General features: G+C 33.7%; 1 protein-coding gene and 1 pseudogene across 1 annotated transcript; both read right to left on the reverse strand.

Annotated features, from left to right (window-relative positions):
• Window positions 1–29678: 29678 nt before the first annotated feature.
• LOC120090156 (cytochrome P450 CYP82D47-like) lies at window positions 29679–32802 on the reverse strand. The gene is made up of 2 exons (XM_039047675.1): window positions 31761–32802; window positions 29679–30426 (listed from the first exon to the last, which is right to left on the reverse strand). The coding sequence occupies exons 1-2, from the start codon at window positions 32709–32711 to the stop codon at window positions 29803–29805; spliced, it is 1575 nt and encodes a 524-aa protein (XP_038903603.1). The 5' UTR covers window positions 32712–32802; the 3' UTR covers window positions 29679–29802.
• A 16154-nt stretch (window positions 32803–48956) lies between these two features.
• LOC120091626 lies at window positions 48957–52558 on the reverse strand (annotated as a pseudogene).
• Window positions 52559–60948: the final 8390 nt, after the last annotated feature.

A 60948-nucleotide genomic window follows, 5' to 3' on the forward strand; every position in this document is an offset into this window, starting at 1 on the left:
ATTGACCATCAAGCAAGATACCATTTTGTTTTGCAGAAAATTGGTGAAGATCGGTAAGTTTTGTAAGTTGTTGGATGGTTATTCTTTTGGATTGAGAGTAATAGTGGGAAAATTAAGTTATTGATTTTGGATTTAATTCATGATCAGATTGGCTAATTAAATCGAGTATTGGAATTTGTCTTGGACCAAGCCACAACTTTAGGTTGATTCAAATGTGCTAAAGAAATTCTAAGGAGATTTTGTTTTGTGGTTTTTACCAAGTTGAGGTAAGTAATCTTACTACTGGAACTGCCCTAGTGTCCAACAATGATAATTATGATTTATGTTGTAAAGCTATGATGAAGAAATTTATATGTATATTGTAGAATCATGATGATGAGATGTATATGTATGTTATAGAACCATGTTTAGATTGTGATGTGGAGACTGTGATAGTGATTTTACTGATTAGTTAGAATGCCCACCAGTTTGTTTTTTCTTCGGGATTCACCAGATATTGTGTTTCCTTCGGGATTCACCAGATATTGTGTTTCTTTCGGGATTCACCAGATATTGTGTTTCCTTCGAGATTCACCAATTTGTGTTTCCTTTGGGATTCACCTGATATTGTGTTTCCTTCGGGATTCACCAGTTTGTGTTTCCTTCGGGATTCACCAGTTTGTGTTTCCTTTGGGATTCACCTGATATTGTGTTTCCTTCGGGATTCACCTGATATTGTGTTTCCTTTGGGATTCACCAGTTTGTGTTTCCTTCGNATTGTGTTTCCTTTGGGATTCACCAGTTTGTGTTTCCTTCGGGATTCACCTGATATTGTGTTTCCTTTGGGATTCACCAGTTTGTGTTTCCTTCGAGATTCACTAGATTGTGTTTCCTTCGAGATTCACCAAAGGTAGTGGGCATATTTAGCTACAGTAGGATAGAACTCAATTTTTCATGTATGTATGTGTCCCATGAGGACTAGGACAGTTTATAGGTTCCACTAGAGGTAGGCATCTAGAGGACATAGATGCCTAGCCTGACCCCAGTACTGAGGTTACTACTGAGTATTTTATACTCATTCTTTCTCATGTTGTTGTTTCAGGTAAGGGCAGAAATGCAGAGGCGATGGACAAGTAGAATTCGTGATCGAGCCACTGGGACTAGTTTTATGCTTCCGCTCATGAGATTTAAATTTTTTTTACATGTTTTTCTTAACTTTCCATTTTGATGTTTGAAACTTCCTATTAAGAATTGTTTTCAGACTTATTTATTATCATTTATGATTTATGTGTACCCAATTGTTGTTTTTAATATTTGAATTTAATGAAATCATTTTGCACTTTCCTTATTTATTTAGCATTTATTTCACCATAAAAGAGTGTCGTTTTAAGTTTCATGCATACATGTATTTAGTAACGACCTAACTTAACTCTAGGGGGTCGGGTCGTTACACATAAACTTTGTTACAATACAAAATACAAAGAAATCTTAAGAGTTTTAACCAAGAGTGGCAAAAGTAAAGCCTAATGCTCTGAAAATTTCATAAGCTCTCCTTTTACCCAAACAAAAGAATGATATATATATAAATCAGGTCATACCGTTGCGTCATCGTTACTCTAAAGGCTAAGTTGTCGCAGCATTGTAGCATTCACGTGCATTCTATTGATAAGTGTGATGGTCCAGCTGTAGGAACCGAGTTCCCAAGTAGGAGCATGCGATTGTTGTTTGCCTGAATTGTGTTAGATAAATTTAAAACATAACAATAATAACGTTGTAGAATTAAACACGCACTCAAGAATTTCGAAGGAAAAGTAATGTTACCTTTGAAGATCAATCTTGAATCTCTTTTTCTAAAAGAATTGATCCTTTGGAGCACTACACAAACCGGTTTCACGAGTAGGACACCACCAGAAGCTTTCTCTTCTATCCTCTTTGGACAAAGAGGATTGTGGAACCTTGTGAAAAATGAAATGGAAAATGCAGAGAACTCCTTTTTAGAGTGTGAGTAATGGAAAGATTGAGAGAGAGTGAGGATATATTTTTGTCGCAAAATTCTTATTCACAATCAATCACCAACTGCTTACTATTTTGCAGATTTAAAGACAGAGAGAGGGTTACTACCTTTTCTACACTATCCCATTACCCCACTCCCCACTCTCCTACATATAGAAGAATTTCATTTCATTTCATTTAATTAATTTAATTAAATAAAATCAATTAGTTAAACTAAATATCTAATATTATGGTTCTTATTCAAATTCAAATGTGCATCTCCCACATAACCTATAGTTTATTATAAATCTTATTCATATTAATTATAACTTAGAGTTTTAATATAAATATAATTTATATAATTTTTTATATTTTGAATGCTATCCAAATATTAACAATCTCATCTTATATAGTTTAACTTTGAATCAAATTCAAAATTAAGCTTATATTATAATGTATATTAATTGTATCATATGCGATTAACATTATTTTATTTGTATCATATATACTTAATTAAGTTAAATTAATTTGAACACTTCAAATTTTTTTCACATTAAAATCCTTGTTTAATCTATTTATGAGTAGCAGAGGGACTTAATGGACTTACAATTATAAGATCCAATAATTCATGATTAATCAATTAAACTCTTTAATTAAGTTAATCCTTATTCATTAACTATGGGACATTCCATTAAAGATTCAAAGCTGCACTCTTATCAACTTCAGTATATTTTATGTGTCCAGTAAATTAACCATATTGTGTGAGTCACAAATTGTTCGTGACTACAACGGGGTCAAATTATAATTCTACTCCTGTAGTTACCTCTTTGTACTTTAAGTACCATTGATCCTCTAATGACAATATTGTTTATGGTCCAAACATAAAAAAAGTCCCTCTTCGGCTAGTAGCAGGGTGAGACCTCATTGTTCAAGTCCCAGAGTCAACACTTAATAAAACAATCTGACTACTTTCCCTAGAGTCAGAAAGGAGTTAGTTCCATCTCGTGAAGCAATGTTCCCAGTTACTTACTCGGTATCGTCCCCAAAATAATAGAGACATATTGAATCGGCAGCTCAGACCACTCTCAACCATAAAAATTAAAGAACGACCCTTATGAGTAGGGGTTCATAGGTCACTTAGGATGAAGATCAAGTTACATGGCTATTGTTTGAAATATAAATCAATTCAATTTCGTGGTCTAGTCTTATATAGACTCACTATATAGAATACCTTCACTTGCAAGTCATCACATGAGCGATTTGGATCAATTCGTTTGTAACGCTTACAACAGTTGTAATATTACAAAGTGGGGAGTATCCATAGTGTTACCAAGATAAGGTATCCAACCTTATCCATATATTATATACCTTTCAGGTTATTCCTTGAACACGATAAATTGTATATTAACTATATACTATTCAAGTTACATTCAATAATCTCGGATCTTAGTTTATTGGATATTGAATTAAGCAAATAATAGAATAATTTATTAATTAAATAAATACTTTCTTTATTTATCAATAATTTCTTTACAAATTTACATAGACTACGAGATTTAGGACATAACTCCTAACGGTGGCGGCGTTGCGGGGCAATGTCGTGCCCCATGCCTTCTATTTTCTTCTGTGATGCGTGCAACACCAACCTTGGTGGGTGGCACTTTTATCAATTCTCATCCCTTGAAACCCTAATTACCCAATATAGCTCTCCTGGTAACTCAACATTAACCTCGAATGGCCCATAACACTACAAAAGGCATGTATTGCTCAAGTTCATACAAATATAGACATTTAATTAACTTCAATAATCATTCTAAATGAACACGATTAGAGACACTTAGATAACTCATTTTAGGAGCGATCAATCACCAATAGTGGACTATTTTGCAAATTTAAAGACAGAGAGAGGATAACTGCCCTCTTTCCACTATTCGACTCTTTTGTTCCCCTGTATATAGAGGAGTCTAATTGAATTGAATTGAATTGAATTAATCAATTTAGTTAAATAAAATCAATTAATTAAATTAAATATCTAATATTTAATTTAATTAATCTGAATCAAATTCAAATATGCATATCTCACATAATCTATAGTTTAATGTGAATCTTATTCATATTAATTATAACATATGGCTTTAATATAAATTTAATTTATATTAATTTAATATTTTGAATGTTATTCAAATATTAACACTCTCATATTATTTAGATTAACTTTGAATCAAATTTAAAATTAAGCTTATATTATAATGTATATTAATTGTATCATATGCAATTAACATTATTTTATTTGTATCATATACAACTAATTTCCTTAAATTAATTTGAACTCTTAAAAATTTTTCACTTTAAAATCATTGTTTAATCCTTTTACGAGCTAGCAGAGAGACTTAATGAACTTATAGTTAAAAGCTCCAATAATTAATTAATTAAACTCTTTAATTAAGTTAAACATCATTCATTAACTATTGGGCACTCCACTAAAGACCTATAGTTGCACTCTTATGAATTGTCGTATATTTATGTGTCCATTGAAAAAATTATGTAAGTAAACCCTTCACAAATTGTTCGTAATTACAGTTGGTTCAAATTATCGTTTTATCTATGTAGTAACCTCTTATATATTAAGTATCACTAATCATATAATGAACAATTTTGTTTATGGTACAAACATCAACAAAGTCCCCCTCGGGCCAGTGATAGGGTGAGGCCTTATTGTTCAAGTTCCAGAGTCAGCACTTAAGAAAACAATCTATCTACTTTCTCTAAAGTCAGAAATGAGTTAATTCCATTTCATGAAGCTAAGTTCCCAGTTTCCTTACTCAGTATCATCCCCAAAATAGTAGTAGGCATATTGAGTAGGCAAATAAGACCACTCTCAACCATAAAAATTAAAGAACGACCCTTATGAGCAGGAGTTCATAACTCACTCAGGACTAAGATCGAGTTACATGGTTATCATTTGAAATATAGATCTCTTCAATTAACATTCTTATAAGGAGATAGTACATTTTGTGGTCTGGTCTTATATAGACTCACTGTATAGGTTACCTCTACTTTCATATCATCACATGAGCGATTTAGATCAATTCATATGTAACTCTTACAACGATTATAATATTTACAAAGTGGGTAGTATCCATAGTATTACTAGGATAAGGTACCCAACCTTATTCATATACGATAGACCTTTCAAGTTATTCCTTGAACACGATCAATTGTCTATTAACTACATACTTTTCAAGTTACATTAAATAAACTTGGACCTTAGTTTAATGAATATTGAATTAAGCAAATAATAGAATAATTTATTCATTAAATAAACACTTTGTTTATTTATCAATAATTTGTTTACAAATTTACACAAACTATGAGATTTAGGACATAACTCTTAACAGCAGTGGTGTTGCAAGGAAGCCTTGTGTGCCACACCTTCTGCTTGCTTCAGTGATGCGCACAACAAAAACCTTGGTGGGTGGCACTTTTGTCAATTCTTATCCCTCGAAACCACAATTCCCAAAGTAACTCTTGATAACTCCATATTTATCTCAAATGACACATAACACTTCAAGATGCATGTATTGGTCGAGTTCCTACAAACATTGATGTTTAATTAACTTCATTAATCATTCTAAATGAGGAAGATTAGAGGTACTAAGATAGCTCATTTTAGAAGCGATCATTCACCAACTGTAGTCTATTTTCCAGATTTGAAGACAGAGAGTGAGGGTAATTGCCCTCTATCCAATATCCCACTCTCCCACTCCCTTGCATATAAAGGAATTTAATTTAATTTAATTTAATTTATATAATCAATTTAATTAAATAAAATTAATTAATTAAATTAAAAATTTAATATTTAATTTAATTAATGTTAATCAAATTCAAATGTGCATCTCTCACATAACCCATAGTTTAATATGAATCTTATTCATATTAATTATAACCTGTGATTTTAATATAAATCTAATTTATAATAATTTAATATTTTGAATGTTACTCAAACATTAAGACTCTCATATTATATAGTTTAATTTAGAATCTAACTAAAAATTAAGCTTATATTATAATGTATATTAATTGTGTCATAAGCAATTAACATTATTCTATTTGTATCATATATAACTAATTTCCTTTAATTATTTTGAACTCTTCAAAATTTCTCATGTTAAAATCCTTGTTTAATCCATTTCGGAGCTACCTGATGAACTTAATGGACTTACAATTATGAGCTCCAATAATTCATGATTATGTACTTAAACTTATTAATTAAGTTTATCATCATTCATTAACTATGGGACACTCCACTAAAGACCTATAGTTGTATTTCTGTGAACTACAATATATTTATAAGTCCATTGAGTTAACCATATTATGTAAGTCAACCATTCACAAATAGTTCGTAATTACAGCTTGGTCAAATTATCATTTTACTCATGTAGTTACCTCTTGTATCTTAAGTATCACTAATCCTCTGATGAACAATTTTGTTTATGGTTCAAACATAAACAAAGTCCCTCTCGGGCTAGTGACAGGGTTAGACCTCATTATTCAAGTTCTAGAGTCAGCACTTAAAGAATCAGTTTGTCTACTTTCCCTAAAGTCAGGAGGAGTGAATTTCATCTTGTGAATTTATGTTCCCATCTCCTTATTCAGTATCGTCCCCAAAATAGTAGGCATATTGAGACGGCAGCTAATGTCACTCCCATCCATAAAAATCAAATAATGATCTTTATGAACAGGAGTTCGTAACTCACTGAGGACTAAGATCGAGTTGCATAGTTATGTTTGAAATATAGATCTCTTGAATTAACAGTGTTATAAAGAGAGTATATTTTGTGGTTTGGTTTTATTACAGACTCACTGTAGAAGATACCTCCACTTGTATATCATCATATGAATGATTAGGATCAATTCGTTTGTAACACTTACAACGGTTGTAAGATTTACAAAGTGGGTCGTATCTATATCTTTATGATGATAAGGTAGTCTACCTTATCCATATACTGTATACCTTTTAGGTTATTCCTTAAACGCAATCCAATTGTACATTGACTACATACTATTTAAGTTACATTAAATAACCTTACATCTTAATTTATTAGATATTGAATTATGAAAATAATAGAATAATTTATTCATTAAATAATCACTTTATTTATTATCAATAATTTGTTTACAAATTTAAATATACTACAAGATTTATAAATCCTAACAGCAGCGGCATTGCAGCGCAGTCTCGCGCGCCACACCTTCTGCTTGGTTCTGTGATGCGCGCGACACCAACCCTTGTGGGTGGCAATTTTTTCGGTTCTCGTCCCTTGAAACCTCAAATGCCGGCCAAAATAACTTCTGATAACTCCACATTAACCTAGAATGCCCATAACGCTCTGAAATGTATGTATTGCTCGAAATCCTACAAACATAGGCATTTAATTTACTTTATTAGTCATTCATAATAAACAAGTTTAGAGACACCAAGATAACTCGTTTTAGAAGCGATCATATATTCAAACTGTTACGTCATTCAAAGAGAAATCCTAAAGGATAATCCAAGAGATAAGATGATGATTATATTAGAGGACAATTGCTACCATATCCTTAGAAAATATTGCCAACACCAAATCTCTAACAAACTTCCACTTTGGCTATTGTTTTTTATGGCAAGAAAACATAACTGAGGGCCAACCATAAAGCAGTAGAAGCATAGAGTTAGATAATAAAAGAACCAGAACACCCAACATGTCATATAAGATGAGGAGAGAAGAACAACATCTGATTCAAAATAAGGAACATAGAAACTAACCAAAAATGAAGAAATGAGAGACTAGACTCCCCTTTTGTCTGACTTAAAAGAACTACGCGCCGAGAAAGCTAACAAATAAAACATAAATCAGTGGTCACCACCAACAACATCATCCATTCCACCCGAAGTAAAAGCAGGATCAGCTCTATTAGCAGATAAGCCATCGTTTGAAGCAAAGAATTTACTTCAGCCTTTCAGTAAATACGACGCTAAATTTTAAGAGCCAATTCTTGGGACTCAGAAGCAAACAAGTGCATGATGTGTTTTCCATAAGGAGATTTGACAATATACTAACTAGAAATAGCTTCAATGTCTTAAGGGTTAGGGTGGAGAAGATCATGAACATGATGTCCTTCAATGAACTTGTAACTGAGTGAGAGCAATGATTGAGCAGGACTGAGAGAAATTATATTTGTCATGAAAATCAGTTTCTAAGCTAGCAGTATTCCATAAATCAGACGTGGATGGCAAATAGGTAATTTTATACCCTAAGTCCCAATTTCCCTCATAATCTGATTCAACACAATGGCCTCATGGATGAACATGGAGGTGTACCAATTTGATAATGTAGCTTGGCTAAACTAGTAGAAATACCAGTTACGTGGAACGAGGGACACCAGTTAACTGACATGCCCAAGTGTACGGGTCAAAGTAATTTAATGTTCTATGCTTGGGATTTATGCTTTGATTGGGCAACCATGATATTTTATTTTCTTTGCTAAAGATAGATGTAACTATTCAAGTTAATCTCAATTAGGGCTTGAATTTGTGTCTTGTTCATAATTAAGTTCTAAACTGCCTTAGGCAGTTTCTTTTATAGCATTCAAAGTCATCTTTCAATAATCAAATCAATTGGTAATTTAGGCTGTCTAAATTGCTATTGACTTGGTTTATTTCCTTAGATGTAATGTATGTTTAATTGATTAGGCCGCTATCAATGCCGGTTAATTGAACACCTAAACTAATTAGCTAATTAATTAGTGCATTAAGGCGATAGTTATGGTCTTCAATGCTAACAAATAGTTATGGTCTTCAATGCTAACAAACCAAGAATAAAATCTTGCACGCAATTAATCTTTAGAGTTTAATGAACAACTAAGAGCATGAGTGGAATCCTACTTTCCCAAGCTAGGTCCCTTTAATTGATTTAAATTTTCTTTTAAATTATGCATTTAATTTCATACTGTTTAAATTCTTTGCAATCATAACAGCACCAAACCCCCTAATTTACCGTTCAAATTCAATTGTTAGCTAAAGTTCTTAGATTCCCTGTGGAGACGACCCAATCTTACCATTCATACTATGTTGTAGTGTTGGTAGTACTGGGAGCATTACAAGCAGTTGTGTGCGAGTTTCCCACACCACTAGATTTCAGATTAGCTTCTCATCCAGTATTTATGTGATGGGTTCCTCCCCCCTGATTGAAGCACGATCGATGCGGCTACTAGTGTAGCATTAGATGATAAAACTCCCATTGAGGCTAGACTACTGATTTCGAAGATGGCTGAGAATTCTCAACATTTTGGGACGTGAACTTCTGTTGTCATAGTTGTTACTCAAGAGGTAAATGAATTTAAATCTCAAATATCTAATCTTGCTTCTCTTGTGCAACAGGTAGCCCTTGTTCAACTACAACCTCAACCTTCTTTAGAGGAAGTGAACTACATAGGCAATCAAAAAAGAATAAGATATGAACCTCATAGTAGCTCATATAGTCAAGTATGGCAAGACCACCAAAACTCCCGTTGGGGAGGAGGGTAAGCTAAACAGTCGAATAGTTCTAACTCTGGTACACCACTTGAGTACATTGCCAAATCATTGGCAGAGATTTGTTGGAGATTTCAGTAGGAGACGGGAATCTTTAAAAAAAGAACTCATTATTCCAACAGGAGACCAGAATATGAATGCAAAAGTTGGAGAATCAGATTTTTCAAATGGCTGCAACTATAAGTAAGCTCGATAATAAGAACGATAAGCTTCATACTCAACTTGAACAAAGAGTAAGAAATGTAAGTGTCGTATCTGCTTTGGGTCCATTTGAATCTCTTTATATGATGACTGAAAAAGAATTCGAGAAAGTGTTTAGTCTGGACAACGAGTTTGGGGAAGAAGAAATAGAGCCAATGCCACTCAGGAGCTTTAAACAAGCAATAACTGCTCACTATGATTGATCTAATAGGCATGACATTACCCTCGTAGCTCCCTTTCCAGGTAAACTTCTCAGTCCTGAAAAAAGTAAGAGCAAGAAAGATTTGAATGGTGAAGCCCTAAGATTTGAATGTTGATGGCTTTCTCTTCCCTTTTGACTTTGATGTTTTGAATGTTACTACAAATTCTTCTTCTTCTTGAAAATCCATTTTATTAGGAAGTCCCTTCCTTAAGGCTCCCAAAGACCAAATAAATGTTAGGAAAGGTTAATTTCAATTGAGTGGTGTGGGAAATCCAAAAAGTTCTCTATGTTTGATGATAATCCTTTCATTAATCTTTTTCCGTGTAGTAAGATTTTACCCTTGTAGGATAGTGGCTAGTCCAGTGCTACAAAGATAGATGATGGGGAGGCACTGGTCAATTCCAATCTAGGATGATCAAGAAAAATACGGTCGAGCAACCAATCATAAAAATTTGCGCTTGATAAAGGCAACAAGACGTTTAAAATTTTATCTCTTTCTTATTTTATGTTTTTAGTGTAGCTTCTTTTTCTTTTCAGCTTGACTTGGATATTTTGCTTTTAGAGTTATATTTTATGAAGTTGTAGCTCAATGCAATCACAACCCTTCTTTCGACATGGTCAAAATTTAGGGGAGTTTCTTTGTTTTCTTTTAACTTGTCCCTTGATGTTTCTTTTTATCTTGATACATTGAGGACAATGTATGTTTTGAAAGCTGGGGAAAGTTCGGGTATTGCTTGCTTTGTGTTGATGCATTTTTGGTAGTCCTCGAGCATCCAACCTCGAACTTGTGTGATTTGAATGTCTGCTTGCTTGGTCGATTGATGATAAACTCATTAGGATCTTGCATGTTTGAGATAATGTAGGAAAAAAATAAGCATGATTTTTTAGCCTTTTTTTTAAAAAAAAATTCCCACTATCTCTCATTCAAAATTAAGTTCTTTGTTTACCTATTCTATGTCTTGCATGCTTAGATTTTCTTTATTGGCCCTATATTTTTGTTGTCACTCTCAAAGGCTATAGGAATAGAATTAGACTCTCCCATACTTCAAATTAATAATACGTGAACAAGGAACGAACCAACCAACTTCCTCACATATCCAAAGGAAAAGAGAGAAGAAAATGCAAGGAAGAAAGGAGAGACAAAAAGAAGAGAGAGAGAGAGTTAATAAAGAGAGGTATACTCTGCTTTCTTAGGAGCATAACTAAGCCGGGGCATCTATGACACCCGTAGTTTCCCTTTAAACTAAAGCATTCCTGAGAAATGAGTAGCTTAGGCACCTTTCAAGGAACTCAACCCGTAATTGGATGTCTTTTACGTAACATGTGTGGCAAGCCAAAATGAAAGCAGTTTCCCTAGAAAAAAGTCTCCTTTTCATTTGCTTAGAATATATATATATATAATAAAGATATAACAAGAATGAGGTTAATCTTCCCTTATTGTATATTATTGCCACTTTGAGAGTAGGAAGTTTAATTTTGGACCTTTCGAGATAGAGTAGATGAAAATAAATTGATGGCCTTATAAATCTATTTCGGGTCTCGCTTAGGCATAGGTAGGAGGGCTTAAACTCACCTATGCATGAATAAATTGCCTCATTTGGTTGTTTGTTTTTGGATGACAAAGTTGATTGCATGCATGATTTTCTTATACTATTAAAATGAGAGTAACAAGCCTAGCAATTAAGCAAACATATTTTTTATGCGTGATTGCATATTTCTACCTTGCTCAGGACAATCAAGAATTAAGTTGGAGATATTTGATAGCACCATAAAAATGCTATTTTTCTTGCTTAATTCAAGCTCATTCGTGGATTTTACGCGTTTATTATGCTATTTTGCCAATATTGCCCAACTATAAATGTAATTTCTTTTGTAGCATTCAAAGTCATTTATCAAAAATCTAATCAATTGGTAATTTAGGCAATCCAAATTGCCATTGACATGGTTTATTTCCCTAGACTTAACGCATGTTTAATTGATTAGGCAACTATCGAAACTGATTAATTGAAAACCTAGAATAATTAATTAATTAATTAGTGCATTAAGGTGATAGTTATAGTCTTCCATGCTAACAAACCAAGAATGAAATCTTGCATGCAATCAATCTTTGAGTTTAATGAACAACCAAGAGCATGAGCAAAATCCTAATTCCACGAGTTAGGTCCCTTGAATTGAAATTAGTTTCCTTTTAAATATGCATTTAATTTCATGCTATTTAAATTCCTTGCAATCACAACACTAAACCCTCACAGTGACCGTTCAAATTCAATTGGTAGCCAAAGTTCTCAAATTCCTTGTGATTAGTATGAATTGGAGTTCATAAATTCTATTTGATTAGTAACGGTTTGTGATCGATGATAAATTCATGCTGTCAGAATTCTCTCAACTCGAACGTCTTAGGGTATTCATCGCATTTGACATTGTTATGAATTCAAATATTTTCTTTCATCTAATACAATTTATCAACTTAGACATGGAAGGTCTATAATTCGGTTTTCATCTTACGAGCTCAACCCTTTTCTAATGTCTAAAAGTCAATTCTATTCTCATGCAATTGAAACTAGTAGATATAGCATTAAGCCTCTTCAATTTTAGCACCTAACGTTTTCCTATCACTCTCATGCATATTCGAACATCAATTTATCACGTTAGTTCCATTTTGAAATCTCGTTTTCAAGCAGATTGAAAAATCTAAATCAATTAAATGGTGATCAAGCATTCAATTGGGAAAGTATAAACATGATATGAAACCCAATGCATTCAATTAACCAAAATAATCAAGCACCATCCATAGGCAATATTGAAATCAACCAATCCCTAGAACCATGATTGTGTTTAGCCACTCATGTAAAAAATAAACATGTTGTGTGGAGACATAAAGGAAGAGATTAAAGAGTAAAAAGAGTTATCCATCGATCAATCATTGTCGAAAATGCATCAACGTCTTCTAGATCCAACTTCAATCAACTCCACAATTAGACTCTGCAAATCTCCATGGATGACAACCTCTCGACCTCTGTGGAAAGTCTTAAGTGATCCCAAGTCGAACTCCCCCACCAGATGATGACAAAAATAACATAAAATAGGGCTGGAGTCGACTTAGCGCCACGACGCTATAAAATAGGGCTGGAATTGACGTTTTATTGTTGGTTGCATACCTTTTTATGTTAGATTTGTCTCGATCTACTTCAAGTGCTCATTTCCTAAAAAATAGATAAATAAAATATAAAAGAACTCATTCATGCAATAAAACTAAACAAAAATCTATGTTTAAGGAAGCACTTTTGAAGTTTTTTTTTTTATTATTATTTTTATTAACAATGCCAATCTTGTAGAAAATAGGATATTTTACAATTAAATCTGCAGCCAACAACTCTCCATTTTTCGGCTAGGCTTTCCTAACTCCACTGGTCAACTGGAAAACTAACTCATCCTTATGTTGTAATACTATTAGTTTAAGATGGTAATTGCTAGTTTACTTCATTTACAACCGGTTACGTACTATAGAATTCTGTGTACTTCATGTAAAATAGGCTACTTGTTTAGCAGGTCACCTTTTGTTCAAGCTTGACCGACTGCCTATCCTATAAATATGATATCTTCTACTCATTTCAGTATCTTTTGAATAAAAATCCCAAGCATTCCTCACTTGTTTTCATTAACCGGTATCACAGTCCCTTCAATCCAAGGCTGAGATTTTTTCAAATTGGATCCAACCCCCTCATCAAACATGGTTGCAGAAGCTTCCTCCAAAACTCAATAAGGTAGAATGGGCCGTAGTTGACATTGCAGAAGTTAGAAACATGCAAATGAAAGCAATTAGGATCTTATACACTGTAATTTCATTAATTTATGAATTATGCATGCAAGTTCAAAATTGGAAAAACAGAATTTTGAGAGCAAATCTTAATATAGATCAAAGTTGAAGCTGTCGTCCTTTGATTTTGATTGTTTTTTATCACGAACACTTCGTGGACTACTCCTAGAGTCTTCTCCACTATTCTCTGACTTTTGAATGGATTGTGAGATCTAATTTGGTGATGAATATGAATGAAAAATTGAGTTTCAGAGACTTTGGGTGATATGAGTTGGAGAGTTCAAATTTACTTCAACACCTAAAAGATTCCATCCTATTTCCAACAATTTCTTCCTCTATTCAAAGAGGAAATCATGCAAAAATCAAGTTCAACAGAGTCGACACCAAATTTTTCACTAATTGGACAAGATTGAGTGGGTTTTGAGGTGTTAATTAAGTGGAAAAATTTGGATAAACCACTATCCCAATTTTATTTAATTTTTGAATTTATAAATTTTAAAAATTCAAATAAATCTTTTATATAATTAATTAAAATAACTCATTTCAAATAAAATTGATTTTGAATAATTACTTAAACAATTTAATCAATATTAATTTATGATCAAATATTAAATTAATAATTAATACCTATCCCGATCATAATTCCCTATTCCTGTATTCAATATTTAAATCACATCTAAATATTTTTCAACTCTCCAAATCGTTTAATTCATAATTAAACAATAATACGTTAAGAATATCGAATACAGTTAACGCTTGCTCCCTAAGCCGAATTTGAACAATTCAAATTCTCTCATCACATGTAATAAAGTTTAGTCCAATATGAACTAGTAGGAAGACATAATGAACCTTTAGATCATGACCTACCACGATCTGAGATTAATTGGCTAAACTTTTTAACCCAACTAACCAACATTCATTAACTACCAAGACACTTCACTATAGTCTAGTAGCTGAACTCTCCTCACTGTAGATATATTTCTATCCATTCCATACAAACATGATTAGTAAGCCCCACCCCTTCTCGAGTCCCAATACCCGAAAGGAAATGTGAAGACAGCTGACACCACCCTTGTAATATCAACTGTCCAACCTTTCTAAAATCATCAGATAACAAATACGCATAATTTTAATGAACTTTTAGTAATAGTTACAATTGTTCATACTAAACACATTTTTTCAATCCTAGTTAATCCTAATTGATAGAGTAATCACGCAAAATGCAGAAGCAATCAGAATCAATAAGCACTCTATAATAATTAATTTGAGTTTTAAAACATGTGAACAAATAGATACACAAAGTAGGGTTTCATAAGTATATTACCTTTGATGAAACTCTTCAAATTCTTATTCCTCTTCACGAATTTCGCCTTCAAATACACAGCATGCCATCAAGAAGATCTTCTCTACTATCCTCTAACTCAAATTATGTGGTGGAAACACTGAATTAAGTGAAAAAAAAAAAGGGAAGGAAAAGGGTTTTTGGAAAGTTTATCATAATTTCAAAAATCAGTTTGCATGAACCATTCAATTATGAAATTTCAGTATATTTCTGAAGAAACAACATGCAACGCTTCAGATTTAGTTTATTGACACCTCAAAGAACACAACAAATTGGGCTAGGTGTTTAATTAACAACAAACCACTTAATCAAAGATAAAAAGTTAGAAAATTCCACTCAAAGTGGAATTGAGTGAAGTTCCCAAATTTTCAATTTTCTATTGAATTTAATATTTACTAAAATTAAATAAAATCAAATCAAGTCCAAATTTGATTTTCAAAATTGAAATTTTTTTATTTAAATAATTAATTAAATGAAAATTTAATATCAAATAATAAATTAATTAAGCATCTAATTCAAACATGAATTCTATTCATATAATTTAATATTTAAATCAATATTTAAATATTTCAATCTCTCCAATTACGTTTAATTTTGATAAATTAAATATTTAATTATATTGAATACAATTAATCAAACCCTAAATTGAATTTGAACACTTCAAATTCAAAATCTTAATTTCCAATTTGAACATTCCAAATCTGCTCAATTAACTAATCCAAGATATAAATTTACGAGCTAGTAGAGGGATCTTATTGACCTACAAATCATGAGCTCCAATGATTTAAGATTGACCGGCTAAACTTTTAACGAATTAATCAATATTCATTAATTATCGAGACATACCACTATAGCTCGATAGTTGCACTCTCCTCACTGTAGATATATTTCTATCCACTTTAATTATAATCAGTAAGTTGATCCTTCACAGGTTGTTCGTATTTACAGCTAGGTTAAAAATTATCGTTTTAACCCTGTAAATACATCTTACTCCTTAAGCTCCCACTGATCCTCTATTGAACAATTGGTTTATAGTCCAATTAATAAACCATAACTCTCTCAATCATGAGAGGGCAGGGCCCTGTTGTTCAAAACCAGGAATCAGTATTTAAGAGAACAATCTATCTACTAACCCTAAGTCGTATAGAAGTGAATTCCATCTTACAGGACTATGTCTTCAACTATCTATTCGATCTTATTCCCAAAATGGGAGGCTTATTGAGTAGTGTTGTTGGACTATTCTCACCTATGCACATTAAAAGATAATCTTGAATAAACAGGAGTTCATAGTTAGCTTGGGATTAAGATCGAGTTGCCCTAGGTCAGCTAATTTGAAATAGTCAATTGTAATAGTAAACAGTCGTTATAAAGACAAGTGACTATTTTGAGGTCCGGTCTTATGTAGACATCCTTTGCATAGAATACATCCACTCGCATGTCTCTATATGAATGATTTTGGGATCACATCACTTATATCAGTATTCAAAGTGGGTCGCATCCAATAGTATTACCAAGATGAGGTATCCAATCTCATAAATATACTTATAGACCATTTTGGCTATATACTAAAACTTGATCCACCTTTATGTCTCCACATAAAGTTAAAATATTCATATTATAGCCATGAATTTGATTATTGGATTTTTATAACAGAATGCAATATCAATAACAATTTATTGAATGAAATACTCAATAATACTTTTACTGATAAATAGAATATGTTTCTAACATTTAAGAACTGCAAGTTTTAGGACATTCCCAACACTAATGACTTTCAAGAGTAACCCAATCCGAGTTTCGCTCTGTGAAAGAGTGGCAACTCCAGACCTTGAGTGGCTTTTCCGAGAATGTTCTGTTTTTGCTACATGGGGGGGAAATAAAACATTAGAAAACGTGAGCTAAAAAGCCCAGTTAATGGTCCATTTCATAAGAAAATATGTTTGTTCTAGAAATTCATTTTTGGAAACCAATTTCACGATCAAGCAATCATGACACATAAGAATGTAACTCTTCCAACCTGATAACTGGATATCCCTGACATGATCATGTATTTTTCATGTATTCACGTGAATTTTTCGATATGAATGTTGAGGAAACAATCCCAGTATCCTCATAGGCATCAAATGTGCACATGTCGACAATTTTTCGTTAGACGTGTTTCAGACACACTAACAATTTCTCAGGGTATAATCCCAGTCTCCAATACAATTCATGATATGCAAAACAACAAGAATCAAATCAACAAATAAAATCCAGAAAAAAAAATTTCCCAATAATGCCAATTCTCAAACCTTATATATATAATTTAAACACACGAAAATAGAAAACCATGCACAATCCTCTTGTTAATTTCTTTTACAGTCCTCCAAGAGCAACCCTGGTCTGGTTTCCTTGAATTCTACTTATTTTAAAAGAAATCCTAAATTAGCTCGAAATTCCTCAATTAAATCAATTTTAGCTTACATATATCCTTAAATTGAAATAACTAGCTTACCCACATCAAATTACCCAAAAAATGGGTATAATACCTAAAAACACAACTTTTAAGGTTATTTAGGTAGTCTGGTGGGTGAGGGCGATAGTCATGGTGCTAAGTTGGGGGTAGCTAGGCGGCAGCCCTCATAACATGGCGTGACACAGGCATGGGACGTGGGCATGCACGTGCGAGGTGCTGAGCAGCCTGCACAATGCAGACGTGCACTTGGTCGCTCGATCGTACGCGCTGATTGACGACTGTATCGTCCAGGAGGAGTGCCTTACGATGGTCGTGTGGCGCTTATGCTGTGCACTAGGCGTGGGCGTATGTGATGGCACCTACCCTGTGTGTCTAACTGACCCTTCTGTCTTCCAATGAAATTCTTCATTGCTTACTATTCCAAATTAAATGGCAGCCTAGAATAACCCACTACACTCTCCTCTTAATAGTTTCACACGAAATTTACATGAATTGCACGAGTGAATTATGAGAACCATCAGCCCCAAGAAGCCTTACTTATAGAAGACCCAATAGCACCTCTGCTTTACACATCTTCAGCCTTGCATGTCTAGATGCCCTCCCTATGCAAGTGCCAATGCCTCCCCCTTGACACCTCTTCCTTGCATGTGGCTGAAGTGTCCTCATCCTCTTAAGTCAATGCATTGCCTCCCTTTACATGGCCTCCTATGTGCCCACCTCATCCTTGGTTAAGCCCAAACTTCACTATATTTAGCCATTTGCCCCAATTGTTGTCAACCTAACCTTGCTTCCCAAGTTTACTCAACGTAACGCATCACCCCTTAGTCGCATATCCCGTCTTGGCTCATCCACATTGTCAATGCATAGCCCCAATTGAATGCCTAGCAGCTCTCTTGGTTATATAGCTCACCTAACATCTGACCTCACTTGGCCTCACTTGGACGCATAGCCTTGTCTTAGCCATATAACCCATCCTGCATCCATACCTAACCTCTAGACTAACGCATAGCCCAAATGATAGCACATTCCTTCCAACGCCTAGTCTCCCTTGGCGCATACCCCATTCGGCCAATGCATGCCTTGTGCCTAACGCCTAGTGTCATGGCTTTCCTCCCCGCATATCTTGCCTAGCCTATGCACCTCAACTCATAAGTCTCCTCGCCTAAGGCCACTCTTTTCAACACATCAATGTGTCTTAACATCATCATGGCTTGGCCAACGCATGGCTTCAACGCAAGACTTTCTCTTCATCCTTGGCCAACCCTTAGCCATACACTTGTGCTCACTAGCCTCCATGAATCATGGTTTCCACACACTAGGCACCACTCTTCAACGCATGGGAACACGTATACTTAGCCATATTTTGTCCTCTTTAACAATGCAACTTAGCCATATTCTTAACACTTAAGTATATTTTTTTCTTCTCCTCTTTTAATCTCCCTCAAGCTCCCTTCTTAGAATATCCACTTATTTTTCTTACTATCCAAGTTTGACCTAACTTGCTTAAGTAAGACTCGAGGGTTTACAATTATGGTTGTTATTAGACCAATGAAATGTTGGATTGTATGTACTAAAACTCACAGTTTGTAAAGTTAAACATATTCTATTATCAATAAAAATATTATTTAACATTTCTTCAATAGTGTTATTATTAAATCTTGAACATAATGTAGAGACATTAAGATGGATAAAGTTCGAGTAAATAGCCAAAATGGTCTATAGTATATGAATAAACTAGGGTGCCTTATTTTGGTTATACTATCGGATGCGATCCACTCTAACTTAAGTACCTCAGCCTAACCAGAATCAGCCTTAGACAAAAGGTCTCTTATAGATATATTTGTTATATATTTAATCTTTTATTAATAATCAATTTAATCTTATTAATCCGGCTTAAAAGATTAAACTTAACTTTCTAATCTTATTAGAAATGTGATCTTAGGTCTATCTCAATCAAATTTTAAAACACTTTTAAAAAAATTATTAAAAAATGATTAAATTTTAAAAAAGCTGATGGATCGGGATAGTAAATCTCAAAACCGGAAAAATAAAGGCTAAACTATTACAAAAGCTGAGTCTACCGGTTTGGAATAAGTGAACCGATTCTTAAACCGCTCGCCTTGAAGCCTTGCAGCTCAATCGTGTAAAAAACTCCTGATCGTCGAGCAACGAGCGTCGAGTATAAACGATCATGTAACAATGATCACGTAGCTTTGGACTATGCGATGAACATGAAAGTCCACGCGATCGTGCAACATGCTTCGAGTAGCGTGTACCATGCGATCGTGTAGCTAAAAAGTATGTGATGAGCATGATAGTCTACATAATCGAGTAGCATGCATCGAGTATCGTATACATGCGATCGTGTAGCTACTGACTATGCGATGAGCATGATAGTCTACACGATCGTTTAGTATGCAAGCCATGCGTCAAGTATCAAATACTATGTGATTATTTACCCCTCGAGTGCCTACGCGATCATAAAGCCAACGCAACATAATTAAGTAGACAACTCTACATGATCGCGTAGCATTAGTTATGCAACCATCTAATAGATGCTAGAAGATAGTGTAGAAAACTCTACACGAACACATAGAAAAATCTAAACGATCGTTTAGCTCTAGCTATATAATACGACCACCGTTTCGTCTTCTCCATTGAAACGCACTGCAACCTTCACGTCTGAAGCTTCATAAACGACTAAAAGAACAAAATGAATACAGACTCGATTGCAAGAATTAATGCCCAAAAACGCAGGGGCCTTTACAAATTAACTTTTGTAACTTAAACAGAAAGCAAAAACCGAGACAACTATCCAGAAAACATCCAAAAACAAACATCCACATACATTTAACGATTAAACATAATGCATAAACTTAAAACCCACCAAACTGTAAACAATTTCAATACAATAATGAAATTTGGAATCAGAACTAAAATCTAGCTCTGATACCAATTAAAGGAACTCGATTTACAAGATCCATGAGCGGAAGCAGATCGTCTAAATCTCACTCCGATTGAAATAAACATTTACAGTAAAACATACAGATTATGCATCTTAACTAAAATTATAGCATGCTTTTGAACAACAAAATAGGGTTCAAGTGATTATACCTTTGAAGAACTCTTCTTCATGTAAATCTCCCGAACTGTCACGAACTCCTCGAACAGCAATAGAACTCGAACCAAAAAGAGAGGACACTACCACTTGGAGATCTCGGTATTCTTAGGGTGAGAAACCAGGAGTGGTGAGCTCTAACTATTTTAGTTATGAGGGAGTTTAAAAGTTTGGAGGAGGAAGACAATTAAGAAAGAAGAAGAATATCGTATAGCAAGATCACTCAATAGTGTAGTCAATGAGCTTATCGTATATGTTCCCTCAATCTATCGTATAGATTCTCCATAATTCATGTAGCTTAGATTTGGAATAATAAAATCATATTCTATTTATTCCATTTGCCACCCATTAAGGTGGTTAGAGAGGAAAAGGGTTTATTTATCAAAATAATAAATAGAATAAATAAATATGATAAACAACATAATCATATTATATTTATAACCTATAGTTTTAATATTGTATCCATTACAATATAAACTATAGTTCTTTTTCTCTATTTTATGGTATTTAATAAAAATCATATTTATATTAAATTTAACAATAATGTATCAAATATATTTGAATCATATATAATTAAATTCCCTCTTATTTGAATCAATATTAAATGTGATTCATAGAAAATATATTTGAATCACATTCAAATATTTATTCCTCTAATTAAACAATCATGTATCAAATACATTATTCCAATTATATCATATATAATTAAATTCCCTCTTATTAATTTGAACAATTCAAATTAACCCAAAAACTGATTCTCAACTAAATCCTTTTGAGCTACCAAGGGGACCGTAACTTGTAGCTTGAAGCTCCAACGGTACGTGAATAATTAATTAAACTCCTTAATTACATTATCCACCATTTGTTAATTGTCGACACTCCACTAAAGACCGACAGCTGCACTCATCGTACTACACATATATTTCTGTGTCTATTGGATATAAATAATTAACAGTACGGTGACCCTTCACAAATTGCTCGTAAGTATAGTTGGGCCAAATTACCGTTTTGCCCTATAGTAACCTCTAACCCCTTAAGTACCATTGATCGCTCTAATGAACAATAGATCATAGTCCCATTATGACTATACCTCTCTTAAGCTAGGAGAGGGTATGACGCCACATTGTTCAAGACACGGAATCAGCCCTTAAGGGAGCAATTTATCTACTTACCCCTACTTCGGGAAAGAAGTGAATTCCATCTTGTGTAGTTGAGTTCCCAGCTCCCCAATCACACGAATGCCCAAAATGATAGGCTTGTTGAGTTGGCGATCTAGCCACTCTCACGCATACAAATTAAAGAACCGCCCTCATAGGCAGGAGTTCACAACTATCTCAGGATTAAGGTCATGTTACCTATGGTCATCCTAATGAAATGAAAGTCTCTATTATGAATGGTGTTATATAATGAGATTAAGCATTTCGTGGTCCGATCTTATACAAACTCCTTTGTATAGAATATCCCCGCTCGCATGTCTAATACATGAACCAGATCATTTGTAGCACTTCACAATATTTGTAACATCTACAAAGTGGGCCATACGCGTAGTATTACCAAGATAAGGTACTAAGTCTTATCCATATACTACAGACCATTAAGGTTCTCACTTAAAGATGCTCCACGTGTATGTCTCCACATATATGTTTAAGTTACAATGATAACCTTGGATGTTAGTTTATTGGTTTGGTTAATGCAGCTAAAATATCACATATTTCATAGACATAGTGAATAAAATATCAAATATTATTAACATAAACGTTTGTTCATACAAGGTTTACAAACTATAGAACCCTGCGAGATTTAGGGCATCAACCCCAATAGAGCCAAGCCTCACCTATACAAATCTAAGGATAATCCTAAATAAACAGGAGTTCATAGTTAGCTCAGGACTAAGATTGAATTACCGAGGTCATCTAGGCGAAATATTCAGTCATAAACATTAAACAGTGTTATAAAGTAAAAGTGACTCATTTCTTGGTCCAATCTTATGAAAACTCATTGTATAAGACGCCCCCACTCCTCATGTCAATACATGAATGAATCAAGATCACTTCGTTTGTAGCACCTTTATAAAAACTTGTGACAACTACAGAGTGGGCCACATCCGATAATGTTACCAGAATAAGGCACCCAACCTTATTCGTATACTATAGATCATTTTGGCTATTTCCTTGAAGCTGATGCACTTTTATGTCTCCTCATAAAGTTCATGTATTCATATAATAGTCATGGATCTTAGTTTATTTAGACTTTATAAGTGTAATTTATAGATTCAATAACAATTTTATTGAAGTAATGTTGTATAACATCTTTATTGCTAATAGAATATGTTTAACTTTACAAATTGCGAGTTTTAGGATATATAATCCAACAATACTCCCACTTGGACTAAAACTCCAGTGGATAAATATATACAAATATATATAATGTTGAATAAAATGAGAGAATAAAAAGTAGAAATACAATAAACTAGGGCATTAGATACACATAAATTCTCCCACTTGCTCTAGTTATAAGTATCTCGTAGACCTAGTCCTACTAGATGACCCTTGAACACTTTACCTGAAAGGGCCTTTGTAAATGGACCAGCTAAGTTATCTTGTGAAGCTATCTGTGTGACGATCACGTCAGCTCTGTGTACAATCTCCCTGATGAGATGTTACTTCCACTCGATGTGATTTCCACGTTGATGGCTTCGATGTTCCTTTGATTTTGCAACTATTCTACTGTTATCACAATACAGGGTGACTGGCAGCTACATGTTTGGAACCACTTCCAAATCACTTAGGAACTTTTTGAGCCATACTGCTTCTTTTGCTACTTCACTTAGCAATACAACTTTGTGTGATACTCCTCCACACTACTGCTCCTCCAATCAAAGTGAATACTAACCCTTAAGTTGATTTCCTTGAATCAATATTGGTATGGAATTAAGAATCAGTGTATCCAATAAGGATTAGATCCTTGGTACCATACACGAGCATATAATTTTTCATTCTCCAAAGATACTTGAGGATGTTCTTAAGTGTAGTCCAATGATCATATCCTGGATTGGATTGAAATCTACTGACTATTCCGACTGCATAGCATATGTCAGGACGAGTACACAACATGACATACATTAAGCTCCCTACTACTGATGCGTATGGAATTCGAATCATAACCTCAACATCTTAATGTGTCTTAGGACTTTGTTCTTTAGACAGATGAATTCCATGTCTGAAAGGCAACATTCCTTTCTTAGAATTTTTCATTTGATATCTAGACAACCTCTTTTCTATATAAGATGCCTGAGATAATGCTAAAGTTCTATTCTTTCGGTTCTGAGCTATTTGGATCCCAAGAATATAATGTGCTTCACCCAAATCTTTCATTTGGAATTGTGTAGCGAGCCATCTCTTGATGTCAGCCAGAATTCTACTTCATTTCCTATGAGTAGAATATCATCAACATACAACACCAGAAAAGCAGTTTTGTTCACGATTTTCTTTTAAACACAAGTTTCATCAACATTTTAGTCAAAGCTATAAGATTTGATCGTAATGTCAAATCTTATATTCCAAGATCGAAACGCTTATTTCAACCCATAAATGGATTGATTAAGTTTCCAAACTTTTCGCTCTTGACCCTGTTTTATAAACCCATCTGGTTGAGATATGTAGATACTCTTTTCAAGAAAGCCATTAAAGAAAGTTGTCTTGACATCCATTTGCCAGATTTCATAATCATAAAATGCAGCTATGGACAAAAGTATTCTAATAGACTTTATCATGGTAACCGGAGAGAAGGTTTCTTCATAGTCTACCCCCTCTCGTTGGGTAAACCCTTTTACCATAAACCTAGCTCTGTAGGTCTGTACTTTTCCAGCGTGGTCTCGTTTTATCTTTTAGATCCACATACAACCGATGGGTTTTACCACTTCTGGTTAATCTACAAGGTCCCAAACTGAATTGAAGTACATTAACTCAATAGGTCCACGGGTTTATCCACTGTACTTTGTCTATATCATCCATTGATTGTTTGAAAGTTAATGGATCCTCTAAGCCATCATCAAGTATGATGACTTCAGTTTCAGTTAAACCCATTTGCTGGTTAGGCTGTTGCACAACCCTCTCACTATGTCGAGGTACTCTCAATTCTTAAGAAGGACGTGGAGTATCAGTTTCATCAACAACTCTTATTGATGGACCTGCGTGATTTACAACTCTTGTTGATGCATTTGTTTTTTCTCTTGTCATTTCATCTATTACTAGCCTACTACGAGGTTGGTGATTCTTGATGTGGTCTTCTTCTAGGAAAGTTGCATTTGTCGATATAAATACTTTATCTTCCTGATGATCAAAAAAGAAACCACCTTTTGTCTTTTTAGGGTAATCTACAGATAGACATCCTTTTGAACGATGTTCCAGTTTCTTAGGATTTTGCACCAACATGTGTGTTGGGCATCCCTATATCCTGAAGTGATGTAAACTACTTGTGCGTCCTCTCTAGAGCTTGTAATGTGTTTCAGAAACATTTTTCGAGGAAACCAAGTTCAAAATATACACCACGGTCTCAATTACATGTCCCCAAAAAGAATTAGGCAACTAAGCATAACTCATCATAGAACGAACCATGTCTAACAAGGTTCTATTTCTCCTTTCCGTCACACCATTTTGTAGTTGTGTGCCAGGTGTTGTGAGTTGTGACTAAATCCCATGTTCTATCAAATAGTCCTTGAATTTCAAGTCTATATACTTATCACATCGATCTGAATGAAGTGTTTTAAGCTTTTTACCTAACTGGTTCTCAATCTTTGTCTTATATTCCTTGAACTTTTCAAGTATATTAAGCTTATGAGGTATTAGGTAAATATACCCATATCTAGAATAATCATCAGTGAAACTGATGAAATTCATAATCTCCTCTAGTTTTAACATTCATCGGACTATAGAGGTCTAAACATACCAGCTCTAAGAGTTCTTTGGCTCTAAGACCTTTTCCAGAAAATGATCTTTTAGTCATTTTACCCTCAAGATATGATTCACACTATGGTAATAAACTGTCTTCTAACCGATTTAGATGACCGTTCTTAACCATTCTCTCAATCTTGTTGAGATTTATGTGACCAAGTCTCAACTGCTAAAGATCGGCATTTGGAGAAACTGTCCTTTCCTTATTTTGAGTTTTAGTTGTTTTAAATATCTCTATATCAAAACAGTTTTTACTTTAGTCGATTTTAACATGTGCAAGTTATTTTCTAATTTTGCAGAACAAATAATAATATCTTTTGAAGTAATGAACACTTCATTATTTTCAAAAGAAACTTTGTAATTTAATTCTAACAAACATGAGACGGATATTAAATTCTTTTTCATAGAAGGAATATAATAAACATTTTCAAGTTAAATGTACCTATCTCCTATAAAAACTTCATATCTCCTACTACTTTAGCTGAAACAACCTCCCTGGTCCTTACCTTAAAGATTACTCCGCCTTCTGTAAATTGTCTCTAGGAACTAGTTTCCTGAGAGAAAATACATATATAATTAGCGACACCTGAATTTATTATCCATATTTTTTTATTGTTTTCCGCTAAGCATGTTCCGATGACTAGTAAATTGCATTTACTTTGTCGTTCGAATTTTTCATTCTCATCTATATTTTTCAAAACTTTATATAGGAGATAGAGGAAATCTTCCGCTAAAACTTGTTTTGAATCATCGTTTGCTAGTAATTTTCATGTTGAATTGTTATTACTGTTAATTAAAGCAGAAACGAGTATTTTAGAAGAATTCGACATGCTAAAAATTTAAACATATTCTTATTACTAAATAAAAACTAAATCTAAATCTAAATCTAAATCAAATGTTAACAAAAAGTAATAATGTACCCATAACCATTATTTATTTGCAACGATATTATAGTGAGTCAGAATAAATGTTATCGACAGATAGTCAAATACTCTTTCACTAAAGCAAGACAATCTTGGTTAAATACTATCACCAGGAAAACACATGTTCCGATAGTAATTTACCTACCGTTTTTTTGTCAAAACTTACAAACACTTTAGTAATTCTGTAAGTGTAACCCTCTATTTTCAAACCTCAGAGGTCAGCTACAATGATGCTACCGAATCGAAAAGTCAAGGTTGAAAAATGAACTAAGAAATTCTATCCATTTCAAGAGTATGAGTTGTTCCGAATCCTATGTTACAACCCTCCGATGGGATAGTCATCGTTAAACGACTAGCAAGGTTGACTTAAAGACAACAAGTAGGCGCAACATAGGAATCTCACGATCGAAACAAATGGAAGAGACCGCAGGACATGTTGACACATATCCTTCACCCACTTACTATGAACTACTTCTCTCTTTCACCTTGATATTGACTCATACAAACACTTTCAAAATGGAGGTCACTCCTAGGATGACACGAAGCATCATATGAATCTAACGGTGTGAACTTTCTAAGGACATGAGAGTTGAAACCAATATATTGTATATTTTATTTTACATTGAATGACTTCCCCTCATTCACATTGATCTTGACTTATACAAACACTTTCTGAATGGAGGACACTCCCAGGATGACACGAAACGTTGCATGAATATCATGGTGTGAAACTCTTAGGACGTGAGAATGAAAATTAAAATATCACTTTTGATTCAACTGTGAACAACTTGCCCTATTCACCATAATCTCGATTTATGTAAACACTTTCCGAATGGAGGTCACTCTTAGGGTGACACGAAGCGTCACATGAATTTTCATTGTGAACTCTTAGAGACATGAGAGCTAAAAATAACATATCATGTATGTTATTAATCTCCCACTGAAGCATTCTTAAATTCCCACTCAAGCGTTCTAATAACATATCATATATGCTATTAAACTCCCACTGAGTTGTCCTAATATTTGTTTGGGTATATTTTTACTCGGGTTTGTTCCGGCTAATTAAACAATCTTAGTTTAGGTGTTTATCCAAGTATAACATTTATATTTGGATTTAACCTACGATGTCTAGGTGATAAACCTGTTTTAAAATCTCACATCGCTCAAGTATTGCTCATAAAACTGGTTAACAATGCACAATTATTCAGCTACAATCCCTAGGTATGAGTGTTCCGTAGATCGTCAACTTAAGTACCCCCAGACTTAGACAGGATTATATATCGGTTGAGTTTGTAACCAAAATTTACAAGATGTCAACCTATTTTAACTATTAAAACATATGGTTAACCTACGTGAGCATGCAACTTATCTTTGTTATGGATTTTAAATGTCTAACCCAATCTTATAACAACTTAAAAAATTTTAGACATGTTAAATATCCATAACATACATCAAAGGCATTCAATATTTAATATAACATTTATATTAAAATATTTGAAACCTTATACATGCATACTATATATTATAACACTTTATAACATACTTTCAATGCATGTAACATGCTTCCTATGGTAGGATTTTAAATCTACATAGCATACTTTATGCACATGCAAGATTTATTTAATTATAACATACATCACATGCATAAATAATTAAACATAGACTAATATGATTTTAGTTTTGGCATTATCAAGCAAACAAAAGCCTAATTATTACAAGATTTAGCAAAAACCGGCTCCAAAATGTTTCTAGATTGCTTGAACCGCCTTGGACCAGACTCGAACCTCTCGAATCAGACCACCAATGCTCAAAATTGGGCTGAATCGGGCAAAAACCATCTAGTACCATCAAGCATCGAGTATTCCATCGAGCAACGAGTATGTCCTCAATCAACGAGTATTTAACTAAATACCATCGAGTTCCTCCCTTTAATGGGTGACATGTGTCACTCATATCTTAATTGATGTAATTTTTTACACGGGTCCACCTTACTTTAAAACCAACCATTTTTCAACCAACAATTTATTCTCTCATTATTAAATATATTATTTTTATATGCATCACCTTATTTTGATTAAAAAAGAATGAAAACAATTGGAAGTTAATTAAAAGAGAGAGAAAACCAAACAAATCAGAATGAGGTGATCCATATAAAAAAACAATTAAATTAAAAATGAGAGAGAAAATTGTTGGTTGAGAATAAAAGAGAAACAGTTGGTTTAAAAAGCAAATGTAAAAAATTATATGAATAAAAATATAGGATAGGGTCACATGTCATTCATTGAAGTAGGGAGGTAGGGAAGATTTCTCTATTACGGTAGAACCGGAAATTTTCTCTAAGGAATAGGGAAGATTAAAACGTAAAAATTGAGTATAAATTAATGGTAATTAATGGTAAAGATTAAATGGTTTAACACTAAATTTCTTACTTCAAATTATATAATAATCAGTAAACGTCTTTTGTTTCTTTTTTTGAACTTTGACGTTAAGTTGAATCAAAAATATTTTTCGATCTTTCAAAAGTTTCAAAAATATTCTTAAACTTAAAAAATATTCTAACTAATAATTTTTTTTTTTATGGAAACGGCTAGTGTTTCGTATAAAAAGTATACTTAAACTAAAAAAAATGTTAAAAAAATACCTTTATTATCGAATAAACACCTTAATACTTTCTTACTCTATTTCCATCTTTTTTTTTCTCTCTCATCTCTTATTTAATGACCTCTCCTCTTATTCCTCTTTTTGTGAATAATAATAATAAATAAATAAAATTGTCCACTTCAATTACAATGTATAAACTATAACAACAAGAAAAACAAGAGATATTAAAACTCAAATATTTTAACAATGTCGCATGTTAGTAGTTGAGTATGTATTAATAACCAAATATATCTTTTCTATTTGGTTATTTATCATTTTAGTATGTTTTAAAGGGATATTTTGATATTAAAATTTTGTGAGACTGTATGGGATTTTATATTTTAACTTAAAATTTGGTTTTTATTTGGTTACTGAGAAGATTCATATAAGAAGCAATCTAGGGGAGAAAAATGAGAGTATCTAAAAAATAATACTATATTATAACGATTATAATGTTTTCAATCTTTTTAATTTGAGATCTTCAACCAAAAATATATTGAATCCACATCATAATAGATTTTTTTATCCAAGATATTAATGGCACCAACATTATTAAACCATCTTTTGTAACATCAGACACTCATCTGTTGTAGAATTTGATTACGAAATTACTCATAAACTTGGGCAGGTAGTCGTGGAGTTAAAACAACTTCAAGTGGAGCTTTTCTACCATTAGCCAACCCAGGACTCTCTTCCATGTCAAGAAGCTCTTCGGATGGCCTATCAACTTTAAACCCATGTAGCAAGTTTGCTAGCGTAATATGTATTATTTGAAGGGCGGATGAGATGGCAGGGCACATCCTTCGACCATTCCCAAATGGTATCAATTGGGGACTTTGTCCTCTAACATCAATATACTTTTGGCTTGTTAAAAATCTTTCTGGTCGAAATTCACTAGCATGTTCCCAAATAAGTGGGTCTTTTTGTAGCTTTTGAGCATTAACAATGAGACGTGTTCCTCTAGAGATGTGGTAGCCAGAAATTGTGCAATCTTCTATAGATTCATGAGGGATTAAAAGTGGTCCAGCTGGATATAATCGTAGAGTTTCCTTCACAATAGCTTGGAGATATATTAGATTTTTTACATCTGTCTCTTTCACCTGTCTTTCTCTTCCAATTTGTTCGTCTAATTCAAGTTGAGCCTTCTTCAATGCATCTTCATTGTTGAGAAGTAAAGAAAGAGCCCATATCATTGTAATTGACGTAGTGTCAAATCCGCCTAATATCACATTCTGCATTAAAATGATGATGGTCTTCTTACCACTTCTTTACCGTATAGTTTTATCTTTTTAACCATTCACTAAATACTTTGAGCCAAACTTCAAAATAAAAACAAGTCTTGAAAAATTATTTCTTTTTGGTATTCAAAATAAGCTTTATTGTGTAAAATACTCCCTAAAATATAGACAACAAATTGACATGGATATCAATACGTGGAATTAGTGTTTATAATCTTAATTTTCAAAACCCAAACGAGAATATACTTCTCAAATTCCCTTTTGATCCCAAAATCTCCCTACCCTCTTTTAATCTATAAACTTCTTAAATTCTTTCCATTTTAATTAAAAAAACCATCCTACTCTTTTTCTTAATGTGAAAAATAATAATTTTCACCCCAAACATATATATTGTATTCATTTTAACAGTCAAATTATACCTTCAAATAAGTATTATAATTTTAACCATAAACTTTAAAAAAATCTAAAATTATACCTCTAAATGTTGTAAAAAAGTATTTTTCTTAAGTTAATGAACTATTAAACATATGTACAACATAAGAAATCAATAATTTGTCAAAAACGACAATAGAGCTAGCTTTTTTTTAAAAGAAAAAAGTTATGAATTTTAGCAATTAATTTGTATACTATCTTAACTTATTTTGGTGTAAATTTAATGAGTTTATAAAGATTTGTACATGGTTATATATTAAAATTATATACAAATTAGTGACAATCGAAACAACAATATTAAAAAGACCACATTTATTTATGTTTAGAGTCAAATTGGGTAAAATTAAAAGTTGAGGGTCGAAACTAAACAAATGACCCATTTAAGTTCAAAATTCTTTTTCTTTTCTTTTTTAATTTCCACACTTTCCAAATTCAATCCTAATTCCTAAACTTCGCGTAATTAATTTTGGGCCATGATGTCAAAATTTTAAATAATTATTTAATTCCAACTTGACAAATCGATACACATATTTTAAATGTAAATGTCATTCCAAACAATTATTTTATACCCTAGCGGATTCAATATAAAATTTCCCAATAATATACATTAAAACAAAATAATTGAAAGAAGTTGTAGTATAGCCAAAAGTGGAGAACCAAAATGAAAAATTATTATAAATGAAAAAATTGTTCAAAATATTTATAATTAATAGTAAAATATTACAGTCTATTTATGATAAATTGTAATAGACTACTATATGTTATCAAGTTTATCGCAGATAGTAAAACTGTTTTATATTTGTAAATATTTTGGTTCATTCTCTTATATTTAAAAATAATCTTATATAATATAATATATGATGATAACTAAAGCATTCAAATAATATATACTTTACCAAACATGTAGCTTTAATGATTGTATCAGCATCGTAGTCAAAATGTTGTCCATCATCATCTTCAACAGTTGAAATCATTACATCCATGAAGTCTTGTTCTTCCATATCCCCTTTATTGCAATAATCTCTCCTCTCTCGATGTTGTTGGAGGAATATGTGAAATGCCTCGTCTAATATTTGTGCATTCTTCTTCATGGCTTCTTCATGTCCTCCTATGTCCAACCAACTCAGAAATGGATACGATTCTGAAGGAATGAATTTTCCAAAGAATTCAAAGAAACCCTCTAACGCCTTTCGCCATTTTTCTCTGCCCCCAAGGTCATTGAAGGCGGTGGCAAATCGCTTCCCAATCACCATCTTCAACATGGTGTCGAGGGTTATGTCTACAAACCACCTCTTCATTTCCACCACAACTTTTTCACTTTTCTTACTGTTTTCGAGCACATATAACTCGTGGAGTTCCTTCATCCATCTATGAACCTCAAATGATCTAATGCGTTCGAGTTGCTCAGTGCGTCGATTTGTGAAGAGTCCAAGCGTGGCTAATTTGCGTACATGGCGCCAATATGGATTGTATGGGCTGAACGCCATCATGGCGTAGTCATAAGCAAGAAGCTTTGACGCAAGCAGCTTTGGACGAGACGCAAATATTCTATCGTTTGTAGTAAAACACTCCATTGCTATTTTCCAATTGCTCACAATCAAAGCTTTTTTCCTACCAAACCTAAACGTGAATATTGGCCCATACGCATCCGCCATTTTGGACAACGTCTTGTGAGTTGGCTCCTCTGTATTGAGTAGATGGAGGTGGCCAATCACCGGCCAAGCGCCATCGGCTTCCGGTGGGAGCCTCTTCCGTTGACCGACGGATCTCCGGGAAATAATGAAAATAGCGAAGAAAAAGAAGACAAGGGCAAAGAATATTCCGGTGACGGCGTGAGGCTGTTCCATTTCTGCTTCTCTAAATAATGTTCTTAAGCTTCAGGGTCTGGAGAATCAAGTGCTGCAAAGGGTTAGTTTATTTAAGAAGCCACATATCTTTATGGACTCCAAAATTAAATTAAATGGAGCTTTTTCTTCTTCTTTTATAATTTGTTTTTTTACTTTTTTTACATACGGTCGACAAAACTTTAATTACTCTGCAATAATTGATCTTCAACCTGGTCAAGAAAGGAAAAGTACAATTCATCTTGAATTAAATTCATATCTTAGCTTTTTTAACGAGGATAGAAAATGAGTGGAAACTAAGGCCAGTTGGGATTAATTTAGGGAAAAAACTGTTGTTCAAAAATTTAATTTTATTTCCACATTCGTTATAGAAACGGATTAAGCCAACTCATTTTAATTACAACGACAGACATAAAAGAAAGCAACAACTCTCACATGACCATGTTGCTTGCCTTCAGCAATCAGGAAGGAAACTTTAAAAAGACCAACACCTTCATCATTTAATAGATCAACAACCTTCAAACAATTTGACTCAATTAAGGTATTTAGGATCAGAAGAGAAAACATACTCTAAAGTCCCTTGCTTGAAAAATGGATCTTTACGTTCTTGCAACGGAGTATGAACTTCAAACTAGTGAATTGAACATGCTCCAAGTGGACTCGAATTCCCATCCCAAGGCGCCCGAGTTGGAAGCAGAGTATCAAATAGCATCAGTATCCAATTTCAATAAGAAGAAGCAAGAGGTTGCCAACCAGATTCCACATCCAATAGTTACCTTATTTATCGATTAAAGGAAAATAAAATAGGGCACAAAAATATGGATACTTTTATAACACTTAGCTTAAATATTTTCAAATAAAAATGAAATAAATCTGCTAGTTTAGAGACAAAAATTGGACATTTTTGTTAAGGATGTTAAGGATGCCAACACATAAAATACAGTCTTGCCTCTCTACCAAAAGAATAGGGCTTACCAAAGGAATATGTTGGTTACAACAACATATCTAACCATTTGTTTTGTTGAGTTATTTTTGCATTCCCGAATTAAGGATTCCATATTGTATAAATAAATCACCTATGTACATTTCAATATACAAGAAATTATAAAGGAAAAGTTGGCTTGTTACTGTCGTATACTATCTGAGTTATCATCTGCCCGATTGAAACTATCGTTTATCTTTTCTGATACTATCTTCTACCTCCTGATGCTATCGTCTACACGATATCGTCTACCTCCTGACGCAATCGTCTACACGATATCATCTATCGTCTACCTCCTGACGCTATCGTCAACACGATATCATCTATCGTCTACCTCCTGACGCTATTGTCTACACGATATCGCCTATCTCTTGAAGTTGTCGTCTACCGGTGAGAACATACCGACTGGATCAACTGGAGCAGGAGCTGCTCTGCACAGCACAGAAGGAAGCTCCGGCAGTGGTGCTTCCAGCTCGTCGATAGCACTTGAGGTAAATCCTCAATACAAAGCGTTGATGGCTATAGATCAACTTCTCCTCGGTTGGCTGTATAACTCCATGATACCAGAAGTTGCCATTCAATTGATGGGATGTGAATGTGTAAAGGATCTGCGGACCAGCATTCAACAACTCTTTGGTGTTCAGTCTAGGGCTGAAGAAGATTATTTGACATATGTGTTTCAAACAACCAGAAAAGGTAATTTGAAAATCGAAGAGTACCTTCGAACTATGAAAATGAATTCTGACAATCTCGAGCAAGCTGGTAGTCCCGTGCCACCAAGAGCTCTTGTTTCACAGGTACTACTAGGACTTGATGAAGAGTAAAATGTCATTGTGGACATGATCCAAAGGAGAGCGGACATGTCATGGCTAGATATGCAGTCAGAACTTCTTCTATATGAAAGAAGATTGGAACATCAGTCAAACCAAAAGACGACAGTAGGCTTCAACCAAGTCAGTAATGCATCAGTGAATATGACAAACACTAGACATGTCAACAAAAACAACAAGACCAATAGCAGCAATAAGTCTACTGGGGGAGGACAACAAGGCGGTGGTGGCAATGGCAGAGGTCGAGGCAGGGGAAGAAACAACAACAAACCTATGTGTCAAGTCTATGGGAAGGTGGGACACATAGCGTTCTACTGCTTCAACAGGTATAACAGAGATTTTGTTCCCAATTCTCCCCAAAACAAGGGACAACCCTTCTCCAATAACCAGACCAAAAACACATAATCTCACCCAACAGCCCTAGCCACTGCTTATGGAAGTAACCCTTTTCTGACAAGATAAGAAAACACGACTGATGCAAATTGGTATGCTGACAGTGGTACCTCCAATCATGTTACCTCAGACTTCAACAATCTTGGCAATCTGATTGAATACTCAGGTACTAAAGTAGTCATTGTAGCTAATGGTAATACTCTAGAAATTTCTCATGTTGGAACTGCATGTCTGTCTAGTGATGCCTGCAATTTGAAACTGAATGATATGTTATGTGTGTCTGCCATAGCAAAAAGTTTGGTCAGTATATCTAAGCTAACAAAAGATAATAACGTGTTTATTAAATTTCACACGGATTACTGTCTTGTTAAGGACAAGGGTACGAGACAAACAGTAATGAAGGGAATGCTTAAAGATGGACTATATCAGTTAAGGGTGTAGAAGCCGGCTCAAAGTCAGTAGGAAACGGAGTACCATCACAACCAGTGCACAAGAATAAAGATCTATCTGCTCTTAGCATATCTTCGAAGCATAGGGTGTCTAAGGTTACATGGCATAGAAGGCTTGGCCATCCTTTGTAAAAAACACTAGAGTTTATTATCAAAGGTTGTAATCTCCCTATGTTATCTAATGAAGAGCTCAAATTTTGTGATTCTTGTAGCTATGGAAAATCGTATTTTTTTAGCCTTCCCTAACTCTAACTCAAGAGCATCTGCATCTTTTGAACTTATACATATTGATTTGTGGGTTCAAGCTCCTCTCTTGTCTACAGATGGGTACAAGTATTATGCTATCTTTGTTGATGATCATAGTAGGTACATATGGATCTATCCTCTGAGGTTAAAAAGTGACACATTAACAGCTTTTCAACACTTTCTCATCATGATACAAACTCAGTTCAATACACTGATCAAGTCCGTACAGTCGGATAATGGTGGATAATTTGTTAAGATACAGAAATTCTGTCATCAGCTTGGCATTGCATCCAAGTACACCTGTCCGTATACGTTAGCACAAAATGGAAGGGCTGAGAGGAAGTACAGACACATAATGAAGATAGGGCTAACCCTACTAGCCCAAGCACATCTTTCCTTACATCATTGATGGGATGCCTTCTTATACTCAACTCTGTTGATTAATGGCCTTCCCACCCATATCCTAAATGGATAGTCTCCAATGGAAGTGATGTTAAAAAAGAAGCTCAGGTTCGAGGAGCTTCGAATATTTGGGTGTGCATGTTTCCCCTGCTTGAGACGGTACAATTCACATAAGTTAAGCTATCGCACAGAGAAGTGCATCTATCTCGGTTCGACTGTGAATCACGAAGGCTATAAATTCCTCAACCCTAGTGGTAGGCTATTCATCTCTTGGCATGTTGTGTTTGATGAAACTGACTTTCCTTGTCAGGTGTCTTCTTCAGCTTGCAGACCAGCCAAGCAAGCAGTTGCCATCCACCCGGTTTCCTGGCTGCCCTTCAGTCAGGACACACCACACAATGACTCTATGTCCTCTACGTCCACCACCTCACCCTCATCAATTGTCAGAATAACCCACACCCAATCATCAACTAATACCTCTACAGACGGCCCAACCTTTCCACCTTCTTCTTTTGATTGTCTACCCACCAATTGTGTACCCAACGATCATTTACCCCCATCGTCTAGTGTCTAGCCCACTGATCGTCTACCCACCAGTTGTTTACCCAGCGATCACTCACCCAACGATTATTCACCTACTGATAATTTATCCAGCGATCGTTTACCCTCATCGTGTAATGTCTAGCCCACTGATCGTCTACCCACTGATAGTTTACCCAACGATCATTTACCCAACGATCGTGTACCCAATGATCGTTTACCCAGCGATCGTTTACCCATCACACACTTACCCATTGATCGTGTACCCACCGATCGTTTACCACCTAAACTACATTTCCTGCCACCCAACCAATAGACGTTCACCTTTGTTGTTCACTTTCACCGATACTGTTCCACACCTTCCATGTCTACTCATCCATGATTACCCGAGGAAAGGCAGACATCTTCAAACCCAAAATACTATCCTCCCAAACCCAAAAAGACTGGTCCCTAATCGAACCTACTCGAGTCAGTGATTGCGCTCAAAAACCACGTAAGTGGAAAAATAGCAATGAGTGATGATTTTCAAGCATTAATGAAAAATCAGACCTGGACTTTGGTTCCTCCATCACCGTCAATGAACGTTATTGGCAATAAATGGGTATTCAGAATCAAACGGAGTCCTAATGGCTCCATTCTATGCTACAGGGCACGTCTCATAGCAAAAAGGCTTCCGTCAAAACCCGAGCATTGATTTCTTTGAGACGTTTAGTCTAGTGGTAAAGGCATCCACCATCTGGATCTCATTAGCCTTACGTATCCAAAGGTGGCAACTAAGACAGTTAGATTTCAATAACGCCTTCCTTAACGAGTCCTCACTAAAAGAAGTTACATGTGCCAACTGCAAGGATTTGTTGACCTCAACTGCCAAATCATGTTTGTCGCTTACACAAGGCCATATTATGGCCTCAAACAAGTGCCAAGGGCCTGGAACAACACACAACTGAAAAAACACTATGTAGCTAGGGCTTTCAGAATGCTAAGTCTGATAAATCTCTCTTCATATATCTGCCTTGATACTCTTACTAGTATATGTTGATGATGTAATTATCACCAGCACCGATCAACGGGTAATCCAACAAAGCTTGTAATAGCCTTAGACTCCAAGTTTTCTTTAAAGGATCTTGGCCAACTCCATTACTTCCTTGGAGTCCAACTGTACAATGTCCCCAATGGAGTTCTACTGAATCAGGAAAGTATGTCGAGGACCTACTTCACTGCCTTGACCTTAGAGATCTAAATCCGACACCCTCTCCAAGTGTTCTAAACAAGCCAACTCACCATCTCTGATGGCACTCTCCTGACAATCCCTATATCTATCGGAGCACGATTGGTGCCCTACAATACTTAACCACCACGAGACCTGACATTACATATGATGGTAATCATCTAAATCAGTACTTAAAGCAACCTACAGACGTTCACTGGCAAGTGGTGAAGAGAGTACTAAGATATGTAAGTAGCACTCGACACTTTGGCCTCTATATTCAACATGGGTCCGACCTTTCTGTTTCGTCCTTCTCCGATGCCGATTGGGCAGCCAACATAGAAGATCAAAAAAAGGTTGCTGCTTATTGCATCTTCCTTTGAGGTAATCTTGTCTCCTGGTCCTCTAAGAAACATCCGTTGTCGCCCGGTCTAGCACAGAGTTTGAATATAGAGCACTCGCTCATGCTTCGGTAGAAATCATCTGGGTGCAACAACTACTGTCTGAGATTGGTATCAAACATAAGTCGGCTCCAGTCCTTTGGTGTGACAACCTTAATGTCGGTGCACTAGCCATCAATCCGGTGTTTCATGTGCAGACCAAGCACATTGAGATCGACATTCACTTCATTCATGATCAAGTCCTCAGTGGCCAGCTTGATGTTCATTATGTACCATCCTCCGACTAAATCACTGACTGCCTCACCAAGACCTTAACACATTCACAGCTCTTCCACCTTTGATCCAAACTCGATGTAGTAGAACTACCTTCTCGTTTGAAGAGGAATGTTAAGGATGTTAAGGATGTCAACACATAAAATACAGTCTTGCCTCTCTACTAAAAGTATAGGGCTTACCAAAGGAATAGGTTGATTACAACAACATATCTAACCATTTGTTTTGTTGAGTTATTTTTACATTCCCAAATTAGGGATTCCATATTGTATAAATACATCACTTATGTACATTTCAATACACAAGAAATTATAAAGGAAAAGTTTGCTTACCACTGTCGTGTACTGTTTGAGTTATCGTCTACCCGATTGAAACTATCATTTACCTTTTCTGATACTATCGTCTACCTCCTGATGCTATCATCTACATGATATCGTCTACCTCCTGACGCAATCTTCTACACGATATCATCTATCGTCTACCTCCTGATGCTATCGTCTACACAATATCATGTATCGTCTAACTCTTGACGCTATCGTCTACACGATATCATCTATCGTCTACACGATATCGCCTATCTCTTGAAGCTGTTGTCTACCTCCACCAAACGCTATCGTCTATCTTTAATGCTATCTTTTACCTTGTCTAAGTGGTATCGTTCGCCGCATGAGTCAAGCCATATCCTTCAACCTCACATTCTAACTATTTTAATGTGGAAATGTCAAATGTTGAATATCTCCGCTAACTTCTAGAGCAAAATGAGTTCTAAAACATATTTTAATGAAATATTATGGATTTTTTTTTTAAAAAAAACAAAAATCTGAAAATGAAAACTCTTGTAATTCGTATTAAGGTCGTTGCTCTTTCTGCGTTTTTTCACTACGTTCATCTATTTTTCAAGAGTGTACAAACCAAATCGAAAAATTGAAAAACTAGTTGAACAAATGTTAGTCGGCCGAATTTAAAGGATTTTCGATCGGCATCAATTTTTTATTTTGAGAAAATTGAAGGATAGTCGGCTAGATGTTCTGGAAAGTATATTTTCGACCAAACTGCTCAGTGACATTTTACATCTCCATCAACTTACCTCGATTATGTGTGTAACTATGAAGTACAGATACTTCATGTGAGGCAAAGAATCTATATCAGACACGTGTTGAATGTCGATACTTCTAGATACTTTCCAAATACGTATCTGACACATGATTTGACATATCTATTTCTCGCGTACTTTTAAAAAAAAAAAAGAAAAAGGAAAAATAACTCATATAATCTTTCCCGATCTAAAACTAGGCAAACTATTTAAAAAGTTCACTACTCGAGTCCAAAACTAAAACAAAAAAAAAAAAAAAAAATCAAACCCTAGACTAGAATCATCTAATCTCCATTATCACATTTGAGTCCTCACAAAGTCCACCAAAATATAAACCATTTTGATATCTTCAACAATTCAATAAAGAAGTTCTACCTCTAATCTTCTTCTTATTCTTCTTTGTAATATGAGTCACGTTTCTATTGCATTTTATTAACTATTGTACTTCAACATCTTAGATGTTGCTTTTTTTGTATTGTATTTCAGTGTTTGTATTCAGTTTTATACTATTGTTATTAACTTGTATGCTAAATTTATCTATATCCTAGATTTTTTTTTAAACAAAAAGAAAATGTATCTTCAATGTGTCAATATCCTCATTTTTTAGAAATATATATTAAAAAATGATGCATTCTTAGACGTATCCATATCTTAGATTTTAGAAATTGATGAATCGTCGTATTCGATCGTATCCGTATTGTGTAGCCATATTTGTGTCTGTGTTTCATAGAAGTGTAATAAAGGAAAAACAACCATTTACCTAAGAGCAATGATTAGGTACAGGTTATACCTAATTCTTGTACTCGACTTATTTATTTCACAAAAAATTAATTAAAAAAATAATTGCCATTTGATAGTTTGGTGGAAGCTTCAATTACAAAAAATAAATATAGTTGGACTCCACCTAAATATTTTCCTTTACCTAATCAAGGGAGATAAAAATAAATACTAAAATATTATTTTCCCCCCCTTTTTTTTCCCAACGTTCACTCGCCCATTTCTGTCACTTTCCATCATCATCTTTCCATCTCCCTAATGCATTTATCTTTTCTTCTCTCTTAAATATCTTTTCTTCTCCCAATCCATTTTTCTACCATTTTTTTAATGGATGCTTAGGTTTTGGATCTAATTTTTATTTAGTCCCTAAGTTTCAATATGATACAAAATTAGTCTTTAAGTTTTGACTTTTGTTTCCATTTAGTCTATACATTTCAAAATATTATAATTTTACCTATGAGATTTGAATTCTATTTTAATTTGGTCCCTGGATTTCAAGATGTTACATTTATAACATCAAATTTTCATTAAGTACTCATTTTCAATCATTGATGTCAATGTCTACTAAGTAATTTAAAACATTATGAATTTTTTTTTATTTAATTAGAATCAAACTCAAAACTTAATTTGTAACATTTTAAAATTGAAGGACCAAAGAGAAATTAAATCAAAACTTTGAAATTAAAAAGGTATTTTTCCCTTTCTTTATTCTCTCTCATTTCTCAGTTTTCATCGTCTCCTCTATCTCCATATCTCCCTTTTTAGAAACTTCTTCTCTCTTTTCCATCTTTGTTTTTCATTTTTATCTCTTCGTCTCCTTTCTTTTTAGGTTTAATATTCTCTCTTCTTCATTCCTTATTCTTTTCTCTTCTATTCTCATTTTTTTTCTTTTTTAAGTTTGATGGTTTTACGAAAAACGGAAAAAACCAAATGTCGACCGTGTCCTCTACTGGCCGACGCTTGTGCCATCCCCACAATAGATGAAAACACACCAATAAAATTCGAGTCATTAGCGGCCGACGGTGATTTTTGTCCAAAATTGACTTCGCCAGAACAATGTTCACCTCTACTATTTTCACATCTTTAACTTGCTCTACATCAAATTTGACCTTTTTAGGATTATTTTTTTTTATTAGTTTACGCCTCAATTAGCTCGCTGTTAGCTCGGATTTTTTATTGCCTAACAAACCCTCATGAAGCAAATAATATTTATAATTTCACTGAATCTACAACTTATACTACAACGTAGCACAAGTGGTAAGTACGGGGTCGAACTTTGAGGAATCTCTCGATATTTAGCCTATTTATGAATCCGAGCGGTAACCAAGGGGAGTTTTTGTTGTTGATTAATTTTTCACAATGAAATTTAAAACGATGAATTTAAAAGAAAAACTGAACAGTGGAATTTAATGTGATTTAAAAGATTCTAATCTAGGGATTAGGAATCCTCCCGATTTCTTGGTTATTCATCGACCTTTAATTATATGAAATGCGTGCTAATTATTATCTTAGCTCATATACACTAAAAGCCTTGATATGCATGCCCTAGTTTCATGATTAATTCCTTAATCAACCTAGATACTTCAATTAGTTGGGTTCGATAGCGTCCAGATCAATCAAGTATCCAAATTATGAATAGTTAATCTAGCTAAGTTGAATTAAAAAGTCGAAAAGCATAGGATATTAAATAAATTATTCTTGAAGTTCACTAATCATGCAATGTTATGAAAAGATTGTCGTAAATAACCTAAATCAGACACAAGCATGCTTTAGCCTTGCTCGTTTGAGATTAAAAATACCTAACATATTAACAATCCCTAGTGTTGAAATATGATGTATTTGCCCTAAGGGTATTTTTGTCTTTTTACTTACGTCTACTGCTCTAGAGTTTTTAGTCCTAGGTCTATTTATATCTGAGTCTGGGTGTTGTGTATGGTGTGACAAAATTAATAAAACTTCTCAAATGTGGTTTTTTCTCCCTGATCTAGGGTTTTCTATGTAAACCTTGTCTTCGTTCTCCTTCTCTTATTTTCAATATAGTATTAGAGTAAAGTGACGAAACCCTAACTGGGAAGAAAGAAATTCAATCGTCAACTCTAGGAGGTATTGGGAATACGGCTGAAGCTTTAACCAATGTTGCGATTCAGGCCATTGTCGACCGATACCTCCGATCTATTCTTAGCCCGATGAAGATATAGTAGTTGATCGGAACTCATCCAGCCGACCAGCCATCTAAGTCAGACACAGCCGCCCAGCTGGGGATGCTTCCAGCCGCACCGTTCCTACAGTCGATCGGGTCAGATTGCTTCATCTTCTATAAGTTGTCTCCAGGAACTAGTTTCCTGAGAGAAAATACATATATGATTAGTGACACCTGAATCTATTATCTAGGTCTTTTTATTGTTTTCCACTAAGCATGTTTCGATGACTAGTGAATCACATTTACTTTGTCGTTCGAATTTTTCATTCTCATCTATATTGTTCAAAACTTTAAATGCATTAGGAGATAGAGGAAAATCCTCCATTAAAATTTTGTTGAATAATCATTTGCTAGTAATTTTCATGTTGAATTGTTATTACCGTTAATTAAAGTGAAAGCGAGTATTTTAGAAGAATTCGACATGCTAAAAATTTAAACATATTCTTATTAGTAAATAGCAACAAAATCCAAATCAAGTTTTAGCAAAAAGTAGTAATGCACCATAATAATTATTATTTGCAACAATGCTATAGTGAGTCGAAATAAGTGCTACCGCGGGGTAGTCAAATACTCCTACATTAAAGCAAGACAGTCTTGGCTAAATACTATCTCCAAAATAACTCATGTTTTGATAATCATTTAGATACCGTTTTTTGTCGGAACTTCCTAACACTTTAATAATTTTGTAAGTGTAACCCTCCATTTTCAGACCTCACAGGTCGGTCCCAACGATGTTACCGAATTGGAAAGTCAAGGTTGGAAAATGACCTAAGAAATCCTATCCATTTCCAGAGTTTGAGTTGTTCTGAATCCTATATTACAACCCTTTGTGGGGATAGCCATCATTAAAAAACTAGCAAGGTCGACTTAAAGACGACAAGCAGGCGCAACATAGGAATCTCACGATCAAAACAAATAGAAGAGACCACAGGACATGGTGACACATATCCTTCACCCACTTATTATGAACTACTTCCCCCCTTTTACCTTGATGTTAACCTATGCAAACACTTTCTGAATGAAGGTCACTTCTAGGGTGACACTAAGCGTCATATGAATCTCACATTGTGAACTTTCTTGGGACATGAGAGTTGAAACCAATATATCATATATTTGACTTTACATTGAATGACTTCCCTTCATTCACCTTGATCTTGACTAATGCAAACACTTTTCGAATGGAGGTCATTCCCATAGTGACACGAGTGTCGCATGAATCTCATGGTGTGAAACTCTTAGGATGTGAGAATAAAAATCAAAATATCACTTTTGATTATACTGTGAATAGCTTCCTCAATTCACCATAATCTCGATTTATGTAAACACTTTCCGAATGGAGGTCACTCCCTAGGTGACATGAAGTGTCACATGAATCTTGATTGCGAACTCTTACGAACATGAGAGCTAAAAATAACATATCATATATGTTATTAATTTCCTACTGAAGCATTCTTAAATTCCCACCCAAGTGTTCTAATAATATATCATATATGCTATTAAACTCCCACTGAAGTGTCCTAATATTTGTTTGGGTATATTCTTACTCGAGTTTGTTTCGGCTAATTAAACAACCTAAGTCTAATTGTTTATCCAAGTATAACATTTATATTTGGATTTAACCTACGATGTCTAGGTGATAAATCAGTTTTAAAACCTCACATCGCTCATGTATTGTCATAAAACTTGTTAACAATGCACAATTATTCGGCTATAATCCCCAGGTAGGAGGTGTTCCGTAGACCGTCAACTTAAGTACCCCCAGCCTTAGACAGGATTATATATCGATTGAGTTTGTGATCAAATTTTACAAAATGCCGACCTATTTTAACTATTAAAATAGGTGGTTAACCTACGTGAGCATGCAACTTATCTTAATTATGAATTTTAAATATGTAACCCAATTTTATAACAACTTACAAGATTTTAGACATGTTAGGCATCCATAACATACATCAAAGGTGTTCAATATTTAATATAACATTTATATTAAAATATTTGAAACCCTATATATGCATACTATATATTCTAACATTTTATAACATAAATTCAATGCATTTAACATGCTTTCTATGGTGAGATTTTAAATCTACATGGCATATTTTATGCACATACAAGATTTATTTAATTATAACATATATCACATGCATAAATAATTAAACATAGACTAATATGGTTTTAGTTTTGGCATTATCAAGTAAATAAAAGCCTAATTATTATAAAATTTAGCAAAAATCAGCTCCAAAATGCTTCTAGTTCGCTTGAATCGCCTTGAACCGGATCGTCAATGCTCAAAATTGGGCTGAATCAGGCAAAAACCATTGAGTACTATCAAGCAGCGAGTATGCCATCAAGCACCGAGTATGCCCTCAAGCTTCGAGTATTTCACTAAATACCATCGAGTTGCATCGAGTATCATCGAGTATGGAATCATGCATCGAGATTTTCATAAACTACCATCGAGTTGCATCGAGTACCATCGAGTTGCATCGAGTACCATCGAGTATGGCATCGTGCATTGAGTATTTCATAAAATACCATCGAATATGAGCATCGAGTACCATCGAGTATGGCATCGTGCNGTGCATTGAGTATTTCATAAAATACCATCGAATATGAGCATCGAGTACCATCGAGTATGGCATCGTGCATTGAGTATTTCATAAAATACCATCGAGTTACTCATCGAGTACCATCGAGTATGGGGCATCGAGCATCGGGTATTGGGAAGTGGCTGAAAAATCGAGTTCTTGCTGCTCGACCCTTTCACTTCTTTCTTCAATTACATCCTAATTGCAACTCTGATGACTCTAATCGAATTATAGATACTTAATCACACATTAAGGCCCATCAATCAAGAGCCAATTACAAGAATTACAACATAATTAAAGAGAAAACAATGCCAAAACTCAGAAGAAACCATATCAGTTTATCATTTTCATTTAGCTTATGAAAAACACCCACCAAAACTCAAATTAACGCTAATTGAGTACTTAAGTCATGCTCTGATACTAATTGTTGGGATCTACTAACAAGCAATGGAAGGAAACAGAATCAACAAGCACTCTAATTACATTTAATCTGATGAATTCTCCCAATTCCTAGTTGCCCTTCATGTGATTCCATATCCAATTCAATAGTGAACCACCAAGAGATCTTCTCTACTATTCTCAGCCTTGAATTTAAGTGGTGGAACTCTGATTGGAGTGAATTTTTCAAGGGAAAAATGAGTTTTTAGATAATGAACAAACTTTCTATAGAAAACCTATTTACAGCAGCAAGCCTCACGTTCCTCAGCCAAATCAGAGTACTTTTATCCACTTTTTTCATACAGGCACTGAAAGAGTCATCTCAAAGCCACCTCAAGTGCATGTATGTAAATGGGATTTGTGTGTGCATATAGGAGCAACACCTCAATTTTGTTAAAATGTGGGAAGATCTCACTCAAAATTAATTTCCAATTTTTGTATGTTCAAATTCAAATTTTAATTAATTTCAAAAAGTAACTAAATTTTGATTTAATTAATTCATAATTAATTATATTTAAAACATCAAAATTCAATTTCTCAAATTGAATTGAAATTGAAAATTAATTTGATTTTTAATTAATTAAACATATTTAATTAATTAAATAACAATTTAATATCAATGATTAAATTAATCACACACCTAAACATGAATCATATTCATGTAATTAATATTTAAATCAATATTTAAATAATATTCTCTCCAATTTTGTTTAATTTCAATAAATTAAACGTTAAATAATTATATCGAATATAATTATTCAAACCCCAAATTTTTAATTTGAACTATTCAAATTGATATCATTCCAAATTCACATAATTTATTAATTCAAGGTGCTCATGTTTTACGAGGTAGTAGAGAGACCTTATGAACCTACAAATCATGAGCTCTAATGATTTAAGAGTAATTGGTTAAAACTCTCTAGACAAAATGAATCAGTATTCGTTGACTATCAAGTCACATTACTATAGCTCGATAGTTGAACTCTCCTCACTGTAGATATATTTGTGTCCACTTGATTTAACCATAATTAGTAAGTGACCTTTCACAGTTGTTTGTGATAACGGCTAGGTCAAAATACTATTTTAGCCTCAATATTACATCTTGCCCCTTAAGTTCCACTGATCCTCTAAAGAACAATTGGTTTGTAATCCAATCACTAAACTGGATTCTTCTTGGGTCAATGAGAGGGTGGGGCTCCTTGTTCAAGACATAGATTTAGTACTTAAGAGAACAACATTTCTCTTATCCCTCTTGGGTCAATGAGAGGGTGGGGCCTCTTGCACCTTATGTTCCCAACTATCTATCCAATCTTACCCTTAAAATGAAAGGATTATTGAGTCGATGCTGTTAAGTCAACCCTCACCTATGCAAACAGGACTTCATAGTTAGCTCAGGATTAAGATCAAATTACCTAGGTTATCTAAACGAAATAGTTAGTCTAAACAGCAAACATCAAACAGCGTTATAAAGTAAGAGTGACTTATTCCTTGGTTCGATTTTATGGAAACTCATTGTATAGGACACCCCCACTCCTCATGTCAATACATGAACGAATCAGGATTAGTTTGTTAGTAGAACCTTTACAACAACTTGTAACAACTACAGAGTGGACCACATCCTATAGTGTTACCAGAATAAGGCACCCAATCTTATTCGTATACTATAGATCATTTTGACTATTTACATGAACTTGATTCACTTTGATGTCTCCGCATAAAGTTCAAGTATTCATATAATAGTCATGGATCTTAGTTTATTGGATTTAGACTTTATAAGTGCAATATATAGATTCAATAACAAGTTTATTAAAGTAATTTCGAATAACATATTTATTGATAATAGAATATGTTTAACTTTAAAAAGTGCGAGTTTTAGGACATACAACCCAACAGTGAAATAGTTTACAATAGTAGAGGAAATATAGGCAATAGATGAAATCTTTTGACCAAACCCATAGGAAGAATTACCATTCTTAACCACCTGATGGGGGGAAAACAAAAAAAAGCTAACTTCTATCCCTTAAAGATATCCATTCTACATGAGACTTCTAGCATCGAGTGGCTTTCTCCCAACGAGTCCACACCCAAAACAACTTACTAACCGTCTTTAACACTACAATGAAACTCAATCGAAGTGGGGTGTTTATTTTTTCCCCTTTTATTTTGTAAATTGTCTAAATAATTTTCTATATTTATAAATTACATAAACCTTTCTATTCATATTTGAAGATTTTTATATGAAATGTTCATTCTACTGTTTTAGCCTTTCATTTCCAACCATCTTTAGTGTGGACCCAATTTTTGTATTTATCTTTTGATGGTGACTAGAGAAATTGGAAAATTTTCGAGTAGTATATCCTGGTACTTAAACCTTCCGTACTTCCTCCCTTTAATGAGTGGCATGCATCACTCGCATCTTTATTTAGAGAAAATTGTTGGTTAAGAATAAAAGAGAAACAGTTGGTTTAAAAAGTAAATGTAAAAGATTATATAAATAAAAATATAGGATAGGGTCACATGTCATTCATTGAAGTAGGGAGGTAGGGAAGATTTCTCTATTACGGTAGAACCGGAAATTTTCTCTAAGGAATAGGGAAGATAAAAACGTAAAAATGAGTATAAATTAATGGTAATGGATAGATGGTTTAATACTAAATTTCTTACTTCAAATTATATAATAATCATTATTTGTCTTTGGTTTCTTTTTTGAACTTTTGACTTTAAGTTGTGAGATCTTCTTTTGTTTTGTAATTTACTTATCTTTATATATTTACTTTGAGTAAAAAATATTTTTTGATCTTTCAAATTTTCAAAAATACTCTAATTAATAGAATTTTTTTTGGATAAAGCTAATATTTCGTATAAAAAGTACACTTAAACTAAAAAAAGGTTAAAAAAATACCTTTACTATTAGTATATGAAAAAACACCTTAATACTCTCTTACTCTATTTCTATCTTTTTTCTCTCATTTCTTATTTAATGACCTCTCCTCTTACTCCTTTTTGTGAATAATAATAATAAATAAATAAAATTGTCCACTTTCAATTACAATGTATAAACTATGGCAATAAGAAAAACAACAAGGGATCTTGAAACTTAAAGAATTTAACAATGTTGCATTTTAGTAGTTGAGTATGTATTAATAATCAAATACACATTTTCTATTTGGTTATTTATCATTTTAATATGTTTTAAAGGGATAGTTTGATTTTAAAATTTTATGAGACTTTATTGAATTTTATATTTTAATTTTAATTTTTTGTTTTTATTTTGGTTACTGAGAAAATTCATATAAGAAGTGATCTAGTGGGAAAAAATGAGAGTATCGAAAAAATAAAACTATATTGTAACGATTATAAGGTTTTCAATCTTTTTAATTTGAGATCCTTAATCGAAAATATATGAAATCCATATCGTAATTGATTTATCTATATCCAAGATGCTAATTGCATCAACCCATCTTTTGTAACATTAGACACTCATCTATTCTAGAATTTGATTATGAAATAACTCATAAACTTGGATAGATAGTCGTGGAGTTAAAACAACCTCAAGCGGAGCCTTTCTACCACTAGCCAACCATGACTCTCTTCCATGTCAAGAAGCTCTTTGGATGGCCTATCAATTTTAAACCCATGCAGCAAGTTTGCTAGCGTAAAATGTATTATTTGAAGGGCGAATGAGATACCAGGGCACATTCTTCGACCAGTTCCAAATGGTATCAATTGAGGACTTTATCCCTTAACATCAATACACTTTTGGCTTGTTAAAAATCCTTCTAGTCGAAATTCACTGGCATGTTCCCAAATAAGTGGATCTTTTTTGGAGCTTTTAAACATTAACAATGAGACGTGTTCCTCTTGGGATGTGGTAGCCAGAAATTGTACAATCTTCTATAGATTCATGAGGGATTAAAAGTAGTCCAGCTGGATATAATCGTAGAGTTTCCTTCACAATAGCTTGGAGATATATTAGATTTTTTACATCCGTGTCTTTCACTTGTCTTTCTCTTCCAATTTGTTCGTCTAATTCAAGTTGAGCCTTCTTCAATGCATCTTCATTGTTGAGAAGTAAAGAAGCAGCCCATATCATTGTAATTGACGTAGTGTCAAATCCGCCTAATATCATAGGCTGCATTAATTTCAACTAAAATGTTATCTATTTATATTCAATCTTTGAGACAACCCATAAATCTAAGATAAATTGCCACAAGGTTTTATATCTTTTTTTTTTGTTACGTATTTTTTCCGTATAAAATCAAACTTTACTCTGTTTCTAATAATAATAAAAAAAAAAAAATCATTGAAATTTTAAGTTAAAATTCTATTTTAACGAAGAAACCCGACCACCCTTTAATTTTTCCTATTTGTACAAACTTGTTTTTTAACCAATGAGTTTTAGATTTTTGAAAATGATGATGGTCTTCTTACCACTTCTTTACCGTATAGTTTTGCCTTTTCTAATCACTCACTAAATACTTTTAGCAAAATTTCAAGATAAAAACAAATCTTGAAAAATTATTTCTTTTTAGTATTAAAAATAAGCTTTATTGTGTAAAATACTCACTAAAATGTAGACAACAAATTGACATAAAAATCAATACGTGAAATTCATGTTTATAACCTTAATTTTCAAAATCCAAACGAGAATATACTTCTCAAATTCCTTCTTTTGACCACAAAATCTTCCTACCCTTTTATAATGTATAAACTTCTTAAATTCTTTTCATTGTAATTACAAAAAACCTTCCTACTTTTTTTCTTAATGGGGAAATTTTTTTTTTCACCTTAAGATTATCCATTGTATTAATTTTAACGGTTGAATTATACCTCCAGATAAGTATTATAATTTTAATCATAAACTTTAAAAAAATCTAAAATTATACCTCTAAATATCGTAAAAAAATATTTTACTTATGCCATTAATGAACTATAAAACATATGTACAATATAAGAAATCAATACTTTTTCGGAAAACGACACTAGAGCTAACTTTTTTTTAAAAAAAAGTTATGAATTTGAGCAATTAATTTGTATAGTATCTTAACTTATTTTGGTGGTAAAATTTAAAGTTGAGGGTCGAAATTAAACAAATGACCCATTTAAGTTCAAAATTCTTTTTCTTTTCTTTTTGAATTTCTACACTTTTCAAATTCAATTCTAATTTCTAAACTTCACGTAATTAATTTTGGGCCATGATGTCAAAATTTTAAATAATTATTTAATTCCAACTTGACAAATCGATACACATATTTTTTCATTTTCTTAACTAATAAATAAATGTCATTCCAAACAATTATTTTTTACCCCAGGACAGCGGATTCGATATAAAATTTCCCAATAATATACAATAAAACAAAATAATTGAAAATTGAAGTGGTTAGAGTATAGCCAAAAATGGAGAAATCAAAATAGAAAATTATCATAAATGATAAAATATTATAATTTATTGATGATAAATCATAATAGACTATTATCTGTTATCCAGTCTATCGCAAATAGTAAAACTGTGTTATATTTATAAATATTTTGGTTCATTTTTTTATATTTAAAAATAATCTTGCTATGAAATTAATGAGGTCTAGTTTATTTTTAACTCAACGCATTGTAGTTGTAATATTACAATATAAAATATTTTCCTTTTCCAAAAATTATTATTACCAGAAATTAAAGGGTAAATCATTAGAGCATCAAGTGAAATAGTTTACTATACATATATATAAACAGTTCATGATATTCATTTTGTTTGAAATATCAACGAACATGGAAGTTAAATGGTATTTCAAAAAAATTATAAAAACAAAAGTTTGTTAAAAAGTATTTCAATTTAAAAAATAAATCTAGGTTGTTTTATAAAATAGTAAGATGAACAAAAATATTCATAAATATTTGAAAATATGATTGTCTATTAATGATAGACATAATAGACCACGATGAACTACTATCAACTATCATATTTTGCTATATTTGAAAATATTTTCATCAATTTTGTCATTCAATTTTTTAATAAACATTTTACTTTTTAATTTGAGTAAAAATGCTTATAATATATACTTTACCATGCATGTAGCTTTGATGATTGTATCAGCATCGAAATCAAAATGTTGTCCATCATCATTTTCAACAGTTGAAATCATTACATCCATGAAGTCTTGTTCTTCCATCTCCCCTTTATTGCAATAATCTCTTCTCTCTCGATGTTGTTGGAGGAATATGTGAAATGCCTCGTCTAATATTTGTCCATTCTTCTTCATGACTTCTTCATGTCCTCCTATGTCCAATCAACTCAGAAATGGAAACGATTCTGAAGGAATGAAATTTCCAAATAATTCAAAGAAATCCCCACACGCCTTTCGCCACTTTTCTCTGCCCCCAAGGTCATTGAAGGCAGTGGCAAAAGGCTTCCCAATCACCATCTTCAACATGATGTCGAGGGTTATGTCTTCAAACCACCTCTTCATTTCCACCACAACTTTTTCACTTTTCTTATTGTTTTCGAGCCAATATAACTCGTAGCGTTCCTTCATCCATCTATGAACCTCAAATGATCTAATGCGTTCGAGTTGCTCGGTGCGTCGATTTGTGAAGAGTCCAAGCATGGCTAATTTGCGTACATAGCGCCAATATGGATCGTATGGGCTGAACGGTATCATTGCATAGTCATAAGTAAGAAGCTTTGACGCAGGCAGTTTTGGACGAGACGCAAATATTCTATCGTTTGTAGTAAAACACTCCATTGCTATTTCCCAATTGCTCACAACCAATGCCTTTTTCCTACCAAACCTAAACGTGAATATTGGTCCATACGCATCAGCCATTTTGGCCAACGTTTTGTGAGTTGGCTCCTCTGTATTGAGTAGATGGAGGTGGCCGATCACCGGCCACGTGCCATCGGCTTCCGGTGGGAGTCTCTTCCATTGGCTGACGGATCTCCGGGATATAATGAACATAGCGAAGAAAAAGAAGACAAGGGCGAAGAATATTCCGGTGACGGCGTGAGGCTGTTCCATTTCTGCTTCTCTAGTAATGTTTTTAAGTTTCAGGATCTGAAGAATCAAGTGTTGCAAAGGGTTAGTTTATATAAGAAGCCAATACCTTTATGGACTCCAAAATTAAATTAAATGGAGTTTTTTCTTCTTTTTTATTATTATTATTATTATTATTATTTATTTTTTATGCACACTTGGTCATTTTAAAGGACAAAATTTTCATTACTCTGCAATAATTGATCTTCAACCTGGTCGAGAAAAGGAAAAGCAAAATTCATCTTGAATCAAATTCATATCTTAGCGTTTTAAAGGATGATAGAAAATGAGTGGTACAGAAGGCGGGTTGGGATTAACTATAGAAAAAAAAAATTTCAAAAATTCATATTTATTTAAATATTTTTTAATAAAAATTGATTAAAATATACTTGAAAAACTATTTAAAATGATTGTCAAATACTCAAATTTCTACTTATTCTTTAAATTAATCACTTGAAAATTACTTCAAACACATCCTATTACTTCCATTATAATTAATTTCATATTTTATTTAGTTATTTAATAGATATAAATAAATAAAAATAAAAAAAGTGAGTATTTAGTAAAAAATAAAGGTTAAAAGTATAAATCTTTAGATATAGAGACTAAAAACAAAATGCATAACTCAAAGATAAAAGATAGAGATACTTAAGTAAATATCGGGCAACACTTATTTTTGTGCATCTCACTAAATTGTTAAAACATAATTCATTATGTGATAAAATTCTTACTTTTTTCTGAAATATTTTAACTATTTTTCTATATGTGTGATGAGAATGGAATGGATAAGTGATCATTAGAAGAATTTTGGGCTTTAATGTTGGTTTTAAACCGACATTAAAGATAGTGTTATTAAAGCCCTTTAATATCGGTCGTCTTTAATGTCGGTTTTAAACCGACATTAAAGGGCTTTAATAATACTATCTTTAATATCGGTTGACATTAAAGCCCTTTAATGAACTTTGCAACCACTGAAGCCCAAGAATCAAATGAAGCCCTTTAAACCAACATTGAAGCCCAAATCTATCCGTTATATCAATTATAGTCCGTTTTTTTTAAATTCCGTTGCCGAATCCATTTTTTTGGTAAAAAAGTATAACATGACACATCATCATCGAACGTTGTGGCTATGACATATTAACTTTTTTCTTTCCGAGGGATTTATTTTCAATCAAATTTTAAAACTGAGAAGCAGAGTAGTGAAAATTACGGGGATATTTGGCCAAGAATGAACCTGGTGGCGCGTGGCTGAGACACGCGAACGACAATGGAGGCATCAATTGGAGCAAAGATTAGTTCAGCACAAGTGCCAATAGCATTTTCATCTATTCCACTATAGAGCTAGTAGAACATAAAACAACGATAAGGACATAGAACTAGTGTAATTTCAAACACAATATTCATCCTACAAGACAGTAACAGAGCTTGTACCCATGAACAATGATTTGGAGAATGATATAATTTAAATAAAATAAAATAAAATAAAATGAGGTGGTTGTAAGATGGCCACCATGAACTTGAAAGAAAGTGGTAGAAAGATACAAAGATATTAAATCAAAACTCATTCTTGAAGAACAAACGACCTGATATCTTAGCGCCCATTTTTATAGTTTTATTCAAAATTTAAGTAAAGTTGGCTTTACTCATGCGTGAAGGTACCAACCTAGAGATTATCAATTAAAAGCATAAGCTTCAAAAAGTTAGTCTGCTTAAGTATTGCTTACTTGCAGTAGAAACATTTCTCTAGGCATCATTGCATCTTTAGGAGTATGGCCAATGCTTTCCAACTTAATCACTTCTAGAAACTGAGGTCAGTAAAACGTATTTGGTCTTATTAACTGCAAGAAAGAGGCCAATGGCCTTAAGAGAAATAATTCTTTGCAATATGTTTACTCACCTCTTCAATGCAAGCATGACTCAGGCGCTTCAGCGGAGACACGCAAACAACGGCAGAACGAGCAGCAGATCTGGTGGAGACACGCAAACGACAACGAAACGAGCAGCAGATCCAGTAGAGACATGCGAACGACGTCAAAACAAACAATAGATCCGGCAGAGACAAGCAAACAATAACGAAATGAGTAGCAGATCCGGTGGAATGACCAGCAGATCCGAGTAATTTAGTGCAGCAGCGCGAGTTACACGATGAACAGACTTGCACGAAGGCTAGATCTACACCACAACAGACTTTTCACCCACGATCGATGGACGAATGGCAAGGGTTTGGAAGAGAGGAGTGAGAAAGAATATGGTCTGAAGAGGGAAGTGTGAGAATGAGAAGAAAAAGAAAATAGAGGGAGAGTGAAGAGGGAAATCAAAAAAATGGGGGGGAAAATAGAAAGTTAGAGGAAAAAGTGAAGCGGATCTTTAATGTCGGTTTAAAATCGACATTAAAGGTACCCCTAAAATGTCGGTTTAAAACCGACATTAAAGATCCGCTTTTTTAAAAAAAAAAAAACAAAACCAACATTATACATCCGATTTCACTTTTTCCAACCAATATTAAAGCCCAAAATTCTTGTAGTGGATGCTCAGGATTCACGTAAACATCACTTTAAAAAATATAATTTTTGAAGTTTGGAAGTAAGAGTTCGGAACTCCAATTCTTGTTTTCCCAAAGAATTTGTGGATCCAAAAAAATCACTTTGATACGTTATGGACTTCTTATATTGTAGATGCCAAGAGTTCACAATTCCCTGAATTTCATAACTCTTTGAAGTTTATTATTCAGCTCCTTGTCCCAAGAACCCATAAGACACCGAATAGGTATAAAATTTAAAATTTGAAAATAAAAGTGAAAAAAAAAATAAAAATCTGAAGAGCCAAAAAATAAAAATCTGAAGAGCCAAATGGAGTTTGAGAGTAAAACATTTATAACGTGAATAATGTTATTGATAGAGATCGGATAAATTCTGGGGAGGGAAAGGGCCAAAACAATAAATAATAAATGTATAGAGGGACAAAATTTCAGAAAAGAAAAGAAAATAGGGTTTTCTTATAAATTAAAAGAAAGCATGTGTATTCATATATTTTGAAAAACAAACGTCTATTTTATTATTTGACTTTGAAAAATGTTTTAGTTCTTTTCTAGTAATTTTAAGAAATATTTTTACCATTAATATCTACTCATAAGAAACTCAAAGTTAACTAAAAATCCAAACAAATTATAAGTTTATATTTTCAACTAAAACCAGTATAACCACTCACATAAAGAGTTTGAAGTACTTTAGACTCTCAATCGTCCAAAGCTTTATGCACGATATAATAAGCCAACTCATTTTAATTATAATGGTAAACATGAGAGAAAACAACAACTCCCACCATGACCACGTTGCTTATCCTCCGTAATCAGGAAAGAAAGTTCAAAAAAACCAACAGCTTCATCCTTTAATAGATCAATATCCTCCAAACAATTCTTGTGCTCGACTTATTTATTATAAAAAAATAATAATAATTGCTACTTGACAATTTTACATGTAATGGACCTAGATTACACTAAGATAAATGCATTTCAATTCTATCTAAATATTTTCTTTGATCTAATTAAGGGAGATAAAAAAAATAAATACTAAAATATCATTTTCTCTTTTTTCTCCTTTTTTTTTTTTTTTTTTCAACGTTCACTCCCCCATTTCTATCACTTTCCATCATCATCTTTCTCTCCCTGATGCATTTGTCTTTTCTTCTCTCCTAAATTAACTTTTCTTCTCCCAAACCATTTTTCTACCATTTTTTTTTAATTGGATTCTTAGATTTTGAATCTAACTTTTACTTAGTCCCCAAATTTGAATATTTTACAAAATTCGTTCTTTTAAGTTTTTTATTTTTGTTTCAATTTAGTTCATACATTTTAAAATGTTATAATTTTACCTTTGAGATTTGAATTCTATATTTTAATTTTGTCTCTATATTTCAAGATGTTACATTTATAATATCAAATTTTTATTGAGTATTTATTTCCAATGATTGATGTCAATGTCTACTAATTAATTTAAAATAATTATGAAATAAAATTTTAATTAATTAGAATCAAACTCAAAATTTAATTTGTAACATTTTAAAACTTAAGAACTAAATAGAAATTAGATCAAAACCTTGGAAGCAAAAAGATATTTTTCCCCATCTCTATTCTCTCTCATTTTCTCCCTTTTTAGAAACTTCTTCTCTCTTTTCCATCTTTGTTTTTCATTTTTATCTCTTCGTCTCCTTTCTTTTTAGGTTCAATATTCTCTCTTCTTCATTCCTTCTTCTTTTCTCATCTCTTCTTTTTTTATATATTTATTTTTTCTTTTTTAAGTCGGATAGTTTTATGAAAAACGGAAAAACCCAATTGTCGATCGTGTCCTCTACTGGTCGACGTTTGTGCCATCGCCGTAATAGATGTAAACCGATCGTTAAAACTCGAGTTGTTGGCAGTGAACGGTGATTTTTGTCCAAAATTGACTCCGCCAGAACAATGACCACTCATACTATTTTCACATCTTTAGCTTGCTCTACATCAAATTTGACCTTTTTAGGATTATTTCTTTTATCAGTTTACGCTTCAATTAGTCCATTGTTAGCTCGGATTTGTTATTGCCTACAAACCCTCTTTAAGAAAATAATATTTATAATTTGACTGAATCTTATAACTTATACTACAACGTAGCACAAGTGGTAAAGACGGGGTCAAATTTTAGGAAAAAACGATATTTATCATATTTATGAATCTAAGCGATAACCAAGGGGAGGTTTTGTTGATTAATTTTTTGCAATGAAATTTAAAAGCAAAATTGAAAAGTGGAATTTAACTCGATTTAACAGAATCTAGTCTAGGGATTAAGAATTCTCCCGATTTCTTGATTATTCATTGACCCTTATTAAATGGAATACTTGCTAATTATTATCTTAGCTCATAAACACTAAAAGCCTAGAAATGCATGCCCTAGTTCCATGATTAATTCATTAATCAACCTAGATGCTTCAATTAATTAGGCTCGATAGCATCCATATCAATCAAGCATCCGCATTACGAAAAGTTAATCCAGCTATGTTGAATTAAAAAGTCAGAAAACCTAGGTTGTTAATTCAATTATTCTTGAAGTTGACTAATTATACAATGTTATGAAAAGATTATCTTAAATAACCTAAATCAGACACAAGCATGCTTTAGCCTTGCTCTTTTGAGATTAAAAACACATAACATATTAACAATCCTTAGCAATCAAAGAATTAGAGAGAATGGGCCAAAAACTCATAAATTCAAAGCATAGAAGTTGATTATTATTCAAGAACAAAAGTTATAGCGAACATTAATCAAAGAATTGAAAATTAAAATCTCATAACCAAGAAATTAGGATACAATCCAAACCTAGACTGGAAAGACTTACCTTAGCCTTGCATTTTTAAAAAAATCTTCATGAATATTACAAGCAAATTGAATGAAAGAGAGTAAAAGATGAAGAACTAAGCCAGAGATTTAGAAATTTGGTGAAATTCGAGCGAATACTTCCTCATCTCCTTTTTACTGAAAATTGGATTCTTTTTGCTAAAAGATGAAAACTGCTATAGAAGCGTAGACCTCAGACACTGTGTTGAACTAGGCAGGTGCGTGCAAAGCTTCATTTTTGTGTCAATGTTTATAGCTTAGGTACGATGTTGTGTGGCAATGTGACGTTGCATGGAATTGCAGCTATTGCCTTCATTGTAAGAGGATAGTTGCAACGCTCCAATACACAGCTACTAGTGTCCTCCAGTATAGAGATACGCTTTCTAGAGGGCCGCAACGCTTGATTAGAGGGCATTTTGGTAATTTTTTCTCTTTGTTGGGATTGGTATCCTAATTCTCCCGGAGTCTCGTAGTTTGTAAATATTGTAAAAATTGTTATGAATAAAATAAGAGTTATTTTATTTGCATTTACACATATCAAATAAACAAAGATCCATGGTGATTGTATATAAACTTAAACATGTATATGAGATATACAAGTGAATCATGTCTTAAGTAATAACCTAAAAGGTATGTAGTATAAGGATATAGGAGGGATACCTTATCCTAGTGACACTACGGATACGACCCGCATTATAGAGGTTTGCAAGTGTTGTAAACTACTACAGATGGTCTGATTCTGACCATTCATGTGGAGACATGCAAGCGGATGTGTCCTATACAAAGAATTTGTATAAGACCGGACCACGAGATGATTAGTCTCTTTATATAACGCCGTTGATACTTGAGACTTACATCACACCTAAAGGACCATAAATGACATGACCCTAATCCTGAATGTTTTAGGAACTCCTGCCTTTGAGTGCAGTTCTTTGATTCGTATGGGTGAAAGTGGCCAGATTGCCAACTCAACAAGCCTACTATTTTGAGAATTTGTCTGATTTGGGAGCTGGGAACTCAGTTACATAAGACGAAATTCACTCCTTCCCCGAAACAGAGGTAAGTAGATAGAATGCTCTCTCAAGGGCTAATTTCAGATCTTGAACATAGTGGCCACATCCTCTCTTTGGAAGAGAGGACCCAGTCATAGTAGGTGTTCATTAGAGGAATCAATGGTACATAAAGAGTTAAATGTAACTACAGGGGAAAAATGGTAAATTGGCCCAACTGTACTTACGAGCGATCTGTGAAAGGTTATCGCACTATTGATTGGTTGATATGGACACATAAATATATTTGTAGTAAGAAGAGTGTAGTTGTCAGTCTTTGGTGGAGTGTCCAGCAATTAACGGATAGTGGATCTCGTGAATAAAGAGTTTAGTGATAACGGGCAGAAATGCACGTTATTACAGTTCTAAGTTATCAAATAATGAATGTATCCGTTGATAAAATATGTTAGATTGCATCCAAAAAGCATTAAGTTCATAACATTATGAAAACTTGTTGCTCAACGCATTTCCATCACCACATTTCATTACATTATTTCACCTCATAAAATAATGCATTAAGTTTTTGGCACCATTGCCGGGGACATCGACAAATCAGTTTGCTAACCGTGGTTTTTCTGATTTCTTTGCAGCCCTCAATATCTGGCGAATTGCGACCCGAAGATTGAGAAGACGTTCCGACGACAACTAAGAGACAGCCGCCAACAACAACAACCAAATAAAGACGATATGGCGGAGCAGCCTGGAAATGGAGCACCAAACGAAAACATCATGGCGAATCCAATCCTACTGGTAAACGATCGTAATAGGCCCATTCGGGACTATGAATTGTCAAACCTCTACGATTTCTCTCCAGGAATCATGAGGCCTGCCCTTGGTGGATCCTGATTCGAAATGAAACCAATGATGTTGCAGATAATCTAGATTGTAGGACAGTTCGGAGGAAGGTGTGGCAAGGACCCGCATGCCCACCTCCGAAGCTTCATAGAAATCTGCAACGCTTTTGTGTTCTCGAATATCTCCACCGAGGAAGTTCGACTCACTTTGTTCCCATTTTTCTTATGCGATCAAGCAAGAAACTAGGCTTATTCTCTTGAACCAGGGGAGATAACTTTGTGGGAGTAAGTCATCGAAAAGTTTGTGAAGAAATATTTTGCACCAACCGAGAATGCCAGGAGAAGAAAAATAATAACAAATTTTGAACAAGAAACTGACAAATCGCTCAGCGATGCTTGGGCGAGGTTCAAGAGGCTGGTAAGAGATTGTCAACATAACGGCTTGCCAGACTGCTTGCAGATGGAGATTTTTTACCAAGGACTGAACCTTGCTTCAAAGACTGCTGCCAATGTGGCAACAGCTGGTGGTCTGCTTGACAAAACATATGAGGAGGAAAAAAATATACTTGATCGCATTTCCAAAAATCACGAGGATTGGTGAGAAAACGATCAAAGATTAAGAATTAAAGATAGTGACGTAAACAACAAGGCTATCGCATCCCTTCAAAATCAAATGACTGCGATGATGAGTTTGATACAAGGCATCGCAATTAACAGTACGGGAGCAAAGAAAGGGCAGGTCAACACAATTGGTCAAAACGATCGCAAGCTATGTCATCTGTGGAGACACCCATCCAATGGAAAAATGCCCAGAAAACTCGCAATCAGTATACTTCATAAAGAATAATCCCTATTCGGATACATACAACCCTGGGTGGACAAACCACCCAAATTTCGTGTGGAAAAAGCAACAACAAAGCTTCCAACCAGTGGTGCAAAAAGAAGGGCCACTCAAATGTTTCCCGTGAACCAACGGTCCAATGCATAACCAAGGTAGTAGCTCGCAAACACTGCGATCTTTGTCCTTAAAGAGCTTATTGAATCAGTACATTGAGAAGAACAAATCAGTGCTTCATAATCAAGCAACATCCATTCAAGATCTTGAACTTCAGCTGGAACAAATTGCGGGCGAGCTCAAAAATAGACCACAAGAAGCTTTCCCAAGCTCAACTGAGCTTCCTCGCA

The sequence above is a fragment of the Benincasa hispida genome, chromosome 11 (assembly GCF_009727055.1).
Source record: "Benincasa hispida cultivar B227 chromosome 11, ASM972705v1, whole genome shotgun sequence".
In the NCBI taxonomy this organism is placed as follows: domain Eukaryota; kingdom Viridiplantae; phylum Streptophyta; class Magnoliopsida; order Cucurbitales; family Cucurbitaceae; genus Benincasa; species Benincasa hispida.

Bases quoted from the DNA above. Each gene is read 5' to 3' on its own strand.
- LOC120090156 (XM_039047675.1), bottom strand. From the start codon at position 32,711: ATGGAACAGCCTCACGCCGTCACCGGAATATTCTTTGCCCTTGTCTTC. The intron at 30,427-31,760 runs GTAAAGTATATA...ATTTTAATGCAG, and splicing joins TCATTAAAGCTACATGTTTG to AATGTGATATTAGGCGGATT.